Source organism: Oncorhynchus kisutch, linkage group LG18, assembly GCF_002021735.2.
Source record: "Oncorhynchus kisutch isolate 150728-3 linkage group LG18, Okis_V2, whole genome shotgun sequence".
NCBI classification, from domain to species: domain Eukaryota; kingdom Metazoa; phylum Chordata; class Actinopteri; order Salmoniformes; family Salmonidae; genus Oncorhynchus; species Oncorhynchus kisutch.
This window is the reverse complement of record NC_034191.2, coordinates 51,244,921-51,317,009: the sequence shown is the minus strand read 5'-3', so window position 1 is coordinate 51,317,009 and position 72,089 is coordinate 51,244,921. Positions and strand designations below refer to the sequence as shown.

The window sequence follows — 72,089 nt, the reverse complement described above, 5'->3', positions numbered from 1 at the left end:
GTAGCCTATAGGATATAAATGTTCCAGTTACTACAACTGTGTAGTAATACATACATTAATTAATGAATTTAGGCCCTACTTATTTATTATTACACTGTATGCCAAGTGTCGTGCAATCGTAGAAATAAGGGTTCCAAAAGGGTTCTTCGGCTGACCCCTTAGGAGAACCCTTTTTGAGAACCCTTTCCACAGTTCTACCTGGAACCAAAGTGGGTTATACCTGGAACCAAAAGGGGTTCTTCAAAGGGTTTTCCTACGGGGACAGCCCCCTTTTAAGTTTTAGATAGACCCGTTTTTCTAAGCATTTGAGTGTTCCTTTCAATGCATACCATTCCATATCACACAACAGTTGTCAAAATAGTGAGGAATAAAGATGAATATTGATAACGTAACCGTAGTTCCGCACTTCTTTACGTAGAACAATGCATTGGAAGATATGTAGAGGGTAGGTAGGCCTATACCGTTGGGGCATGTCGGTTCCGTAGTTTGTTATGGTCATTGGAGGATATGCTGAGTAGGCCTGAAATATATCAACACAACTGGACCTCCCATCTCAACTGCAACTTACTGAATAATATCAAATATGTATTTTTCGTAAACAATTGTTTATATTTAACTCTTCATTTTATATACAGTTAGGCTAATAGTCTAGGCTTGACGATGTCTAGTGGAATACATTGGCTTATATCGTAGCCTATAGGTTGCTGAATTCGGTCTTTGGCTGTTGTTAATTACTTTTCCAAGTTTGCCCTTTGGTGGATAAACATGATGGGTTGTAATTGAGTAGTAAGAAATCGTCAGGCGAAACTATTTGATAAAAAAAAAAAAAGTGGTGACGTCTGTTTGGGCAAGTAGGCCTGGATGACTATCAAAGAGATTATTCAATACATTTGGAGCTCGCTGGAGATGATAAACCAACGTACGACGTTTTAAGATATGCAGCCCATGGGGATACCATCGAATAGTAGTCTAGTTCATGCGATCCACGTTACATAATGCATGAGAACATTGTGTACAATACGATTTTTTAGAAATGAACGAAAATGCATTCGAATATTTGAGTTTTTACACAAGTAGAATATAGAATAATGAAGGAAACGTTCATGTTTTGTGTGCTAAATATGCTAAATATTTAGAGACCCTGACAACTCCGTTGTGAAATCTCATGCATAAACAAAAAGAGTGGATTTGCACGACAGAATTGTCGAGGAAAAATACCCTATAAAGTCCTTTAACCTATTGTATTTTTTTTCTTCATAATTCTTTGAAAGACTTATTGTTTTGGTGATATGTGCGCCGATGTTTATAGTAACCTATACTAGTAGGCTAACCTAGTATTACATTGGCTATGATCTAGCTAGCCCAAAGCAATAGCCATCGCAATGACGGTATCATATTCGTATTATGGCATTATAATTGAAATACTCGTGAAAAATACAAAATTGTATGAGGCTATTCCAAAATTCGAAAAATTAGTATTTATCCCGCACGCTATAGGCTTTTAAACATTAATTTGTAGACTTCCAATACCCTGCGTTGGCACATTTCAGTTTTAAAGCAATGCAAGATGCTATTTTGAGCGGCTTGTTTTGTCGTGAAATTATTCCATTATTCAAACTCGTGGCAATTCTTTAGCGTTCTAGAATATTGATAGGCTATCGGCTCTTATGATTTTATTATTAGTCTTGTGTTTCCACCGATACACTTTGAAGATTTTGCAAGGTTAGAATCTTATATTTGGATTTTTTCTGATCTTAAAACAGGCGAACACTATTTGCCCTCCTTTCCTGGAAGAACTCGGTCAAGGTGTTTGAGGTCAACGGGCCGGTGTATTTCAGGTTACAAAGACCAGGGAAAATAATCCTAGCCTACCTGATGAGGGCCTGTCCGAGTATCTGGTGCAGTACACCCAAGCTGGCCAGAGCATAGGCGGTTTGGATGGTGTAATTGAGCTGGCTTGAGAACTATCCGAGTCCGAGCTTAGGCACTGATCTCCATTCTCCCCCCGGGGTTTCAGGGGCTCTTCGGTCGCTATTTCAGCCTTCTTGGCCACGCCGCCTGGATGAGGAGTGGAAGTTCCCTCCGTTGGAACAGTACTCCCCACTTGCTCCGCTCTTGGAACAGCCGGGCTATGGTTCTCTCTGGTAGCGTGACTACTTTCGTCATGATTTATGTTATCTTCTTTTTTCCGCCCAAAGTCTGGCCGTAAGATATTATCGATGAAGAAATTGGTGACTCGGTGCGGGATCTGCTGCAGGTTGCCCGGCGCTTGTAATAGAGGGAGTATCACTCTGTTTGACTCGTCCGCCGACCCTTGGCGCACCGCATCTCTGTTGCTATGATCATTTTCTTCCATACTGATACACTTTCCAGTTTTCTTTCCTTAACCCCTTTATTGCTCTCCCGCACCGAAATGAGCGCAATCCACTTCTGTGGGAGGCGGAGCTTTTCAAATGTTTGAATAAAGGTTTTAAAAAAGAAAAAAGAAAGTCAAATCTTGTTGAGTGTACTGGACACCATGCAACCCTTTGCGATAGTGCCCACAGAGAAAAACATAGTTTTGGTCATATATTCCCAAACTTGGCTATCCTATATTGTTGCACTGGATAGACACCATTTGTCATTTGCCCATCCAATTTGGTACTATCCGTTTTCAGTCTATCCAATACAAGCGCTTCAATTACTAAACTAAGGGTAAATAAAGAGGCTTCTGATCCTGAAATACACTCACTGGAGTTTTGTTCTTATTTTCAATACGAGCCCCCAAGTGACGTTGCAGCGGTTATCCTAGACACGTGCCTTAAACCAATAGACTGGGAGAATGTTTACCACGTGACAGTGACTCGTGAATAATCGACAAAACGCCCAATCTCGTCTTCTTAAAGGAAAGGCGTTCTGGAATAAAACGACATACCTACACTACATTTCTCTTCTGTTTGATTGACTATTATATTGGTGAATTTGTGTTGTAGTTGGAGGTTAGTGTTTCCATTCATGCGTAATGCATGCTTAATCTGGAAATGGTCAAACGCCTTTCCATAAAAAATAATTATATTGATATAGACTAAAAATGTAATTGTAAGATTGGGCAAAATATGGAGAGTCGGTTAATAGCCTGCTGTGTGACGTTCGCATGTTATAACTATTTTGTTTCGGGCATGTAACTTGTAGCCAAGTATCGAAGCAGTAACCAACTACTGTGGTACATTAGGAATAGCCTCTGCAACCAACATTGGGTGGGGGATACCGGAGTCTGTATGGCTCGCATTGAAGCAGTGTTTGGGGTTTTTACATTTAGGGTTTTTAACTCGGTGCGTTTTTTTATTTGGGACATTGTGTACCTCTTTTACTTTATGAGGCTTTTCATTCTGAGGAGTTATTTAATATTGCGGATTTGTGTCGCATGCATCATGACATTGACAGAGCATTGACCATCCCGAGTTTCTAAAGCCCCACCATTAATGGCCAATTCATGCAATCTCTTAGCCAGTCATGCAATAATAGCCAGTCATACAATCTGGAAATCCTTTTAATGTCTTCATGTGCTCTTTCATGATTATATAAAGGTTCAAAACAAAAATGGGTCGCTAGCCCTTTAAAAAAATATGTTATTCAAACAAACTGTTGTGTTCAAGGTGCACATGATATAGAGTCGCGCCAAAGACAAATTTGGGAAAAACTTTACTGACCAACTCCTTGGCTGTTTTCACTCAAATCAGGATTCAGAGCGTGCCTTGCCGTAGTCGCGAGAGATAAGTTGCTATTTGATCTGAAACGTCATGTTGGCGACGTAGTGGGTAAAACGACGCATGAGTGAGTGATGACCCTTGGATGATTAATTCTTGTATTTAGCATTGGACCCATAGCGTTTGTCAAATTTAGGTAAAAAATAACTGAATTGTGGAACTGTTTTTTCAACCTCTTCTGGACCAGTGATGTAAATTATTGTCACAGTAATGGTAACGTGTCTAATTTCTAATTATTTGTAGCTAGGTAGCATATACATTTTAAACTTGTGGCATTTCACAATTAAGCGGAAAAAGGTATATAATTTCCACTCAGTCTCCACAAAACGAAAGGTCATTATTATTGGTCAACTCGTGCGTCGAACGTTCATGGACGGTGGAAAAAGGAAGAGTTTTTAGAGAGGACGGTAGAATATTAATCTTAGAATGACAGTACCTCTTTAGTGTACTAAGACCCTATAATTAGGCCACAACTTTTTAGGCATTGTCCTGCGGTAAATGGCCTTTCACTGTTTCAAAAAACTGTTGGCTGACTGTGCCCTATTATGTGTGCGAACTATTATCGTATTTCTATTGTTTGCACTTTATTGTACACGTTTAAAATGAAAGCGTGTCAGCTCTACAGATAATGCATCTCGAATAGGCCTACACATTTTCTTCTACATTGTGTAGTCTTATTGGCTCATGCAAAATGGCCAAATCATGTGAGCCCCGCATAGGACTACTTGAACGATAGTCATTTTGACCAATAGCCTGGTGGTTTCTGTTAATAAATTCCTACATTTCAACCATAGAGCGATCTCCATACGTCATCCATTTTCTAGCAGTGCCTGTCTGACAATAGCCTATATGGTTGGGAGCGGCGGCGGTCCATGAACCATGCACAACCACCATGCAGTGTCCATCTTATCTCTCCAGCTGATGGAGTGAAAGTTCTGAGTAAAGGTTGTAATTAGATAGGCCACTCTCATGCTGTGATTGTTTCTCACTTGTGAGGGAGTCCCAGATTATCCCGAGCACTAATAAATGAACAGGAGACAATGGCGGCCAGACAGGCCCGCTACCCCCTCCGCCTTCTCGCTGCTCTCGCTGTCAGCCACAGCAAAACGGTTGGCGTGGAGGAAACCTCACGATTTCAAGTCAAGAGTCATACAGACCAGACCACAGCCAATTATAAATAGGGTGCTTCAATAGGCCTATATGGTGGTATTAAAAATTATGCGTTTTGTTTTGCAAGCTCTTATAGACCGCATAGTCCTATTGGCCTATACATGTCAACATTGAAGGGCTACATTGGTTGTTTTTGATTGATTATATTGGACAGTATGGCATCGTATATCCCTTAATTGGTAGACTTCGTCTGTTTGTGGTGTCACCCTGCACCCGGTTAACAGACTTTCCTTAAAATGTTGACATAGGTAACTCACATTTTCTTTCTACCTTTCTACCTTGCACCTTATACGGACGGGTGCACATATTCCGTTACTTGGGTTATGTTGCTTAAAAGTTAGGTGAAATGAACTCCCCAAAAATGTTAGGCTACATTTGATGTCTTGTTATTTTATAATTCCCAACATCGTTTCGTGACTATCGTTTTTTCTTGTAAAGAATGTTTACTAATTCAGTGTGGATGCGTGTAGTCTATAGATCGTTTGTATTAAATGCATGGCTGAAATGGCTTTTTATGTAACCTTTATTTTATGTAACCTTTATTTAACTAGTCAAGTCAGTTAAGAACAAATATTTATTTACAATGACGGCCTACCCCGGCTAAACTCTAACCCAGACGACGCTGGGCCAATTGTGTGCCGCCCTATGGGGACTCCCAATCACGGCCGGTTGTGATACAGCCTGGAATCGAACCAGGGTATGTTGTGACGCCTCTAGCACTGAGATGCAATGCCTCAGACCGCTTCGCCACTCGGGATCGTAGCCTATGGTAAGGCATACATGAGCTGTATCGGTTAGCATTGTGTCGGTTTGGCAATAACGCCCCCTTTAAAAAGTAGTGAGATTCGTAAAGGGGTATGCCACATTGACATTTTTATTATGCCTGAATGTGACATCATTCTTGTTATCATGTTTTGTTGTTGTTTGTGTTGTGCACATTGCATATAGCGTATTAGTCTGCTGGTGGTCAATGCCGCAACACGAGAGCTCACACCTGGTTTGCAAACGGTATTTGATTTACTAAAGATTTCTTGGGTATTCGCACGTCCGCACCAGTCTAATCCCCCCAGACAAAACATCGCGCCCTGACAGCAACCCTATACCTTTCCCTGAATGGACACTGGCCCGAAGAAGGAAATCAGATATTTACTCAAAGCAGTCTATTTTCAACGAATTCCAAGGGATTTATTCTTTAAAACACCTATTGCAATAGTTGGCAAAAAAGAACGATGGTAATCGGCAAAGCGAAAGCCAGTGCATGTCAATTATGCCTCTTATAGGTATAGTAGGCTTTATGCCTTCATGCGTTCCGTAACCTGATAAATCTAGGCCACTTTTTCCTATTATTGTAAGCGGAGCCTCTTTAAACACGTCCAATTAAAAGTTTGTCACTCATAACGACAATTGAGTCTGTGTATTGTATATTAACACAAAATAACAGGTTATTATGAACATTAAAATGTAGCTGTATCCTAACCAATTTAGTTAAAATCGGAAAGAAATGTTGCTTATGTAAATTATATTAGCTAATAACTCATTTATGGTTATGTAAAATGGATGTTTTGCATTTATGTATTCATGTGCTCCTTCAGGGAAGGTGGAAATATTGATAACCCTTAAGGCCATGCATGCATACAACCCAAACCTGTCACTTTTCTACAGAGCTGCTGTGTGCCTGCTAAATGACTAATAAAATGTTATGCAAATGTTTATTGTAGACTAGCCTATAGCCAACATGAACCGAGAATTAACAATTCACTGAATTCAGTCCAAGACTGTCTACTTTGGAAGATGCGGTGGCAAAATTCTGCATACATAATGTGTCTGCGTATACAAATGCGTGCGTTTTTCAGATACTTTTTAAATTGACATTGGTTAGGTTTGGCCTACGTGTGCGTATGCATGTACTGCAAACCATCCTGAGTACCTAACCATATTTTTCCTGTTTTTCTTTTGGCTAGGATTTTCTGAGACGTCACAATAAGTTACTGCCATGGATCGAGAACCTCAACTACAAAAGGTGACGATGCACAGGGAAAGATTTGTGAATGGAAGCTGTTCACGGTCTATGCTAGATCATAGATCACATGGGCTGTGAGACCGTTGCAGTGGTGTAAAGTACTTAAGTAAAACTACTTTAAAGTACTTAAAGTAAAGTACTACTTAAAGTACTACTTTACTATTTATATTTTTGTCAACTTTTACTTTTACTTCACTACATTCCTAAAGAAAATAATGTACTTTTTATTCCAAACATTTTCCCTGCCACCCAAAAGTACTCGTAACATTTTGACAGGAAAATTGTCAAATTTACACACTTATCAAGAGAACATCCCTGGTCATCCCTACTGCCTCTTATCTGGTGGATTCACTAAACACAAATGCTTCATTTGTACGCTTTGTCAGAGTGTTGGAGTGTGCCCCTGGCTATCCATCCCCAAAAATTAACTGTGCTGTCTGTCTGGTTTGCTTAATATAAGGAATTTGAAATGGTTTATACTTTTACTTTTGATACTTAAGTATAGTTAAAACCAAATACTTTTAGACTTTTACTCAAGTGGGATTTTACTTGGTGACTCACTTTTACTTGAGTCCTTTTCTATTAAGGTATCTTTACTTTTACTGAAGTATGATATTTGAATACTTTTTCCACCACTGGACCGTTGCAGATGTGCATTATTCGCCACCCTCCCTCTCCCTCTCCCACCCCGGTCACCGTTCCTCCCTATGAATGGGGTCGCTAAGATATCAGCTCTGTCACCGGGGTCGGCCCAAAGCCGCCAGCTTCCTGTGCCCTTTAAAACCGGAAAGCACGCCTCGCCCATTTGAATAATCTGTATAATTTCTGTGGTTTGTCTTGGTGAGAGCTGTTTTTTTTCTTCATCCTAGGTCACTCAAGAACAGAACAGTAATATCACAGTCAAATCCACACGCCATCAATCCTGGCCTAAAACACCCCGTCTTTGTTTTAGCATATTCTTAGTAGCCTAACTGAGTTTTTCAAGATTTCTATGAAATATGACCTATAATTAATTACAACATGAGTGAAATAGTTTTCCTTCCATTTAAAAAAAAAAGAAGTATGCAGGTTTCATGTGTTTGAATGGTGTGGGCATACCCTACCACAACAACAGAATGATTTGGGCATATAAGGCTACCCTGTCATGAAAAATATTTAATGCGAGTAGACCGCTGATTGAGCAGCTCAGCCAAATGAGCAACATGAGCCGTCATGTTCTATGAGGAAGCATTTTTTAAACGTCTGTTTGAGATATTACAGGTTAGCGTTTTTCGTCGTGAGTCTTGTTCTGGAGGCAGCTCTGCAGTGTGGTTACTAGCAGGCCCAACCACAAAGTAATACAATCACATTTTAAACCTAAAGTACACTGCTAACCCTAATGCCTAACCATAACCTGAAATTATGACCAAAAAGTGAAATTCTGTTTCTTGCATTTTTACAATATTGCCAATTTTGACTTTGCTGCTTGCCCATCTAGCGGGAATCGCTCAGTTCTGCCTCAAGGACAAGACTCATCCCAATAAACGTCAACCTGCGCTTGAGATACATGTTTATCTGTGGTGATGTTTTTAAAGTGTGTTTTTTTCTTCTTCAATTTATGGTTTGGTCACAAAAACTAGTATAGGACGAGTCAACAACATTATTTGGGTATGAGTTCACAAAATTGTAACTTTTAAAAGTGAGATTTTCATGGGACAGTTTACTTTAACTCAAAGTTAATCAAAGGTGGAGTGTAGCCTGTGTGACGGGACCAGAGGTTATAGCCTATATTAAAGCTCCAAAATCCAGCTTCGATTCTTTACCCTATTATGTAGCCTAAATTGTTGAAGGGTGTCCCGTCCCCGTCCATTGTTTTAGGATAAATGTTTCCTCAAGCACACGGACCGCGTCACCGTCGGGGTCGTGTCAACCGAATGGAGATCATTTATAGGTTCAATAACTCTTAATCCGTCTGATCGCCCTGGTGTAGATAAGCCTCCTTTGAATTGGGATTGTTCTGGAATCTTTTCGGATTTCAGCATAGTGGTCCTAATTGAGTTTACCGCAGCCTTGACTGCTGCATCCCCCGAACACAATTAAGGTCTTGCTCCAGTCCCGTCTATAAAGAATGCACGTTTTCAACAGTATATACGTTAGACGTTTATCTCTTTGGGGAAGATGATGTGTAATGAAGCGTTATAATGGCGTATAGCCTATATATCAAACTATAAACCGCAATGCTATATTGACTGATGCGATCAACGTAAGTTTTATTTCATTTAAAAAAATTCTTCTTTACATATTTTAAATATGTTTTTTGAGTTTAAGATGCAGACAATTTTGGAAGTAAGCAATTTCTAGCTTTGGTAAAGTCAGTGTCCTCTATTTAAAGTTTAGAGCCACAAGAAACACAATAAGTATGGTGGTAATATGGCCCATATATGAAACTTACACACGTTCGTTCCTTCCTTAGCTAAAGTAGGCCCAAGGCTATCCTAAAAAGTGCCATAGATGTAGGTCTAAAATCAATGCCAAACAAGAAATGCTGTGCTAGGCCTATATGTTAAGGGGGACATGTTGCTAACAGCTTTGCTTCCTTCACTGTCCGACTGCCACATACTGTTTTCGAACCAGTGATCCTCTGCTTCGCATCGCATTGACAACGTTCCAACGGGTTGAGCCACCCAAAAAGGTACCAATTAGACGGCTCCATCCGCAATATTTGTGGAGTGAGCTTAATGTACATTCTTAACTCTGTTACACATGCCCCTCTTCCATAGATGAATGTAAAACTGCGATCACACGCAATTTTCTTTAATTGGTGGTGAATGTTTTTCGCTGTCAATCAATACTCAACGCAAAGACAACGTGCTTGTAATATATATATATATATATATATATATATTTGCAAAAGCATCAGGCTATGATTTCAGGTCTAATTTGATATTTTTCTAATGTGGTCAGAAATCCTGTTAAAGTTGTCAAAATATATTATCACAAGTGTGTTCCAAAAGAATACAGAAGGCTGAGCTGTCATTGTCATATGCGTTTATATTTATGACAATTGAACCAATAACTTATAATAATTATTTCTAAAATAAATGGAGCTTATTTCAGTATGAACAGTGTTGTATTCAATCGAGGTATATCATACCACAAATATGCCGATGTGTACAAATATAGGATTACATTGACTAATTTAAGTTTTAATGTCAGGGTCAAATGCAGATAACACTTTACATCTTTAGTCTATTGTGTTTTTCGTCCTGGTTCAGAATATCGTTTTTGTTGCAGTGGCATTTTGAAAGTCAAGTATATATAACACTTATATAACACTTAATAGTTTGAGTTCCACTCATAGCCTTTAAGGAAACTTTGTATGGGCCATAAATGTTTGGTGGTAAAAAGTAGTCAACCAGTCTACAGTGTAGCCTAATGGAAAGGTTTAGGATTCGCTTGAGTGCTATGTAGTTTACTTTTAGTAACGTTTGACTAAATTGCTATAATTTTTCCAATATTTTCTTAATTCAAGATTTATTGGATTTCATATTGTAGGCCGATTTCACCATCACTCTTGGAGCCTTGCCATGTTGACGTTTGCATTCTCCAATGGTAACATATAGGCTTCCTCACCATGTTGCTGAACACCAAAGCTCGCCTACGCTCCTACACACATCTACGTTTATACAGCCGGACTGCCAGACGTTTCACGTGTCACGACGTCTTACTTGTGACAGTAAAGAATAAACGCCACGTGGTGGCTATTTCCACGAGGTTAATGGCTTTAGACTCTGTCATATAGAACAAATATCATGCAAGGGGGCGGGACACTTTATGAACTTGGTTAATGGCAGTTGGCACTGAACATTTGCTCACTAATAAAACCACGTCGAGCTGAACAATATACCCGTGTAATGTAAACATGCTGAAAGATCGACTGCACACAAGTCCAATATCAATAAAGTAGAGGTATTTTAGGTTACCTGTTTCAACTTCTATAACTACTATGGCGGGCTACCGCCCACGCATATGGCCCTCGAATCCTTGCCTGTTATACTGCAGTAAACCAGATGCCTCGCGCGTTTTAGATGGTCGAAATGCCTCGTACACCTGTCCAAGGGGGTCTGCAATTGATTACAAGGGACCACGACAAGTGGACAGCTGGGGAAGCACTTGTTACTCAAAAGCCACTTCCACAAGACTATTAACTCAATGTATTGGTAACTGCAACTGCTTAAAGTTGGTAAAATGGTGTAAAAATTTGTAATTTTGTAAAGTAATTAGGCCTACAGTATGCATAAAGGATTTGCGTAAACCATTTATCATAGGTTATCGATAATGGTTATGCTAAAAGTTATTGGCAACTATCGAATATGTATGTACACCGAGAGTTCGGCTATAGGCTGTTTTGCACCCGACTTGGCCATTCGACATTATAGGTATTAAAACGTTGCCATAGTAACTCCAACACATCAACAATAAAACACGAATGTTTTTTAATATTTCCACTAGAGATATATTTTTGCTTCAAGCTCAGGTATAGCCTTATACATTTATATAGGCCTAAACTCAAATGAATTAATTAGCCTAAAGCATGTGTAAACGTTAATGTAACGGCACTGTGTAATCAGAAAATGAAAATAGCATAAAGGGACAATTTTGTCCTAACCTTATTAGTGCGTCCTCGTCTGTTTTGGACAAGCACTCTCTCTCTCATCGAATGTCTCATCCAGTCACAAATGTGAGTGGCCAGTTGCGATATGCTTTTAAGTCCAGTTTACTTGAACTTAGGAAAGAGGTCAGTCGTAATGAGAGGCTATTCGAACCCCCTTCTTGTGTGGCATCATGCCCCTCTACTGTCCCCAGTTTTAACTGACCGAAATAGTGCTGCAGGATCTCATGAAAGCACATTGCTCGATGACGCACCTTTCACCCCTCTCTCCACCCGAATTGTTTTTACCCCCAACGGTGAAATGTGGTGATGGTGACTTTTACATCGACAGGTGTTATTCGTAAATTACCTCATTTCACAACGATGTTTCATTACACTGGTGTCAGAGGTGAGATTATTATTATTGCCTGATTTATAACTCTTGAGAGACTTTAAAGATGATTTTCGTGATAATAATATATGCCTAATCCGTCTGATTTTGCAGGTGATAAACTCGGTAGCATATACTAATCTTGAATTTGACATGTGTTGCATATGTTAATACCATATGTCACACTTTAAACGAACTATAACTCAAAAAACTTTACAGGGCTTAACTTCTTAAGAGCACAACATACATGTTTTACAAATAATACACGTTGACCTAAATTGTTTCTAAGAAATTCATGAAAAGGTAGAGATGGGATTGGAAGTTAGTTGCCAAAAATAAACCATTGTGAAGGTTTTGTTACTAACACAATCGGTGCTGAAGTCATTCTGAAACTTGTAGAAACTTTTTAGTGGTGTTTTTCACTCGAGTGAGATTTCTAATCCATTACACATGTCCAATAAATTATTACCTAACTTTCTGCACTGGTGCATGCTTGCCGAGCGTGTGTTCGTTATATCACTGACCAATAAAGTATCACTCAATTATGAATCCATATCTTGTCCTTTTTTGTTGTAAATTTATTTTGTAAATTTCTTATTTGTTTGGAGCGTGGGAGCCCTATGACATGATAATTGTGTTTGCACTTTTTGGGGCGGTGAATGATATTTAATGCCTTTTGTGGATGACATTAACATTAATATCATTGTCTGAGCATCGATTATTCAAAACCCTGCAACGAAAAGGCGCACATTGATGAATTCTATTTACCAATGCAGCGCCACGTTTCAACGTCATTAGGTTGTAATATGCTGGGCCGGTTTACCAGACGCTAATCCGCACAGTAATATGCAGCACTGTGCATATATGCAGAAATTGAATGTGAGCTTGTGTTGTAATATGACATGTGTGTGTGCTTTGTGTTTCATTTGCACTGGAAAGGATTTGTTTGGATGAGATGCATCATGTGGCATCACCTGAGGTTTTATAATGTCAACGCGTGATTGTCCAGTAGCGGGAAGAGAAAACGTCAGAAGCAGCATACAGCATATGGGATAATCGGCAGAGCAGGCAAAGAAAGCCCCTCATCTCCGTTTATGCATGTTTTCTTTCCTATTCCAATTGTAAGGGATATGTTGAGTTAAAATACATGGTAGATATTTACAATTATATTCTATTCACTTCTATCACTGCCATTCTTGTGGTATATTCTCACATATTTGTATGCTCACAGCACTTGCTTGAGGGTTCCACTTAATTATAAAGTAGTTATATACACTGAGTGTACAAAACATTAGGAACACTTGCTCTTTCCATGACATAGACTGACCAGGTGAATCCAGGTGAAAGCTATGATCCCTTATTGATGTAATCTATTAAATAAACTTCAATCAGTGTAGCCGAAGGGGAGGAGACAGGTTTAAGAATAATTTTTAAGCCTTGAGACAATTGAGACATGGATTGTGTATGTGTGCCATTCAGAGGGTGAATGGGAAAGACAAACGATTTAAGTGCCTTTGAACTGGGTATGGTAGTAAGTGCCAGGCGCACTGGTTTGAGTGTGTCAAGAACTTCAAAGCTGCTGGGGTTTTCACACTCAACAGTTTCCCATGTGTATCAAGAATGGTCCACCACCCAAAGGACATCCAACCAACTTGACACAACTTTGGGAAGCATTGGCGTCATCATCAGCCCGCATCCCTGTGGAACGCTTCGACACTTCGTAGAGTCCAGGCCCTGAAGAATTGTGGCTGTTCTGAAGGCAAAAGGGAGTGCAACTCAATATTAGGAATGTGGTCCTGATGTTTTGGACACTCAGTGTATTCATCATACTTTAAATGCTTAGATGTTAATTTTCTGCTTATACCATGGTATATTTTCAGATGTTTTACTTTTTTAGTTCAATTAGCTCCGCTGTTGTGATATTGCAACCAGACGTTTATACAGTAGGTGCAGTATTATACTTAATTGGCCTCCGCACTGGTCTATTCAAGTTCTAAGGGTCATTGACCACCATAAGTCAACTACAACACTGTTGACAGTCACCGAACTAAATGAATGAATAGTGAAAACTGTCAGAGTGGATCAGATATCAATCACACTTATTTGATGAAGCCCTTTTTACATCAGCAGTTGTCGCAAAGTGTGTATCACATTAAGAAGAATGTGTGGAAGATTAGAGAGGGTACAACATTAACGACACCATTTGAATGGGCTGTGAGGTCATTTGACCTAAGATGGAGTCCATTTGCGGCCAGCTCAGTGAGCTCCTTTGTGGCATCCACTGTAGTACATTACTCCATGCTGACACAAACAGGTAAGGAGAGATGGGACTGATCGAGCGAGGCAGGACAGGAGTGACTCTGCTCTTGGTAGCCTCTCAAATAGCACCCTATTCCCTACATAGTGCACTATTTTTGACCAAGACCTGCTCACAAAAAAACTATTGTTCTATATAGTGCCAAATAAGGTTTATTTGGCTTCTAACCATAGCGGATCCCTTTTTGGTGCTGTTTATAACCTTTTCATAGGGTTCTAAATGGAACCTGTATGGTGCCATAAAGAAACCTTTCCAATGATTATATAAAGATCCACTAATAAAGTGTTCTACATAGCACCAAAAAAGGGTTCTGCTATGGTTACAACCTTTTTTGGGGCTATATACAGTATAACCCTTTTTTATGGTTCTTCATAGAACCTTTAATGGAGAATGGTTCTATGAAGAACCTTCCTTAATCTTCCTTGTAGATGTTTTGAAGAACCATACAGGGTTACCATTCTGGTTATCCGTATTATATTGTTAAAATTCCTTAGGCGTTATTATGTTAATTGACAAGTTGAATTAGGTGTACTAGCTCCGGGAACAGCTGGGGGTCCCTGAGGAGAGAATTTAGAACCATTGAGTTAGACGACAGCTCTCAATTGACAAAAGGCCTTACGTGTGTCTTTCACAAGACATTGTCACTGGCCATAGTCGTATTTAACGTTTAATCGCATAACTCAACAGATTAGATAAACTGGAATGACAATTCTAACTTAAGGTTGCACAAATAGAGCTGTTAGCAAACCATGTCCCAAAATATTTGAATGAGCCGACTCCCCTACATTTCAATTATCACCAAAAGAGGAAATAACTTGTTTTTGAACTGCAAGCAACCATTGAAGGACTCAAAGGGTTCATTATGATTCCACATAGAACCATCGCCGTTCCCAAAGGACCCTTACGGAACCCTCTTTTCTTAGTGTGTGGTCTGACCAAAGCCATATAGACCAGAGTTACTGTTGCAGCGTGAGCAACTAGTGCTAGTAATTCGGTGAACAACTATTCCAAAATGGAAATACTTGACACCAATAACAAGACAACAAGCAACAGAATCAATCTCTTCAGTACCTGTTAATGAATTAAGTTGGCATCGAACCAGAATAATTATCCTACGGTATAGGGTCTTCCTCTCGTATATTGCTTGGTCTGCCGCTCCATCATTGGGGACATGACAGGTAAGCTTGCATCCATACAGGCTACTCTTTTTTGAGATAGCTAAATAAGACATTTTACTGACTGTTGAAGAATTATCCATAGCCAAGTAGTGGTATTTCACTGTGAAGCTAATATTGCGTTAAAGATGATGTTTCTTTCTGAGTAGGCTTGCATTGTGAATAATTCATACAACTACCACACCTGTGCATATTACAAAATGACACTGATATTCAAGAATACATGGTTTTATATTTGCTGATAAATAATATTGAAAGGTGATATGATGCAATCCAACTATGTAGATTAGAAGGCCTAGGCTCCATCCTAATGTAAGCTAAATGCATTGAATTAAAAAACTACCGGCATGTGATAAAGGATAACATGTCCAATATAAATGTTCTCTTAATTTGAACAGTTGTCCAATTTCTTTGATTTGTTAGATTTTATAGTGAAATGTCTGTCTGTCTGTCTGTCTGTCTGTCTGTCTGTCTGTCTGTCTGTCTGTCTGTCTGTCTGTCTGTCTGTCTGTCTGTCTGTCTCTGTCTGTCTGTCTGTCTGTCTGTCTGTCTGTCTGTCTGTCTGTCTGTCTCTGTCTGTCTGTCTGTCTGTCTGTCTGTCTGTCTGTCTGTCTGTCTGTCTGTCTGTCTGTGTGTGTGTGTGTGTTTGGGCTAATGTCTTATCACACAACAAAGAAACAATTCAGTCTTTCTTGTCCAAGTTGTAATCAACCCCATCAACTATTTGTTGAGTCAGTATAGAGAAACACTCCTTGTACTTTCTCCAGCCAAGACATTTGTTGATATTATCAGTCTTACCACTAGGATATCCACAGCTGCCAAGTCTATGATGTCCAGGCAAACAGGATAAATACTGTCATCTGGTGGTAACCAAAGCAATCACCACTGAATTGTTATTGTCTTTTGCAAATTAAGGGAGCATAGGCCACTGCGCTCTCTCACACACACATTTAATGGTCTGCTTTTCCCAGAGCAGAGGGAGAAATGTCTTCATCTCAATTTTTTAAACCTTAGGCCACGAATACAGCCCTTTAATTTGAAAACATCAAAAAATTAATTCGGAGAAAAACTCCCATCTAGCGGGACTAGTGTCAGTTAGAAGCACTTACAGCTTACAGAGAGAGAGGGAGCACTGAGAAGCATATCAAAGAGGGCTGTCAGTGTATATGACAGGGCCTGGGAGAGTTATATGTGTATCACAAGCTGAGCGGGCTGACAGCAGTCCCCGGGCCAGGCTCTGTTGTACAGAGGCCCCTGCAGAGAGATGGTAGGGGAGAGACAGCTAAGGCCCTACTGCCGGGCCCCACACCTGCTGAGCCAACTCCAGGTGAGGGGGCACAGCCACTCTAGTGTGCCACGGGCAAAACACACACACACACACACACACACACACACACACACACACACACACACACACACACACACACACACACACACACACACACACACACACACACACACAAAACACACACACACTCAAAGAGCATCAGCTTCCCCACTGCACCACAAATATACTTTAGCCTAAATATGAAGCAATGCCTCTTTTCAGAATCTATTCATAATAGAACCTATATGTTTTGTTCTGCTTTGCTGTTATACCATCCTTCAAATCATAAAATCTTTCTGCTTTGCATAACATCTACTGGCATGAAAGTTGTAACTCAATGTGTTTGTCCAATGTCAACATAACATCCCAAAGGTCTTCATGGTGGTTTGACCTGCTAACAACCATAAACAAAATATCCTTTACAGGGGGAAGTGTGTTGATCTATCCAGTAACCCAGTTGAATTAGATATGGCTGTGGGGTGGGTACGTCCCAGTTTCAGGTTGATACATCGAATGAATTCACTAACCCCTGCTGGACTGTCTAGGGATCCTGTCTGGATTTCAGATCAAATAGGCAGCGTTTGCCAAATCTCTCAGAAGATGACTATCTACCCCTGTGGAGAATCTGTCCTGTAGAGAAAACTGTCTCTGCATCCCAAATGGCACCCTGTTCCCTACATAGAGCACTACTTTTGAGTTTTAGTGGGTTCTGAGAAATTTCTATAAAGTTAAAGCTCTTTTACTGCATTTCTATACAATTTAAAAACTCCTAAATGCTATTTGGAAAATAGCAAAAACAAGCAAAAATGACACTGGCCATTAACACTTCATGTCACGTCCTGACCTTAGTTCCTTTTTAATGCGTCTGTTTAAGTTTGGTCAGGGCGTGAGTTGGGGTGGGCATTCTATGTTTTGTATTTCTATGTGTTTGGCCTGGTATGGTTCCCAATCAGAGGCAGCTGGCAATCGTTGTCTCTGATTGAGAACCATACTTAGGCAGCCTGTTTTCCCACTATGGGTGTGGGTAGTTGTTTTCAGTATTTGTGTCTGCACCAGACAGAACTGTTTCGTGTTGGTCTATTTTTGTTATTTTGGTCTTAGTGTTCTGAGTTGAATAAATATGCACACTTACCACGTTACGTATTGGTCCGATCCTTCCTACTCCTCCTCATACGAAGAGGACACATCAGTTGCTGTAAGCTTGATTCAACTCAGTCAATCTACAAACACTTAGCCAATTAGCTATAACAGCTACACATTCGTTCACATTAACGTAGCACTGGGATTAAAAACTATAATTTAATACTTACAGAGCGATCTGTTAGCAGAAAAAGTATTTTATTAACAAAAGGTAACCAAATAAGTTTGCTTTACAGAATTTTTGTTGTCGCAGTTTTACAGCAATCTTCTTGCAAATCCACACATTTTGCCATGGGTTAGGGAGAAATTGCCATGGCGCCGTGGCAGCCTAGGCAGAGTAAATTCTGTACATATTTAATAGTTTTTATGTAAGTAGTTTGATAAATGGTTTATTTTTCAATAGCTAAATGAGTGCAGATCAAGTCTTGATATCATGAATTGGATTCCTGCCTGTAAATTTATGAAAATCAGTGTCTTTAACAAGCTAGCTAATGCTAGCTAGAAGGTGTATGTTTTCATTTGAATTACACCTGACTTTTTTTTGCTTTCACCAACGGTGACCCAAGAGGAGGCTATGCATCTTCTTAAGTAGGGAGTGGGGTGTAGTATGTGGCGAGCTAAAACTTCATCAGAGTCCCAATACAGAGAATCGGCAGACGGCGGAGACGACCAGATGACATCAGGCTGCCTGCCTACCTGCTCTTGGACATACTGAACTGACCAACACCTCCGCTGACCATCTAGTTATGAGCTTCCAGATCCTCTCATGATGGAGGCTTCAAGAAGCACTCAAACAGACTTGATCTAGATGATCTAGCTACTGTTGTAGCCTATATTTCATGACTTCTTGTTTATTTTGCTTAACATGTGCTTTGAGATTCTGTATGTAATGAGAAGTGCCATAAACGTTTAATAATAAATTATTAATTCATTTTAAAATAAATTTCCTGCAATTCTAGACATTTTGCCATGATTTATGCCATGTGAATATATCTCAGTGAGTGTAAATAAGAAAATCAAAGGGGGCTCCCTGGAGGTCAGTGCCCCTGGGCATGTGCCCTGCGTGCCCAGTCGATAATTTGGTCATGAATGCTACAAGTATAGATGGACTAATTTTCCCCAAAAATTTTTTACTGACATGGGCTAATTGAGTGACTGTCAGTGAGTAACATATAACAAGAGGAAAACTGCTGATGCACTACCAAGTTTCGAAATGACACTACTTGTGTTTTCTACTATTGCAACTCACAACAGTAAGTTGAGACACCGAGTGAGTTCCTAAACATTTTTTTTCACTAGATCCCAGATCTTTCTCTCCTTATATGTAGCTATGGTCCTGTGTACTGTACATAAACAGGTACAACATGATATCACACTCACAATTATTAGAACTAGCACAGTAAGGCTCTCTGGAGCACACTGACATGTTAACATGCGGTTGGCTTTGACTCCACTTGAGGTGGATGGAGAATAATATTGTACCATACTACGTACAGCCCAACTGTCAAGTCTTGGACTAAGTTGGCCCTCAGGGCACTGTATCAGGACCTTTGTTGTTTTCTAACTGCTAATGTATGAGAGAAGGATGTGATACAGAGGGGGGAGAGAGAGGCAGAGGTGGTGGAGAGAGAGGGGCAGAGGAGAGAGAGAGGTAGAGGAAAGAGAGAGGCTGAGGAGAGAGAGAGATTTGTGTTGGCAGAGAGCGGTTGTCTATTGGAGTCCATCAGTCAGCTCTGGGTGGAAATGAAAAGGGTTGACGCCACGCCAATTATTCTGACTGAGTGGAGGAGGAGACATTAAGAGGGGAAACGTAGCCGTGGCGTGTGGCGCTGGATCGCTGCCCTGTCGGGAGAGACGCAACGCTCTCAGAACGAGGGCTGAATCCGGCCTGAAAATTGGCCTCACTCCCAGAAATGTCCCCAGTGCAAAAGGTTAACTGTCAGTCCCCTGCTAGGTATAAATAGAAGACTGCTCTCCAGAAAGGCGTGTCAGGAGGGGGGAGCAGATTGGGGAGGGGGTGCTCCCCCTCTTATGATAGTGATCCTAGTGACAGGCAGGGGTGTATAAGTTCAGCGAGGGGGAGGGTTGACAGGGAGTGAGAGAAAAGGGGGAAAAAGCTGAGTACATTATAATGGTAGTCGAGCCTGTGACAGGGGCCTCAGACAAAAGACTGTCCTGCTCTATTCAGCTTCCCCTGCCGCAGACACAACAATAACAATCCAGGCTAATCGAGCGCTGATGCCCCAGCACTTTTGGAAACCATTGTTTTGTGGAAGCCATCTTGACACATAGTAATTAAGTGGCAGGAATAATTATTGTCATCCAGTCTTGTAAACAAACGTGGAGTTCAATGCCAGATTGAGTTAGAATGGAAGAGAAGAAATACATTCTCTGAATGATGGACAAAGTATTCTTCTTCCTCTATAATACTACAGTTTGTCATTATAATAGTCTAACTATGCTATAGTTTGTACCTTTAATACTCCTTGCCCTTGCACAACCAGAGATAGAGATGACTCACTGGGTTACTCAGGAGCTGTTATTACACTTAAGCATCAGTTTAGCAAGTAAAGGTTGAAGGGCAGCACCATGGGAGCTATTCGTAGTATGTGTCCCAAATGACACTCTATTCCCTATATATTGCACTACATAACACAGGGATGGGCAACTTTGATGGGGTGAGGGCCACAAAAAATATTTTAATCCCTACTCTTCCCAGGCCCGATTGCTTCTGCCATATTAAGATAAAGAGAATGCTGCCTTTTTACGGGCTCCTAACCAATTGTACTATTGTGTGTGTTTTTCACATTATTTTTTATTTTGTACATAATGTTTCTACCACCGTCTTGTGGTGGAACATTCTAATCAGGTGAGAGAGACTTTGTCATTTCTTCAAACAATCATCTTTATTCAATATCGATTAATTATTGCAATAATGAGACTAGTCAACCCAACACTCTTGACTGTTGGCCCGAGTACCCTAACCTTTACAGACAACGCGGTTTCTTATAGAGCTGACACAAAGAATGCTTAGTCATGGTTGGTTCCACCCCTCCCATGGCAGATTGGAGGCACCATAGACCACTTTGGGTTAATCCTGTGGTCATCTGCACGGGGGGGGGGGGGGGGGCTTAGTCTCCCAGATGCACCCTGGCCTAGTCTCCCAGATGCAAGGCTGATTTTGAGACAATGAGGGATTGTTCTAAACTCTTCCAGGCTATCTCTATCTCGGTTACACCCACCACATCTTGTCTATGTAATGTAGTCTTTCACTAATTTGTCAGCTCAAGCCATCTCTAGTGACCATACACCCAGATTAGCTGCAGGGAACTAGAGTGGAGACTATAAAAACACAGCATTAGTAGGACAGAAATGTCTTGTTAACCATTAATATCAAATAAATCAGGTAAAAATCACAGTCTCTTATGACCGAAACCAGCTTCTGGATATCAGAACAGCGATTACTCATCTCGTACTGGACGAAGATTTTCTCTTTAACGAGTCGGACGCGAAGGATTTATTTCAGACACCCGACAAGACCCAAATCCCTGTCATTCGCATGAAGAAGAGACAGAGACATCGGGGTCATAGGTTGGGGTGCCTTGTAAGGATCTGACGGCAATCCCCCTCTACCATCAGTCCTATTAGCCAACGTGCAATCATTGGATAACAAAATGGATGAGCTCTGATCAAGACTATCCTACCAACCGGACATTAAAAACTGTAATATCTTATGTTTCACCGAGTCGTGGCTGAACAACGACATGGATAACATACATCCGGCTGGGTTTTCGGTCCATCTGCAAGATAGAACAGCTGCCTCCGGTAAGACAAAGGGTAGTGGTCTGTGTCTATTTGTAAATAACAGCTGGCTCACAAAATCTAATATTAAGGAAGTCTTGAGATTTTGCTCACCTGAGGTAGAGTATCTCATGATAAACTGTAGACCACACTATTTACCAAGAGAGTTTTCATCTGTATTCCAGGTTCCACCTGTCACTAGAGGGCGGCAGAGACCACCCTATATACATTAATGACACTAATAACATTATGATTTCCCTGTTAAAAGAGGTGCATTTTCTGGTTTCCTTTGCAGAAGCTTGAACTGTTTACTGTGTGCGTTTTTTTCCTGAGTGAGTTTTCTAGACTTAATGATTGTTGTTTTTCGAGTGTACTGTGATCTTTTGGCTAGCATTTCTCAGTAAAGTATTTATGTTTATCCTTAACCGCTGATTCATTGTCTGGTCTCTTCTCTGCACCTGGTTCCAACCTCACCACATCCCAGCAAGCTTCTGCCTAAACATGGACCCAACAGAGATCACCCAGGTCAAGAACATTGTAACCCACCAAGGAGCACTGCTGCGATGGCAGCAAGAACAACTCTCCCAAATATTAGAGACCCTTCGGGCACTTACCGAATCCCTCCAACCACAGTCCAACCTCAACCCAGGAGGAGCCAATGTCCAAATCTCATCGCCCAGTGGTACAGACGTCACCACAGACGTCACCAACCCAAGATCCCAGCCCCTGAGCATTATGATGGCCACCCGGGAGGATGCAAGGGGTTCCTCACTCAGTGCTCTCTGGTGTTTGAGCTACAGTCCTCCTCATTCCACACCGATCGGGGCCATGATCGCGTACATCTCTCTACTCTCAGTCAAGGCCCTGGCTTGGGCAACGGTGATGTGAGAACAACAGCCACCAACCTGCAGCACCGTATTAGCCTTCACTACCGAGCTGCAACGAGTCTTCGACCACCCAGTCGTCGGACGAGAAGCGGCCAGCCAACTGTTCAACATCTGCCAAGGGGCCAGACCAGTGGCTGACTTCACCATTGAATTCCGCAACCTCACCACAGGGTGAGATCTTGCGTGGAGCTCCAGATCGAGGGAGATTATCAGTGGTCTTGTATGTCTTCCATTTCCTAATAACTGCTCCCACAGTTGATTTCTTCAAACCAAGCTGCTTACCTATTGCAGATTCAGTCTTCCCAGCCTGGTGCAGGTCTACAATTTTGTTTCTGGTGTCCTTTGACAGCTCTTTGGTCTTAGTGGATTTGGAGTGTGACTGTTTGAGGTTGTGGACAGGTGTCTTTTATACTGATAACAAGTTCAAACATGTGCCATTAATACAGGTAACGAGTGGAGGACAGAGGAGCCTCTGTCCTTCTGGCTCTCACAGACCTGTGAGAGCCAGAAATCTTGCTTGTTTGTAGGTGACCAAATACTTATTTTCCACCATAATTTGCAAATAAATTCATTAAAACTCCTACAATGTGATTTTCTGGATTTTTTTCTCTCATTTTGTCTGTCATAGTTGAAGTGTACCTATGATGAAAATTACAGGCCTCTCATCTTTTTAAGTGGGAGAACTTGCACAATTGGTGGCTGACTAAATACTTTTTTGCCCCACTGTACATACATACATACATAATATACACACACACATATATATACACACAGATACATGGTTGTGGCAGCATCATGCTGTGAGGATGTTTTTCATCGGCAGGGACTGGGAAACTGGTCAGAATTGAAGGAATGATGGATGGAGCTAAATACAGGAAAATTCTTGAGGGAGACCTGTTTCAGTCTTCCAGAGATTTGAGACTGGGACGGAGGTTCACCTTCCAGCAGGACAATGACTCTAAGAATACTGCTAAAGCAACACTCAAGTGGTGTAAGGGGAAACATTTAAATGTCTTGGAATGGCAGAGTCAAAGCCCAGACCTCAATCCAATTGAGAATCTGTGGTATGTCTTAAAGATTGCTGTACACCAGCGGAACCCATCCAACTTGAAGGAGCTGGAGCAGTTTTGCCTTGAAGAATGGGCAAAAAATCCCAGTGGCTAGATGTGCCAAAGTTTATAGAGACATGCCCCAAGAGACTTGCAGCTGTAATTGCTGCAAAAGGTGGCTCTACAAAGTATTGACTTTGGGAGGGGGGGGGGGGGGGGGGTGAATAGTTATGCACGCTCAAGTTATTTTTTGTTGTCGTCTTATTTCTTGTTTGTTTCCCAATAAAAAATATTTTTCATCTTCAAAGTGGTAGGCATGTTGTGTAAATCAAGTGATATACAATCCCCTGAATCTATTTTAATTGCAGGTTGTGAGGCAACAAAATAGGGGGGTGAATACTTTCACAAAACACTGACAGAAGTGCTGATGCACAACCAAATTTCTAAATTGCGTATTCTACTATTCTAACTCTTAACAGTAAGTTGAGACCACGACTATGACCTGAATTTTTTTTTCAGAGGGTGGAAATTGATCCACAGGCCAGAGGGACAGGCCACCAGTTGCCCATGCCTAATATAGGGTAACCTTTTGGACACAGACTATCTCCACTCTACCCACTCTATTTTCCAAGACAGAATAAAACAACTTATTAGTTATCAAAATTCAGAATAAAATTGCATCTATATTTTTGTTATGTCTCATTTGCATACCTTATATGTTTGTGTCAATTCCATTTTCAGATGGCAAACTTACCAGAGGGGTAAACTCTCATACAAACACTTCATGCATTGGGCTGAAAATGTGCACACAAATCTTGTATCTGTATGGTTTCATTCTGTTAAGATGTGTGGCAAAACTATGTAGACTCAATGTAGATACACACACACGTCATTAGGAATTCCTTTTTATTTTCCACTTGGATTCAAGATAATAAAAATGATACACAGCTGAAAACACACTCACACTCTCTACACATTGAAATAATAGGTGTTTTAAACACCCCAATAATAAAGCTTCCTTTTCTCCCAGCAGCACACCTGAACTGCATCCAAAATGGAACCCTATTCCCTATATAGTGCACTACTTTTGACCAGGGCCCCTGGTCAAAAGTAGTCCACTATATAGAGAATAGGGTGCCATTTGGGACAAACACCTGAAATTGAGCAAAGATTCACACCGAACCAGGCGTACCAACCAATCCCGCTGTGATCTATACATAACAAAATATTTAAAAAATATAATCTGTATTCCCATTTAATAATGTTTTAACTACTAGGAGAATTTACAAACAGTTTGACACAATGTTTTTTTTTTCTTCTCCTCATGGAGTGAATAGTCATTGGTATACAGTCCAAGAATGCTAGTAATCTTAGACAATTTTTGTTTTTACAAAAGCTGCTGTTATTGCTTATTTGATGCTCCTTTTTTATATCCACACTGCATATGATTCCATGGAGTCTCACCTCTTAACTATTGTCAGAAATAATAAATAAGAAGAAGTCAGCTCAGGTATATGTGATTGCACTTTTTTTCCTTTAGCCCCCCAACTATTGAACTGAATTGGTATAGTGTGGTAATACCTGTCTGATTATATAGGGAAGTGACTATACATGTAAGCAATATATAATTATGTACAATAAAATTGAACTGGTATAGTAGTGACAAAAGCACTCAATTCTATAATACATAGGCAATCACAGATTGCAAATCCGCAGGCCATAGTAAAAATGTCCTGTCTCCTTCTAATGTATGACCATAAACTTTAATGCCAAGTCTGGAGAATTCTAAATTGGAAATCAGCCATTCATTTGAGGGGTCATAAGTCACCTCCAGGTTGCACACCATATCCACAAAGTCAGCCAAGAGGTGAGCTTTTACACCCGATTACATTCAGGTGCCTTTTTGTTAACATTACTGATTTCACTGAAACCATGAATATGCTTACTTAGTGTAGTATCATGGTACATTCTTTCAAAACATGGTCACATCATCTGTGATCTCATATATATTTGGTTTGGGGTTATAGGTGTTGGCATTCTAATTTCTCGGATATATATTTTTCTTGGTTAATTACAATATTGGGAACACAATACATGTCATCGGTGACATACTGTTGGTCGCCGTCTCTGTGAGTGTCAGACATTTTTGCACAGCTCTTAAACGTTTCCCTTTTACGGTAATTTTGTACTCAGCCATAACAGACCTGAACAAATCCACACGCGCACACACACACACCTGCAAAAAGCTAATAGTTCACTCTTACACTGTAAAACTGAAACAAGTTAACTTTTCATTTCGAAGAATTGGAAGGGCAAATACTGTCCTGCCATAGTGAGGGAGGAGCTAGTGGCCATATAGCCTATTTCATTAGGCCATATAGCCTAATGCTATATGGACCCAAATAGGTATAGCCTAGCGGCTAACTGCTAGCCTAATGCTTTATGGACCAAAACAGGGATAGCCTAGCAGCTAACTGCTAGCACAATGTTATTTGGAATCAAACAGGTATAGCCTAGTGTCTAATTGCTAGCCTAATGCTATATGGACCCTAACAGGGATAGCTTTGCGACTATCTTCTGGAATAATGCTATATGGATCCTAATAGAGATAGCATAGCGGCAACTGCTAGCCTAATACTGTAAGTTATTTTGGCCACCAAGAGGTGCAGAAGTCATGGCACGTTAAGTCAAGGGTGTTCTGGCTAGCTCTTTGTTATAACACACAGAAAAGAAGAAAAAAAATAATAAGTCTCTCTTTTCTTTCAAACTGTCTCTCCCCATGACGGCAGACTTGGTTCTGTTACGCCTGTTCTCCATATTGTCAGTCTTCCTTCTTTCCCCCTCTGTTCAGTCGTTGTGGAGTTTCTCGACGCCACCCTGAAGGGAGAGAGAGGAAAGCCCATGTTCATATATCATGCTCAATATCAGCAAACAACAGACATCTTCCTACAGTGGTAACACCCACAATGGGGATTGGAGAAGACCATTATTGATGACTTTAACCTAAGGCTGAGTTCTACAGTTCTTGACAGTAGACTATAGGGCTATTATACAGTGGATCATGGTGTCCTATGTATAGGTACAACTGTGAGAAGATTATCTGATGTTGGGGTTACAGTAAAATGTGATACCCCTTCCTCAAGGCCTCCATTAACCCCCCCTAAACGGTATATGTGTCTAGAGAGTTCTCCCTCTCACTTTTCCCATTTCTCCTGATTTAGAACCTCCCTTCAGAGCCGCAAGTCACATGTTAAGCATATGTAGAACATACCAGAAAATAAAATGTACATCCCAGAACTTAGAGCAGTGGCTCAGTTCATTTATTTGGTCATAGAGGAATTGTTATTGCATTCAAGAGTGCTAAAGACAACATTAAACCAACATTTACAGACAAAATGATGTACATGACAACAACCACATAAAGAGAGATAAAGCTACATAACCAGTTATATAACTGTCTCCATAACAAGTTATAGGCTAGTGATGAAGGATTAAAGGAAAAGCGCTTTCAATGCTGTTAGGGCAATATTTCAGTCATTTCAAACTTCTGGAAGCACAAAAAAATAAAACTAATCAGCCAGAAAACAAAAAAAAACTTGAGTTAGCTTCTCAACAGTTCAATCGCTGGCCTGATTCAATACTGTATAATGAACCAAATCTCAAATTAACACATCACTAAAAATGCCATCTAGCTGTGTAAGTCCTAACCACAACTCTTTCTTAAATGGCCCCTCTACGGGATCAGTGTCCGCCGTCCCCCGTGGGATGATTGAGCTAACATGTGCTAATGTGATTAGCATGAGGTTGGAAGTAACAAGAACATTTCCCAGGACATAGACATATCTGATATGGGCAGAAAGCTTACATTCTTGTTAATCTATTACAGTCTATTGTAAATGCTATTGTTTGAGGAGAATGCACAGTTATGAATTTGAATATATATCAATAAACCAAATTAGGCACATTTGGGCAGACTTGATACAACATATTGAACAGAAATGCAATGGTTCATTGGATCAGTCTAAAGCTTTTCACATACAATGCTGCCATCTAGTGGCCAACATCTAAATTGTGCCTAAACTGGAATAATACATTGTGGCCTTTCTCTTGCATTTCAAAGATCATCAGCTATCAGCTACAATAATAATGGTCATATTCATTAGTGCACACTGTAGCAAAACGTTTAATATTGAACATTTATTTGCAGTCCCTCACTGTTTCAGTCCATTTTCTTTCTAGCGAATGCAACCCAGTTGACTGAACTCTAGTGCTAACGTGTTCCTGCCACACACAAGCTGGCTGCTTTGTTGAGAAACACAAGATGCAAGTTTGAAAGCATTTAAAAGGCAACTCTAAAAGACTGAATGAAAGGTAAACAGACTTAATCCATCTCAGAGAGAGAGTGAACCAGAATGAGAGAAAAATAAATAAAAGAAAGAGCAAGCAAGGGCTTGTGCCAACTGCCAACATTTCAAACACCATCAATGAAAAACAACAAGCAGGAAATGACCCTTTGGTACATTTGGCTCTAGGACTCGCTAGAAGACTGGCTCGCTACTGCGAAAAACAAAACAACATGCTGTTTTCACACTTTAATTGAGTCAAACTGTATAATGGACGTGACTGTGAAGAACTGTACACAGAATAAGGTTCAGACTTCGGGCGTACACCCGATGAAGGCATTATAGCCGACATTGTGTTGTCGGCTATAGTGTTGTGTCTCACAAAAGTTTGTACCGCACGAACATGTCAAGGTGCTGTCTCAATGTGTTCCTGTGCTAACAAATCAGCAGAATAGGGGACAGGGCTTACCATGGCTAGCTGGCGTCCTATGTTCCCCACAGTCACTCCTCCTGAGAAGAATATGCATGGAAGCCAAGAGCGCACATACAGAAAGTCTGGATACGTGTATCTACAAGAGAGGGAGAAAAATAGATCAGATTAAATTATCTGCCCCAATAGTCAAATCCAGCCCCAAATAAGACACATAGAGACTAGCCTTAAAACAGGAATGGCAACTTAAACACAGTTTCAAAGACAGATCTCGAAAGGGGGGGAAGGCAGCATTATTAAAGTTTTATGAGGAAATATAAAATCCTCTCCCTCTCAATTTCATCTCTCTCTTCCCTTCAGTCAACAGAAGCTGCAAGGCCTTTTGAACACAGCTCTTTGTAAGCCCCTCACTGAAGCAACAGTGCTCCCTCTCCCCATGATGTTTTTGAGGAGGTGCCACAGAGGCAGGTAGGAGGGCCAATAATTGGGTGTAGAGGCATGGGGGAATCCGTATCACCAAAAAAATAATTGCTTTCATTTTCATGCCTTATCTGTCAGATCCTCTTTGATGGAATCAGGTGACTGAGACCAGTTCCAGAAAGCACACTTTAATAATACATCAATCACAAGGGAAATATTTCCTAAAAAAACAACACCTATGTCTTATTTTATTCACTGGCTGTACTAAAACTTTAAGGCAAGTAATGATACCATAATATAATATCATAATATGGTCCTGTGCAGCTCAGTTGGCAGAGCATGGCACTTGCAACGTCGGCAATATGGCTTCTATTCCCACTGAGGCACAACAACAAAAAGTAGTATTTCAGTACTGTAAGTCACTTTGGATAAGAAGCTTCTCCTAAATGCATCTTATTATTATCATATATCTTGCGAATGCATTTTTGACAGTTTGCCAGCATGGTTAACCCAATTAGTTGTCATTACGCCTCCAATATAATCTCAGTGTACTTTGCATTTGAGTGAATTATAGAGTTTACCACCCATGGCTGTATTTGTTAGTGACAGAGACATTTGTTCATTTTCAGTCGTGAGACCTTCACCAAGAGAGTTCCTAGGTGAATATTATAATTAAAACTCTTTATGACATTACATTTCTCATAAGGCCTCGCTTTACCCTAATACAGTGGCCTGAAACTCATGGATTACAGGCCACATCAGGCTTTCATGTAGGGTAGCAACATTTTATTAACTTTCCCCAAATTCACAGATTTAAAAACATTCTTGGTTGGAGGATTTCCAGGAATCTTCCAACTGGGATTTATTTTTTGCAACCCTACCTGCAAGTCACATTTTGTTGGCTTGCGAAGTGATGTGTAATTGAAAAATAAACAGTTGAAAAATATATGGCCCATGGAAATCATAAGAGGGCAGTTTACAGAGATAGGTGGGATGGATTGAGAGTAGCTGAGGGATGGGTTTAAAAGCTCACGTTCTATAATAGTTAGTACTTATACATAGTGTTTTCAGTCATATCTATCCAGAGGTAATGTATATCAAATTACTTTATTCTTGCTATGTAACTACTGTAGTAGAAAAATAAAAGTGCAATGTATGTCAAATGTGTGTATAAATACAACAGAAGAAAAAGCTGTAAAATGTTTGTTTTATTGTCCTCCGAAGAGGGGTGGATGGGCCAAACATTTTAAAATATGTATATTACAACAACAAAAAAAGTGAGGTGTAATTCATATTGGAATCCAGCAAGAGTTAGAATATCCAAGAGTTAAAAATGTTATTCACCCATAACCTTCATACATAATAACTGCCAGGGTTAGGAGTGAGGACACTACCTAACAGGCCCACTACACTGCTCGCATGTGCGAGCGTTGCAAAATACATTTAGAAATCTATATTATTCAATTATTGCTCCCACACTGCTCGCGTGGGCCAACGAGAGTCTGCGTTGCTAAAATAGAAGTCACTTCTACTTCCGACGCAGATCGTGCTGCAAGTCCTGCCTCTCCCATCTCCTCATTGGTTTATAGAAGCAGGTACCCACATGCCATCTCCTCATTGGTTATACCCACGTGAGTGACTGAAAGATGAACGAGGTCTGTGGCGGTAATGCACCTAATTTAGGAAAGTTGCCAAATTGCAATATAAAGTCAAGAGAAGAAAAAGCCTAGAAGGAGGAGAGATGAATAGAAACGACTCGGTCGACCGTTTTATGTGTGGATTAATTGTCGGAGTAAAGGACCTTGTGCATTTCAGGTAAAATAACAACTCAATGTTTATATGCAAGGACAAATTAGCTAGCAACAGCAAGCTAGCTAAATATGACAAATTAGCTAGCAAGTGCAAGCTAACTAGCTAAATTGCCATAAAGGTTTAATGCTTTTCGACCTGTCCCCAAATTAATGTAATTGGTTTAGAGTTTGCTCAGATATTTAAACCTGCGTGTCGTGATCGCGTTTGGTGTGGGAGGACAAAATACATTTATGCACAATGGCGCACCCACGCAGCCGGTTTGGGTTCCGTGTAAGCCATTGAAACCAGAACAACCATTTCAGCAATGGGTGCAAAAAAGAAAAATCGAACTAAATTATAGGATTAATTTAGAAAAATGTATGGTATTTATCTTTGTGTAGCAGAAGATTAATCAAATCAAAATCAACCTGCAGTAGAGCATGCTGGGTAAAAAGTAAATGTATCATTATTTTTTTGTTTAAGTGACTTGTCATTTAGTTGAGTCAGTACCACAAAGATTAAGTAATAATGACTTTTCATTGACTTTTAGTTCAACTTACTCTAAGTATTCGAGTTCAAAATGCCTTTTGGGTATACAGCGTGGGCTTAACTTCTCAGTGTGACGTGGTCAAACAAAAGCACGACTTGACTTACTGATAGACACCGTTGTAGACCAGCAGCTGTGTGATAACGGTGGCAAGGAATGCCGTCCCGATGCCCAGGCCGAAGCCACTCCTCGAGCGATCAAACATCCACCACAGTCCCAGGGACAGGGCAGCCAGGGTCAGCGACAGCTGGGCATTATTGGCAAAGTGTAGTTTCTGTGAAACGGAGCAGTTAAGGACAAAGACAGTATTTGCTTGCGTAGGCTCGAATCCGGGCCTAGTACCATTTGACACAACCTTTCACTATCTTTCCCCAAGGTCATCCTCTCTAAGTATCTCTTCAGTAAAAAATAAATAAAAATCACTTCAAATATGGTTTTAAAAAAAAGCATTTGTTTGAATTTTACTTCAAAGCATTAGTGTGGGCGGCACAAGCAGTGTATATGTTTAAAGCAACTATAAGTTCCATACATACTTGGAAAGTATGTCAAGGAGTCAAAACAAGCAGGAATGCAGTGGGGAATTCAACCCACCGTCTCACTGACACTAGCTGAATTGCCTTCGGGGCTGTAAAAGTAGCACAATGACAATATAATATATCAAAAATAATCACAGAATGTTACTCAATTATGAATATGTTACACATTTAGTAGACCCTCATCCTTGTTTATGCTCTGGATGTGATAAAATTACTTTGCTGTAAATATGCATCCATCCTTTTCTAGATTGGAGGTAGCCAACATGAGAGTGTGCACATTGTGAAGTTGTTGATGTTTAGAAAGGATACAGCACTGGCATGGTTGATGCCAACGAACACTGCAATGCATCTCATGACACTAGCCCATTCCCTCTTGAACTTGTGGGGCTCTCCTAGATGGCTGTCGATGCAGGGGTATAGCAGGCCAACAACAGCTGCAGAAAAGATAGTTGAGTTAGTACCTCACTGAACGGCATACATACAAATCAAACTGACTCATGTGGTTCGATGGTCTTGAAAATGGTGCATTTCTTTTGAGTTTCAATTTGGGATAAAATAGACAGAAACTAAAACAAACGACAATATCGCTTTCTACTTTCAGGCACATGATCATTTCTCGCCTATCAGTCCTTGCACAAACATGTCCGTAACCTACCGTGAGAAGACAAGTCTCGAACATTGTATCACTAAAATAAAAACGTTAGATCATTGTCTCCCAATTGAATTGTATTGTTTGTTGTTGTTGCATGAATCACTGTAACCTACTTCTCAACAGCATGGGGGAGGGGTTGGTGGTGAAAATGATTTATTTAAATTCTGACTGCACACGACTTCCTTGTTTCTCTTTTTCTGTAGTGGCATGTTCGAGGCAGCAGCCAATTATGGACCACCTCCACAGCTCGCCCGTTATGAAAGCAGCCAATGAAAAAGAAGCACAACCCCAATGACCCTCCATGTCCGGCTGTTTCTAGTGAAGCCTATTGGAGGGCAATATAAATACTAATGTATGTTTCCACCAGACAAAACGCTCACCATTATGGGCTCATGGCTGAGAGAACACTTACACAATTCATATATAGAACAATAACAATGATGGAATACGCGGTAAATTATTATGTAGCCCAGGCTGTAGTTAGCTGCCTGCAATGGTATCATGAAACACACAAGCAGACTATCCCAATTCCACCCCCCATAAAATCCCAATTCACATTAATTTTATCAAAATTAAAAAGTACATATAGCAACCTCATTAAGTCCGGGTATAGGTTTAAAAGGGACAACTCACCAGCTGCCGTGCCGCAGCAAGGGGGTATCCACCACGCTGATGAAAACAAAGTTGCCATCACCTCTTCGGGAAACAAAGTCACATTTCTTTGTAACTGCAGCAAGTTGAGCACCAACGCAAGAACTACTCCCACGGTGAAAAGGACGAGACCCCGCCTGATCAAGTGTGCTGCTCGCACACTGTGCAGCGAGCCATATGCATTGCTGAGCACTGTTGTGACAATGGACATCATTTCTTCAGCTCTCGATGCGACCCAGTTTCCCCCAGAAAAAGTCTTAGATTCCACCCTAGATGCACAGGAGCGACTCCAACAGTGTTCTTCTAGTCTTGGCATTTGGCACTTAGAGTGCTGGAAAAAACAAAGATGCGTTAATACAGCATAGCTAACACAGATATGCATCAATACATTGTATCTAATCTAAATTAACACTAACAACAATGTTTCAAGATCACCACTACGCTAGATATCAAATAAAAGTGGTGTCTAGTCTGGCCTTTGTAGATCGTGTCTTTCTCAAACTGTTTAACCACTACAATGATTATGAATGGACAATAGCAAAGAAGAATGAATTGATGTCTTCTTACCTTGGATGTCCAGACGTTCTAAGTGTATGATCTAGCGACAACCGACTATGTTCATTCGCACCTCGACAATGATGAAGCTGTGAGTTGTGCTGCTCTCTTACTTCTCAGACAGTTATCACGTAGTTAGGTCACATCATCGTTTTGAGGGAGAGAGAGTCAGAAAAAAAGCTGCTATTTCATTCCTGAGCGCAGACCTCATACCAGAGACAGGCTTCCTCTGCAGAAAACAGCCACAGCTGTGTCGGGTGAGTCGCGTCGGCCAATGGGAGCTAGGCGAACGATATGACGCGACGCCACCCCACCGTTCAGGACAGACGACGTCACACGAGTCTGGCGCACGATCATGCAGTCGTGGAAGGTTTGAGTGGGATACGCAAACCAGTGATCATTTAAAATAAACATAGCGAACTTCCAATTGAAAACTAAAACTTATTCAAAAGTCATTCCGATGCAGCAAGGCATACATTTGTCTACTGTAGGCCTATTATCTTACCGATAAAAATGCCAGATCAGCTGTGCTATCCTGGGCCCATAACATCAACTCTGTCCAAGCCAAATATTTTAAATAGCTTACTGACTACTCGTTTTTGAGCAATTGTATATGTTTCAACAGGCAGGCCTAGTTTGATAGTTCTTATAGTCCATACCCAACATAAACTATTTAATTCTGGCGGTTGCCACTCAAGCAGACACCTTCCAGGCAGGTTGGTGAAAACCGAGTCAACAGGACAGCTTCAGCCATTGACTGTCGACCCAGCCCAACCCAGCTAAAGGACATCGATAACGTCACCAGAGGGAGTCAATGATTGGATAACCCCCAGGTCTCTAGGTACTGAAACTAACAACAACAACAAGGAAACATGTTTTGCAGGTGTGATGTGGCCTAGTATTCTGAGTGGTTACACAATTCACATGCATCAGGTGATGTGTAGATAAACAAATACTGTATGGCACACTGGCATCATTTGATACATACATGCTACATGCACGCGCACAGACGTCATTATGCTTCAAAAGGGTTGGGTTAAATGCGGAAGACACATTTCAGTTGAAGGCATTCAGTTGTACAACTGACTAGGCATCCCCCTTTTCCCTTTTGAAACTGCTTTCATACTGCATTTGGTATTACATCTCAAGGTTACTTGTGTAACCCAGGTTCTCTGATATCTCACCTGTAGTGATTGAGTGAGATACTGTAGCTCACCTGTGGTGACAATCATTCTACCCAAGTCAATGTTTTGTCACACATCAATGTTTTAAAATCTCAATTTACACATACATTTTCATGCCAAGTCAATTTGCATACTGGCAACAACAGGGGAAACATGACTGAGTCACCTACATGTTTCAAGTGTGACAACCATAATGTTTGCAACCTACTCAGTTGTTCCTTACTGAAAAATCATATGATTTCACGTGGAAAATCACATGATTTCACATGTTTTGTAAAAAAAATGGTGAAATTTTACATGTGAAATCATGCGAAACCATGTGGTTTTGGAACACTTCACGGGTGAGGATATTTCACATGAAGTTTCACGACATTTCACAGGTTATGCCTGCAAACAAAAGTAAGTCCTCAGGACATCCGGACCATTACCTGGTCGCAGTGTTTTCAACTTAAATATTTGACATACAGTACCTGATTACATTGTGTATGTTTATTTATTCAATTATTATTCAACATGTCCTCACCTGGGGTTTGAACTCACAACCTCTTGGTTTACGGCAGTCAAGCATCGATCGTCGTGTCACCGGAATAAGACCCTCAATATTTATTGGAAAGGAGCATCACACGCTTCACTTTGCACTTTCACCACGCAGTGAAGTTCAGATCTTATTTCATCTGTAGCCTAATAAACTGCATGCTTTCCCAAAGAGTCGTAGTGGGTGGACCACACAACATGTCATAGCCTGACTGCAAATTTACTTTGATATGATGGTTGTTCTATCAATATTTGCACATAAAAGCGTTTCTATCTACGTTTCTCTGATGTGATCTTCCTATCTGGGTTGTCTTAGGATGGTAAGTTGGTGGTTGAAGATATCCCTCTAGTGGTGTGGGGGCTGTGCACTGGCAAAGTGGGTGGGGTTATATCCTTCCTGTTTGGCCCTGTCCGGGGTTATCATCGGATGGGGCCACAGTGTCTCCTGACCCCTCCTGTCTCAGCCACCAGTATTTATGCTGCAGTAGTTTATGTGTCAGGGGGCTAGGGTCAGTTTGTTATTTCTGGAGTACTTCTCCTGTCTTATCCGGTGTCCTGTGTGAATTTAAGCATGCTCTCTCTAATTCTCTCTTTCTTTCTCTCTCTCGGAGGACCTGAGCCCTAGGACCATGCCTCAGGACTACCTGGCATGATGACTCCTTGCTGTCCCCAGTTCACCTGGCCGTGCTGCTGCTCCAGTTTCAACTGTTCTGCCTGCGGCTATGGAATCCTGACCTGTTCACCGGACGTGCTACCTGTCCCAGACCTATTGTTTGACCATGCTGGTCATTTATGAAAATTTGAACATCTTGGCCATGTTCTGTTATAATCTCCACCCGGCACAGCCAGAAGAGGACTGGCCACCCCTCATAGCCTGGTTCCTCTCTAGGTTTCTTCCTAGGTTTTGGCCTTTCTAGGGAGTTTTTCCTAGCCAAAGTGCTTCAACACCTGCATTGCTTGCTGTTTGGGGTTTTAGGCTGGGTTTCTGTACAGCACTTTGAGATATCAGCTGATGTACGAAGGGCTAAATAAATGAATTTGATTTAATTTGATTTCTCGCAAAATACATTTTACCTACATAAAAATATTCCATCTTGACTAGCGTATTTAGTTTAGTCTACATCTGGAAAGTTTACGGGGGAAAAATGTCTGTTTCCATCAGGCCTGTCAGGACAGTGTTTTGGTCAGACATGTACCTCACTCACATAAATAGGTTGGATGGAAACCTGGTTACAGCTGTCATGATACATTTTTTTATTTTTTATACTGGTATGACTGCTCGCATAAAAACTGTGGATGGAAAAGTGGTTAGTGTCAACTGATATCATCTGTATTAACACACTTTGGACTTCAAAGTCTCAGCTTTGATAAAAACACACTCAAGAAAAACTATTATATTTATCATGGTGATTCAGGAGAAACATTAAAACGTAATAACATGTCTCACCAACATTAGACAACTATACAGAAAACCCTCAAATTGCTGATATAGGTAATAAATGATGAGAGAATTAACTGACAACTAAAACAGCGGTGCCGATGGCACACTTCTGCTTAGTGCAGAGATGCATTATAGGTAATGAATCTGTAGGGGACTTCTGAGAATGCTAAAGGCTTTGTGGCCCATCAGAAAGATCAGCCTACACCAAAATCCAGAGGCAGTGAGTTCAAATTTCAGGTGTGGTCATATTGAAAAGTCAGCATTAAGTGTTCATGTCAAATGTAATTAAATATGTTTAGACTATTTTAGTTGAACAGCGTACCACTTTCCTTAAAACACCCATACCACTCCATTACTCCCCCCCCCCCCCCCCCCCCCCAAAAAAAAATCAAATTAGCGCTTTCACATGTGAAAAACGTTCACATCTAGAAATCTAACTCTCACATGTGGAAATGCATTTTCACATGGTCTAACTGACATGTGGAGTTGCATTTTTACATGTGAAAAACATTCACGCGAAAATCAAATGTGCAGTTTTTCAAATGTTGCCACGTGTAGTTTCATGGTATCACTTGTTTACATTTTATTTCACATGTTCAATGTTTTCAAATGTGTAGTTTCATGTTAACACATTTTATTTATTTGATTTCATCTTTACTTAAATACCCAGGTAGGCCAGTTGAGAACAAGTTCTCATTTACAACTACGACCTGGCCAAGATAAAGAAAAGCAGCGAGACAAAAACAACAGAGTTACACAAACAAACGTACAGTCGATAACACAATAGAAAAATCTATGTACAGTGTGTGTAAATATAGAAGAGTAGGGAGGTACAGAGTTGAAAGCCTTGGCCAGGTAGATGAAGACGGCTGCACAGTACTGCCTTTTTCCGATGGCGGTTATGATATCGTTTAGGACCGTGAGCGTGGCTAAGGTGCACCCATGACCAGCTTGGAAACCAGATTGCATAGTGGAGAAGGTACGGTGGGATTCAAAATGGTCCGTGATCTGTCTGTTATCTTGGCTTTCCAAGATTTTAGAAAGGCAGGGCAAGATGGATATAGGTCTATAGTCTATACCCAAAACAGTTTGGGTTTAGAGTGTTTCCCCCTTTGAAGAGGTGGATGACCGTAGCAGCTTTCCAATCTTTGGGGATCTCAGACAGTACGAAAGAGAGGTTGAACAGTCTAGTAATAGGGGTTGCAACAATTTCAGCAGATCATTTTAGATTGGTCTAATATACTGCATGGTGGTGTCACCATGGAAAGCCAAAAACCCCATCTCACCAAAACAGGCTGAAATTTCAGGCGGTATTTTCAAACACTAAATGGGCATTTTCATCCTTTACACAGTATTATTCCAACCTCATAGTGTGGGAATATATACACAACGCGGGAAAATCTAGTGTGTGTCTGCCCGTGTGTGATATGAACAATATCAATATTTTTAAGAGTCCCCCCCAAAAAAAGAGTTCAAAAGGCCGGATGTGTATGTAGCTTGTTTTCCATACAGTATGTGTTTATCTACATTTCAGGGATAAACCAGTTAGTAGGCAATGACAGAGCCCTGAGAAACCACATCAATTTCACATGTGAAGTTAATGTGATAACATGGAAAAGCAACATGTGTTAGAGAATGCCTGGTTGCGCTTTAAAAGTGCTTTCATCACCATCTTAAATAAGCATGCCCCATTCAAAAAATGTATTACTAAGAACAGTTATAGCCCTTGGTTCACCCCAGACTTGACTGCCCTTGACCAGCACAAAAACATCCTGTGGCGTTCTGCATTTGCATCGAATAGCCCCCGCGATATGCAACTTTTCAGGGAAGTCAGGAACCAATATACTCAGTCAGTTAGGAAAGCTAAGGCTAGCTTTTTCAAACAGAAATGTGCATCCTGTAGCACTAATAACTAAATGTTCTGGGACACTGTAAAGTCCATGGAGAATAGAAGCACCTCCTCCCAGCTGCCCACTGCACTGAGGCTAGGTAACACTGTCAACACCGATAAATCTACGATATTCCATCATTTCAATAAGCGTTGTTCTACGGTTGGCCATACTTTCCACCTGACTACCCCTACCCCGGCCAACAGCTCAACCAAATCCAGACAGCCTATGTTCTGAAAGAGCTGCAAAATCTGGATCCCTACAAATCAGCTGGGCTAAACAATCTGGACCCTCTCTAATAAGAAAGAGAGTTCCAAACCTCTCAGTTAAAAACGGTTAATTTTCACTTTTCCCCTCCCCACTCAGACCACTCCCAGACTTTGGATTTATCCCAATGATCAGGCAGGAAGTTTCATAACATGGCTGTAGTGTTTATTCACTAGCTGCTGAAAACTTTGTTGAAGGCAATGCCATGGGTGAATCATCAGTTTCATGCAAATTAGCTACTGAAATTAAGAGCGTGGCTTCTTGACCTGGAGCTAGTCTGGCAGGCAGAAAAAAAACACAGACTGTATTAATCTGAATTTTAAATAAATCCTTCCATTTTATAAATAGACACGCCAAACCAAGGAAACATATAAAAATATTTCCATCGACCATGAGAATTTCACTCAAATAATGTTTTCGCATTGAACGTGTACATTTTGATGTATTTGAGTGGTGTCAAAGTCTTACCCTTCTTCTTTTAGAAGTTGGCTGAAACCTGGTTGGTCATCTGAAAGTTCTATGTTGAAGTCTTAAGTGGAATTTAAGGTTTCAAATTGGATTCAGGAAATTGGATTCAGGACTGCTGTATCAGTCTATTACGCCTTTATAACTCAAGCAAAAAAAGTATTTTTGGGGGATTGAAAGTTAGTATTTGCCCCGTCTCGCTTTCTTAAATACTTTAGTTGTCATGGTTGTTCTGCAGCCCATGGACACAAATATGTATACAGCATGTCTTATTGGATAAGAATTCTGGGTCAAAAGAGAGGATTCCAATCTTTCGTGAACTGAAACGTTTATTTTCCCCTCTCTCACATCCCATTTGCTATGTCTAGGAGGGCACTAAATCTGTTTTGGAGTGCAGAGCCTTATTGCGTCTCTGGTGTAGAGTGCTGTTTGTGGCGTAGAACAGACAAAGACACACATTCCCTCGCAATGTGTTGGCATGCAGAAAATGAGGTCTTTGAGATTTACTTTATGGCACAACATAGAAAATGCAATGTGGTTGAAAGAGATAAACGGGCAGGGCTGCACAGTTTTGACAAATCAAATATTTTGACAAAGGGGAAGGAGGTCAAAGAGAGAAGGCTAGGTCGTGAACAGGAACCTCCCCAAGGTGAACCTACAGTAGTGTCACACCACCCCTATAATGCCATTGTCTTCCTATGGAGGACATGACTACATTGTTCCTCCATTGTTGCTCCCAGCTGAGAAGGAGTATGTGCTTGTTCTCCTAAATGAATACCTCCCTTTCCCCCCCTGTAATTCAGGGGTTCCTTGTGTTGGTGGATAAGGTCCTCAAGCTGAGTGTAGGGGTTTGAGGGACCTGGTCCTGAGATCACATTGTGCACAGAAAAACATCCTAACCAAGGATGTAAGATACCACCATGAATTATTTTCCACTAACAGTTTTAACACAATAATATTTCATTACAGTATGTAAATGAGGGTGAGGAATTACAGGCCTGCTTTAACCTTTTACTGCAGTGGGCTGAATCAGGGTCACACAGAGTGTTTCTTGGTTGTCTTAAACAAATCGACTTTGAAACAAAAGTATACACCTCACCGCTCTGTGTTTTCATAATTTTCCTTCACAAGTGGCTGAATCTCACTGGAGAAATCATCGGAGTGAGGGAAACAGCTCCCCCCTGTCTCAGTATGTGTAGCCCATGAATCTGATGCTGTCTGGACCAAAAGAGTATAACATGGTGCCGCTGTAGCATTTGATTGATTGAGGTCAGCAAGCATTTGGCCTCCCAAATGCTACAAATATAAAATAAGTAGCCAATTAGCGTTGAGCTGAGCTCAACTGTGGGTTGTCCTGGTGCAGCAAAACACCCCTCAAGGGAGGCCAGTTTGAATTTGGCTTCAGACCACCCAAAATCACTTCCTTTGCGAAATGTAATTTTCAGAGAAAACGTGTCTGTTTCTGGTCTGCTTGTGTTGATGTCCTGTAGGGCTAAATCAGCCCTTTCCTAAGCCATGCAAGGAGATGGGGATTTGGACGTGTGGTTTTGACTTAATTCTCTGTACAGGCCAATGATTACGATGGCAATTACATAAATGAATATGTTGTGTCACTGGCCTGAGACAATTGAAGTTAGCCTAGATGTAGCCTAGTTGGCTCACATTAACTAGCTAGCTAACTTAGCTGGTTCATTGTTTCCCATGCAAGGAAGTCAGGCTAACACAAATTTTAGCTAGGTAGCCTATGACAACAAAAACGAAAAGTATTCAAAAACGAAAACATTTCCGCTTATTCTCCAGTTCTAAATCAGTAGTTGTTTAGTAAACTGTCAAAAACATTAATTTGCTTGTAGTTTAATTTATTCCGCCACTCTGTGACTGTTGTCTTTTTGTTGTCACGGCCTTATTGTATATCAGGTGGCGTATGAACAAATGGCTTATAGAGCGAACAACGCAATCATCACAACATAGTAAAAAAAAAAGCCTGACTTGGCATGGCTTCCTCAGTGATTTGACCCATGCACCGCTACTGCACCTCACACACATGGTTTAAAAAAAAAAGAAGACATCTGTATCATGTCAGATATATTTGGGGTGGAAAGGTAGCTTAGTGGTTAGAGCGTTGGACAAGTAACCAAAAGGTTGAACGATGGAATCCCAGAGAGTTACATTTTGAGTCTGCATCCCAATATTACACTTTATATACATCACAGAAGACTGAAATATAACAAAATGGTTTGACATAGAAACACCAGATTTTCAGCGAAAAATAAATACATGTTTATCAATTATGAAAAATAGGAATAACATTCCACCCATGAGGCCACTAGGTCATTTGACTGCAGGAAAGTATATATTTTTTTTAAAGCACATTGACGTTAACAAGTACGTTTACTACGTGGATACTGAAATCAAAAAGGATATGTTAAAGCCCTGATAATAACCATGAAAATGATTCGGCGCAGCAGCAAATAGCTTCTAGCAACCGGCTCTGCTCCCTCTCTCCCAGTCTCTCTCTCTCCCTCTCGCTGCTGGTGTCGAGGAGATATCTTCTGATGAGGGGGGGATGAATCAGGATGTTACAACACATCAAATGAATAGCAGATCAAGCCTGCCACAGATTATGCTGTTCGACTGAAGAGGAGGAATGGAATAGCACCATATTAAAAGGGGAAAGAGAGACAATTAGAACAGAGAGTAAATTGATCTATCAAACTAGCACTTGGCAATTTATTCTTTAATACCGCATGGAATTATTAAGGGAGACATCTTCATCCGTCCCCGTCCTAACCGATAAGAGATTAAGACGCAAAAAATGTTTCATTTCTCATATTTTCATTTTCAGAGGAACTGAAAGCCATGTCCCTGATGTACACTGCCTCAGCCCATTTACAAGTCACGTCACTGCGTTGAAGTCTAGATAACAGTGTGACATGCATGCTATCCTGTGTAGCTCAATTCAATATGGCTCTTGCAAGGCTACTGTTGAGGGTTGGATTCTAGCTGGGGCCACCTATGCAAACATGTATGCACACAGTACTGTAAGTCGCTTTGTATAAAAGTGTCTGCAAAATGACATATTATATTACAAAATTCACATATGAAACTGCAAATTAGAGTTTTTTTTCACATGTGAACCTGCAATTCCACATGTGAAAGTGAAATTTCCAAATGTAGAGTTGTTTTACACGTGAAACGTCAAAATTTGATTTTCACATGTTAATGTTTTTCACGTGAAATATCTTACGTGAACGAACCTGCAAATTGGATTTTCAAATGTGAAATTGCAATTCACATGTGAGGTGAAAACATGATATTCTCTTCACATGTGAAAAGGTACTGTTAAAATGTAAACTCTACATTTTAATACATGTGAAAATCTGGTTTCACGGGAAATTTAAAGTCAGCAAGTGAAAACAGCTATTTCACATGTGATTTTCATACAGGAAACTGTTATTTTTTGTTGTTGTATAGAATGCTTTAAACATGCAACAAACTATTTAGCACATTTAGCAGAAGCTCTAATCCAGAATGGTTTATACTTGGTGCATTTAATGAAGGCATGTAAAACAACCACATACCACAGTCATTGTAAATTAAGCTATACAGAATAAAGCAGCTATCAGCAAAAACAGTGCTAGTAAGAAAAGATAAGTGCAAGTGTCAGGGGGGGGGGGGGGGGGGGGGGTCAAGAGTGTTATGTTGAATAAGCTTGTTATAACACAGTGGGCATTGAAGATTTTTACATCATTTTTGTATTTTCCCAGCAGTTTGACGTGCGATAATTGGAATTAGGTATCCAAAATGCAATTCCAAAATGCATGTCACAGACCTGCCAAAGCAGCATGATCCTTCTGTAATGTTGTTATTATAGTGCTTTCATGAGGTGTGGGCTATTACTTAACCACTAAGGTGGGTAGGTGTAGCTACAATAAATGACTGACTTATCAAGCAAGATAAGTAGCATACTGATAGTAGGAAGTGTTCATTGTCCTGATACTGAGATAGGAAGGAAATACTGGGTCATGTTTTTTAGGCATCAAACAGGCAAAAGAAAACAGACTAAAACAGGGGGGCATTACCTGAACTGCCAAATAAGAAATGCTCATTTTCATTTTGCATTGCAAAACGTTTCCCTACAGTGTGCACTAATGAATCCAACCCAGGTAAGACAATACAAACTTTTATCTAGAATACAGACATACTATGATGATTTTATGCTTAGCTCTTCATAAAAAATGTTGTGTAATCCCATAACTTTCTACTAAAGTATGAGAGTTGTTTTGTAGGTCTGTCACTTCCAAAAAAAGAAGAAGTGGCAACCTCAAGAGGCAAAATAACTAACAGCACAGAAGTCCTGTTTATGCTTGGTGCTAACATGCGTCCTTTGTCCTGAATTTTGTCTACGTTCTGATTGTACCCACATTTTTAGGCAGGTGTTGACGATTGAAGATGCATTGAGATCTGATTTTGATTGTGTCTGAATAGAAGGATTTACACAGTGCAGACGGATTTAGACAGTGAAACCATTTAAGTCATAATTATCACGCCCTTTAAAATCAATGATAGATAGCACCATTGACTTATGGCATCAATATGTGTCCTAAAATAAATAAATCCATATTATTTCGAAAAAATATCAGTGAAATTATTTGCATACAAGGAAATCTGGTCCAAATGTGGACACTGTATACACTATGTGGACAGATAGTGTAGACGTGACAAACCTTCATCAGATAGTGATTGAATCATATTGATCAGATCAGGAAGCCCACATGTTAGCGCAAGGTGTAAACAGGGCTAGAGAGGATGTCCCATATTAGGTTTATTCAACGTCTGTCTATGGTGAGAGATTTATGAATCTTAACTACAGTGGGATGGGTCCATCACTGAACCCAAGGTATGCTATGGTAAATTGTTAACATTCTCAATGTTGATTTATATGCATCATACTTTTCCCAGCCAATATTGTACATCTCTTACTTTGATATTGGAACAGAAAAATCTAAGCCAATATGACACCGATGTCGATGAAACTTCACAAATCAACTTTACATTAGAGGTACACAACACACCCCCCACCTCTCGTCACGATCTGTTCAGCCGTTACCGAGGAACCACATACCAGATTTTTGAAAGGGTCGTTGGCATTAGGAAAAAATATATAATGCGACCACCTAGTTCAAAGTCTAGACTGTTGGATTAAAACAAAACTATAGCGTCCATACGGTGACCATTGGATTGACCATTTGTCGGACTGAATGAGTGTGTAGTTGCAACAGTTTTTATTAAATGTAAATATAATGTATCGCTCTCACGTGCCCAATAAAAACCAATACCTTTATGTAGCATTTCTGACAATGCTAACAAAGATGTTTATAACTAAACCAAGATAGACCACAACCTGTCGTTTCCAACGGGAACAACTGAGTCATAGTGGGCAGAACAAGCAAGGAGGTGGGCAGAGCCACGCAGGAGCTAGCGAGATTCTATTGGCGGGTTCTAGCATTATCTGCATATTTCCGTTAGGGAACGCCTACTATGTGAATTGCGTGTGCACAATAACTCCATTCGCCTTTGCGCACCTTCTAAACAATGCAATTTTTTTCCTCAAATTTATGCAAAGGGAAAAGTATACAACACTTAGTCCACTCTGTTCGTAATTGATTGTAGTTTTGGGAAGATAAAACTGTATTGAAATCAAATGTTTCATCGATGAGAACATTTGCAGAACATCGGCCAAAATCCATCTTATTCCATCTTCCCCCACGGCTCTCACTACCATATTTGGTGATGATTGGAAACACCAACCGGATGCTTCACATTTATACATCCAGTGAAATATCTGTGTCATTGTTCTATCTGTGATGCTAACATATTTTTCAGCCAAATCTCAGAGTTCAGCAACTCGATTTCTCAGCAGTTTAACAACACAGCTGACCGCCTGCACCAGGCAGCATATCATAAGAAGAGGTTGAGAACAATCCTAGGCTGCTGTAGATATATGTTGGTATTCAAGCTGAGGTTAATCAATAAATGCATGCAGATAATTATTCGACATAGAAAATGGGTCGGCTGGTTGTAGTGAGCAGTTTCCGTTTTGAAAAACCAATGATTGGGGTTATGTTTAGATTAGCTAGGTAACAAGCTACATTCCAAATCCCAGGTGTGGACATGTTGAGTAATAATTACTCTAGCTGGCTAAATTAGCTAACATTATACCAGTCAAATGGGAGCTAACGTTGACTAGCTTGGTTTTTGTATATAAAGCTAAAGTAACGTGTAAACTGCTGACCTCGACACTTGCGTGTAATCAGAGCACAAACCGCGCTTCAGGACTCCGTGGTCCCGTTCCCGGCTGAGCAGTTGTTGCTCCGTTTCCACTTCACAATAACAGCACTTACAGTTGCCCGGGGCAGCTCTAGCAGGGCAGAAATTTGACGAACTGACTTATGGAAAGGTGGGATCCTATGACAATGCCATGTTGAAAGTCACTGAGCTCTTCAGTAAGGCCATTCTACTGCTAATGTTTGCGTGGCTGTGGGATCGATTGTATGCAGCTGTCAGCAACGGGTGTCGCTGAAATAGTCGAATCCACTAGTTTGAAGGAGTGTCCACATACTTTTGTGTATATAGTGTACCTAGCAAACGGTAGCAGGTAACAGCTCGTTAAATTCAAAGCACCCCAGTTGGGAAACTGCCAAGCTGCTCACATTAAGCTACTTCGCTAGCTAGCTATCTACAATGATGGTCCTTCTTCCTACATTGTATTTTTCCTACATGTTGCTCTTTCCATCCGACTGCTCCCATATACACACATGTACTGTGCACCCAAGATCCCATTATGCCAACAGAAATGACTGGCAATGAAAACATATCTAATTGATGCGATACAAAAACAAGACAAGCTACATTCCTTGCCAAATCATGACAGCTTTTTCACAAATTCTAAATGGACTGGTTAATTAAAGTAGGAGAATATGTGTTCCAAACACGAGCTGCTGTTTTGGAATAATATATGCTGAAATTGACTTTACCCAAGTTTAAGGTAGGATCAGGTATTGTCATGGTGGCGTAGCAAGTAGATCAGAATGCCATGACCCAAGAGCTTGGGAGTTCAAATCCCAGGTGTGGACTTGTTGAATAATAATTACTGTATAAATAAACATACTATTTGTAGGTTGAAAACACTATGTTAAAAGCACTGTTTGTGTGTGCATCCTTAAGGACCCATTATCGTTTGTAGGGCATCACTTGTGAAATCTCATGTGAAAAAATATTCACGTGAAAATTTGAATCCACATGTAAAAGGTTATGCGATCACATGTGAAACTCAATGTGAAGTGTTCCAAAAACATGGTTTCACATGTGAAATAAATATAAAATCATGTTTTTTTTTTTCGTAGGCTCAATAAACCTCTATATACGAGTGACTGTGTCCAACACACCACCCCCTGTTGTTATGTTAGGCACCTACTGACTAAAAAAAGATGTTATGAAATGTATATTCTCAATGGCTTGTATTGCTATAAAAAAAAGAGCTTGAAACGGTAGTGGAATGGGTTAATGTCTTAGGCTGCGTTGACACAAGCAGCCCAATTCTGATATTTTTTTCTACTAATTGGTCTTTTGACCAATCACATCAGATATTTTCACATCAGATCTTTTCCAGAGCTAATCTATTTGGTCAAAATAGCAATTAGTAAAAAAAATACCTAAATTGTAAACACAGCCCTAGAGTAGGAGCTCTCGCAATAATGTGATTTGTACTGCATACAAGCAATGGATTCTTCACACACTGCACTATGGCTGCCTTTACACAGGCAGCCCAATTCTGATCTTTTTTTGAATCTAATATAGTAGGTCAAAGCTGTGTGCTTGAAAACCTTGGTAGAGCATGGGTGAAGTAGCCATTGTGGCACTCATGTGAATTTTCTTTCTTTTTTTGGATTCAGACCAATGCCTACTTTTCACTTCAAATGTATTTTTTTGTATTTAACAACCGTATGGATATGCATAATAAAGTTGACAGGATGAACAGCAGAGGGCACTAAAACTTCAAAATGTATCGCACAAGCCCTGCTGAATGATCAAGACATGAATAAACATAACTCGACAGTAATCTCATTACCTGTACTTGTTGATTTAAGTCTGTCAACAAAATGGTACCTCTAGTGTTGGCATGTTCACTTCTTGAGTTGCTCAGTTGTAACCAACAGTCTGAAGACATTAAGGGGAATTGTATAGTAATGCCAATGCCACATTTCAACACAGTATTCTGAGTGTCCTTAGAAAATCTTTATTTCTCCATTATCTTCTGTTTTTTCTTCTTTCTGTCTTTTGCCCCTCTATTCTTACCTCACATATGAGAGTAGCATTTTTATATTTTTCTAAATACTTTTTTTCTGAAGACCTCCTGAGATTACCACAAAACATTTCCGCTTGCAGCAGGACAAAGTAACGAAACTTTCGGGTCATATCAGAGTTCATCATTTATAATAATTACAAGTCTATATCTGGATATATACAGAACAAACATATAAACACAACATGTAAAAGTGTTGGTCCCATGTTTCATGAGCTGAAATAAAAGATCCCAGAAACATTCCATACGCATAAAAAGCTTATCTTGAACACACATTTGTTTATCTCCCTGTTAGTGAGTATTTATCTTTTGCCAAGATAATTCATCCACCCGACAGGTGTTGCATATCAAGAAGCTGATTAAAAAGCATGATCATTACACAGGTGCACCTTGTGCTGGGGACAATAAAAGGCCTCTCTAAAATGTGCAGTTTTGTCACACAACACAATGCTACAGATGTCTCAAGTTTTGAGGGAGAATGGAATTGGCATGTTGACTGCAGGAATGTCCACCAGAACGTTTGCCAGAGAATTGAATGTTAATTTCTCTACCATAAGCCGCCTCCAATGTTGTTTTAGATAATTTGGCAGTACGTTCAACTGGCCTCATAACCGCAGACCACGTGTAACCAAGCCAGCCCAGTACCTCCACATGCGACTGCTTTACCTTCCGGGATTGTCTGAGACCAACCACCCGGACAGCTGGTAAAGCTGAGGAGTATTTCTGTCTTTATTAAAACCATTTTGTGGGGGGAAAAAAATCATTCTGATTGGCTGGGCCTTGCTCCCCAGTGGGTGGGCCTGGCTCCCAAGCGGGTGGGCCTATTCCCTCCCAGGCCCACCCATGGCCGCGCCCTTGCCCAGTCATGTGAAATCCATAGATTAGGGCATAATGAATTTATTTAAATTGACTGATTTCCTTATATGAACTGTAACTCAGTAAAATCTTTGAAATTGTTGCATGTTGCGTTTATATTTTTGTTCAGTATAAAATCAACTGGACAAAATCCGCTCTATTACCCCTGAATGAGGCAATGTGTAATTCACAGCTGCCTGCATACATTCCCAGAGTCCAGCATTTCTGCTACCTGGGGAAATAAAGCTATCCTTCTTTGCAATCAATTGTAAACTTCAACACCATCTTTAAAAGCTTAGAGTCTGATTTCAAAAGATGGGAGCAAATCCCAAACTCTTTCCAGGCTTGAGTCTCGATAATTGAAATTAATATATTGTCAAGAATCCATTTTTATAGTTCCATGATCCCTCTTTCACCACCAGCAGGATGTTGGGATAGGTTACATTCATCACTTGCCAAATTCATTAGGAAGATGAAACACCCTCGTATTAAATGTTCTACCATTCAGTGGGAAAAATGTGCTGGTGGCCAAAACCTCCAAAATTTCAAATTCTATTTATGGGCTTTTATTTTACACCCTGGTTAAATCCTGGTACAGCTTTAATCCTGGCGCCCCCTGGAGGAAAATCTAGTTTCCCCTCACAAACTCCAAGACATAATCCATTCTGATATTCCACTTAAATACTGCAAAGTAAAATTTGGTGATGTCACCAAGCAGGCCTAAACTCCATTGCATCTAAACAGTTTGACATTTCAGGCGGTCTTTTCAAACAGCTCTTACACTAAAAGGACATTATCATCATTTTCACAATTTTACAGTATTATTTCAACCTCGTAGTGTGGAAATGTATATAAAGCAAGTCACATTTTTGACTGCACTGGGCTTTTACGAATGAGATAGATGAAGTGATCTTATACCTGCTTATACCTGCTCTGCTGTTGGCCCAGGAGGCCAGTCTGCTTGTGTGTCTTTATCTGCGGGGACAAGGGATTCTCACATATTTTTACTGCACTGAAAGTGTACATAACTGGGAATAGATAAACACTCAACTGTGATTGAGATCAAATGTTGCCGTCATTGAAGAGGATGCATCCTTTTGCAGCCTCACTTACGATGTCATCACTCTTCACTCCTAAAGTAAACCATAACCACGGACCCTCAAGGCATTGTCCTTCGGTGCGCTCCACCGTGGCCCCTTAGGTCTGTTTTTCCTCCACTTGTGGCCTCAGTGTTCCAGCTATTTTTAAGGAACGCTGACACTCAAGATTGTTCTCTGTGTCTAAGAGCGCGTGAATTGCTTCTAGTTATTATGTCCATTTTCAAAAACCATTGTTCCAAATAGATCTATTGCATTTGGCAGTTAAGGGAGCACTTGTAAATCCCGAACAACAGAACTGCTAATTGTCACAGCCATGTCACAATTGCATGGCAATTATTTCAGAAGTTCTCTTGTCTCGTAATTGCAGCCCTCTAATGAAATCACGGCGTTGAAAAAACAAATAGGGCAATTTGGGGAAATCCATATCAATAAGGACACTTTACTAGACTGTCAGGAGAACTATACTCTGGGTTATGGGCTTAAAAAAAAGAAGACGTCTGTACCATGTCAGATACAGAGTTGCATCACCATATATTACACTTGATATACCTCACAGAAGACTGAAACATAACCAAACTGTTTGACATAGAAACACCGGATTTTCGTCAGTTCCAAAAAATACAATCTTTATTCATTATGAAATGATGACAAATATGAATATCATTCCACACACGAGGCCAAAGAGGGCACTTTTAGTCATTGACTGCAGGAATGGGCTACAGTATGTATGTTCTCTCAGAGGAAGGAAGGCTACATGTAACATGTAGACTACATTTGCCCACTAAAAACCCTCATGGGAATAACACAGCCCTTAAACGTTGGTCTTTTTAGTCAGAAAATCAGCAAGAGACTCTTTGTTATTCATGATGCGTCTCAGTGTAGGAGTGCTGATCAGGTCCCCCCCCCATCCACGCAATTTTATTCATGGTGATGTAAAAGGCTAAACTGATCCTAGATCGGCACACCTGAGAAGCTTTATGAACATAGGTATTTTGAGCTTTCCTTTAAGAACTCAATATGGAGACATGGTTATTGAGTCATTTCGGAGCCACATACTTCAGGTCTATCCTTCGTTTGTCTTCGTAGACATTTGCTCCTCTACCTGCACGACAGAGGGCCTGGTTCATTTGGTGGGAGCACCTTGTGAATCCATTTACATGTTCTTATCACATGGTGGAGGAAAAATATGATTTCAAGATTTTGCAGATGGAGAACTGACCGTACTCTTGAAGTAAGGTCTCTATTCAATCCGTATCATGGAAGTTCAGCGTTATTGAAGTTTAAAGGCAATGTCCCAGTGTCAGTGGAGACTCCTTTCAATGTAAACACTGCGTGTGTCGGCTCAATCGGAAATGACCCTTTACATTTTGACCGGGCAATCTGTAACTCTCCGGCGAAGCAGATTGAGTAGAGCCCTAAGATGCGTTTGAGTTAGTGCCATGCCTTGACAGATTCTCAGAGGTGTTGAGCCATTTCATCAAGGCTCTGAGAGTGCTTGTGTGCGGAGCTGGAGGAGTACTCTCAGGAATGTGAAAAAGCGTGAGGTGAAATATTAATTCACCAGTCAGAAATATTAAAGACTCATGTGTGACAGCACACCAAAAAGGTATTAATACCTTCTGAACATACAGCGAGATCCACGCATATTTTATCCAACTTGCCACAACTGAAGTTCCCTCTAGTAAAAGCAAAGTCATTCTATTCTAATGGATCATCTCCTTGTCATGAGAGAGAAGGAAGAGAGAGCATAATGAAATCAATGACATTACTATAATAGAAAAAAGAACAGTGGCGACCCATCATTCATGTTTAGCTTCTTTTTGTTGTTGCCTGTTTTGCATGTTATTTTGGCATTAATACGTGCCTCTTTTTTTGCTTTCTTGAGTAAGGCAGCTGCAAAATACAGGCGTTTCAGCCTAGCTCTGCTTTCTGTGGTGGTGGGTCAGCCAGCGGAAAATAGGGAGCGTAGGGGTTGGTAATGTTCTCTAGTTGCGCCGTGATTGGCTCAGTGTTCTGTTATTCATGGGGACACCATGTCACCGCAAAATCTAAGGGTAGAGCTCGAATATTCAAGCCCCTTGGGTGCTGCCATAGAGTTACATTAGAAGTGCCCATCCAAGAAGGCTCAAGGTCATAGGTCACAGATAAAATGACGTCAAGTCACGTTATATCTACAGTAGCTTTGATTGGACTCATCATGTCTACATCATACTTTCAAAATCAATCTACTGGCAAATCCCTTTCAATCCTTGTCATATGAAGAGAAATAATGAAGAGAAATGATAGATACAACGTATCTGTGCTCATCGGCCATTGGACATAAACATTACACAACAAGTTGGAAATCGCAATTCAACATTGGGTGGTTTGGAAGGAAACAGTGGCTAACTGCAAGCATTGCAAAGCACTCACTAGCCTGCTTTTCAGTGGAGTGGATGTGTGTTCCCAAGTTTGGGTTTAAGGGTTTCTTTACCAAGCTTAATACCTGTTTGGGATAGGGGGCAGCATTTTCACGTTCGGATGAAAAGCATGCCCAGAGTAAACTGCCTGCTACTCAGGCCCAGAAGCTAATATATGCATATTAGTAGTAGATTTGGATAGAAAACATTCTGAAGTTTCTGAAACGGTTTGAATTATGTCTGTGAGTATAACAGAACTCATATGACAGGCGAAAACCTCAGACAAATCCAACCAGGAAGTGGGAAATCTGAGGTTTGTAGTTTTGCAACTATTTGCCTATCGAATATACAGTGTCTATGGGGTCATATTGCACTTCCTAAGGCTTCCACTAGATGTCAACAGTCTTTAGAACATTGTTTCAGGCTTCTACTATGAAGAGGGAGAGAATGAAAGCTGTTTCAACCAGAGGTCTGGCAGAAGGCCATGAGCTGATCCTGCATGCATTCTAAAGACAAAGGAATTCTCCGGTTGGAACATTATTGAAGATTTATGTTAAAAACATCCTAAAGATTGATTCTATACATCGTTTGACATGTTTATACGAACTGTAATATACTTTTTGAACTTTTCGTCTGGACTTGCCCGCGCCTCGTGAGTTTGGATTTGTGAACTAAACACTCTAACAAAAGGAGGTATTTGGACATAAATGATGGACTTTATCGAACAAAACAAACATTTATTGTGGAACTGGGATTCCTGGGAGTGCATTCTGATGAAGACCATCAAAGGTAAGTGAATATTTATAACGCTATTTCTGACTTTTACTGATTCCACAACATGGCGGCTATCTGTATGGCTTGTTTTTGTGTCTGAGCGCCCTACTCAGATTATTGCATGGTTTTCTTTTTCCGTAAAGCTTTTTTGAAATCTGACACAGCGGTTGCATTAAGGAGAAGTATATCTATAATTATGTGCATAACACTTGTATCTTTTATCAAAGTTTATGATGAGTATTTCTGTAAATTGATGTGGCTCTCTGCAAATTCGCCGGATGTTTTCGAGGCACAACATTACTGAACATAACGCGCCAATGTAAACTGAGATTTTTGGATATAAATATGAACTTTATCGAACAAAACATACATGTATTGTGTAACATGAAGTCCGATGAGTGCCATCTGATGAAGATCATCTAAGGTTAGTGATTCATTTTATCTCTGTTTCTGATTTTTGTGACTCCTCTCTTTGGCTGGAAAATGGCTGTATGTGTTTTTGTGACTAGGCTCTGACCTAACATAATCATATGGTGTGCTTTTGCTGTAGAGCCTTTTTGAAATCGGACATGATGGGTAGATTAACAATAAGTTAAGCTTTAATTTGGTGTATTGCACTTGTGAAAGTATGAAAGTTAAATATTTCCCCAAAATATTTTTGAATTTTGTGCACTGCCTTTTCAGCGGATGTTGAATGTTTATGTTCATCTTTATAACAAGTTAAAAGGATAAACATTCAACATTGGCCATGCTGTCAATCCAGCATGACTTCTGCCCTGCTCAAAACAACTGGAAACTCAGAACTGGGAAATCTCAGATTTCAGTGAGTTAAAAAAATCTGGGAACTGAGGAAAAAGCAAGCTCCAACTGGGAAAATACGTTTTGAAAGGTAATCCATCTCCCCTCATAATTTTGCCTACTGTTCTGACTTGGTGGTGCACATGCAGGCTATAGCCTGTTTTAGAGAAACATAATAATCAAATATTGTAAGAGCTTTCATTGTCCGCTTATATGCTCCCTTTATTTATCCTACTGTTCTGACTTGGGGTACAGGGAGAATACTGTAAGAACGGCCCATGTTCTGAATTCTGTCTCAGTACATTTCCAAAGTGCTGAACAAATAGTTTATATTGACTACGTCCGTCCTGTCTTAATTGAAATTATGGATTGCCTCTTATCCGCTCATCATCCCCTTATGCCATAGTTTGTACATCTTAATTGCCAGTAGAAAACACATTTGTTTAAGCTAGTCAGCCATATCACCTATGTTTTTTTTAAAGGCAGTAAATGAGGCTGAATGAACTGTTTCGCTGCCAGACAAGGCTCCGCTAATGTAGCAGTGGTAAGGTGTTGGTACTGCTGATGTTGGGACAGCTTTATGTAGGCCCTAACAGTTTGTGGGCACCGTTTGTCACGGTTATAGTGCAATTCACGTATTGTTTAGTGTTGTGTAGTGGCTTTTTCTTCCCCCAACAAGATTTACATGCTAAAATCATCATTGATGAAGTATAATGTAGATGATTATTCTACTTAATCAATGTAGGTCTGATTAACAAACCTGCAAGTTAGAACTTGTTAAAAAACGGTTATTGCGACATTTATAACAAAAGTCTGCTGTAATATCAGTGTTTTTTGGGGGGATCTGCATGCTCTGACTGTAACAAACAAACTATTACTTGAGGATTCATGACGTCTCATCACATTTGATGTAGCCTATGCTTGGTAAATCCAATGCGCACACACACAGACACAGACACAGACACACACACACACACACACACACACACACACACACACACACACACACACACACACACACACACACACACACACACACACACACACACACACACACACACACACACACACACACACACACACACACACCCTTGCTGAGCCAGTAGTTTGATTGCCTTCAATAGCATACCACATCCCACTGCAATGAACTCAACAAACAGGACTTACGTAAATGATACAGATATATCAGTCTTATATCATTATGGAGGTGTGATGCTTTCCTGCCTGTGTGTGTGTGTGTGTGTGTGTGTGTGTGTGTGTGTGTGTGTGTGTGTGTGTGTGTGTGTGTGTGTGTTGCATGTGGTTGATACTGAACAGGAAGCACATGCCCCACCATGTGTCTAGGGAGATGGTGGCTGTGGCGGCAGGTGCAGTGATTTGGTACTTTTCATCTGTCCTCAGCCCACCTTCCTACTATGACACTGTGTACTGAACAGCCTTTGATTCATCCAGGCTATTTTTGGGCTTCATCCTTTCTCCTTTTAATGTTGTTTTACACTGGCTATCTGGTAAACACACACTTGACCAGACGTGCTCAGAGTATGTTCATCAGAATGATCAGAAGGCGTATATTACTGGACACACGTCAAAGGATCTGGGTTAAGCATGAAGAATAGGCAAACAGAAAAGGACCAGCACAATATTGTACAAAGGTTGCAATTATATACCTACCCATGAAGTAAAGTCCATACAATGCCAAGTCCATACATACAGTACAGATTATATGTTGGTTAACTGAGGTGATCATTTTGCATGACTAGGAAGCTGAGACCCGAACAGAGCTGAGGAGAAGGGCCATTGTGCCAAAAGCAGCCCATACACAAAGCACTGATCCACTTTCTTTCAGCACCTGTCTGTTTTGGAAAGAAAACAAATACTTGGTTGGATGGCCATCAAAAGCCCTGCAACTTATCCAGAACGCTGCAGCCGGCCTGGTGTTCCACCTTCACAAGTTCCCTAATGTCACCCTGCTCCTCCACACACTCCACTGGCTTCAAGTTGAAGCTCTCATCCACTACAAGACCATGGTACTTGCTTACGGAGCAGCAAGATGAACTGCCCCTACCTACCTTCAGGCTATGCTCAAACCCTACGCCCTAACCCGAGCACTCCGTTCTGCCACTTCTGGTCTCTTGGCCATCCCACCCCTACGGGAGTGCAGCTCCTGCTCAGCTCAGCTCAGCTCAGCCCAGCCCAAGCTCTTCTCTGTCCTGGCATCCCACTGGTGGAACCAGCTTCCCCCTGCAGCTAGGATAGCAGAGCCCCTGTCCATCTTCTGAAAACTTCTGAAACCCTACCTCTTCAAAGACTGTCTTAATAATATTTTCTTAAACTGAAAGTCCCCAAAATCTGGAATTAGAATGTATATTTGTTAATATGTTTACATTACTTATTTAATTGATTTCCCGCTGTTTTATAAGTCAGAAGACAGACATCTAAACCTTGCTAGGACGATGTCAACGTCCTCTGTCAAATACACGTATATATATATGCCTTCCTCCAGTGCTTGGCTGCATCATTACATCCATTTATATAACTTCACTGCAACATTACGTCAAAGGGGTGGTGCTTTGAAAAACATTTAACCAGCTCAACTGCATCATGGCACAGACATGGCAAAGCATCCTGAATTTGTCTCGAGCAGGCGGATATAAATACATTACTTTCATAGCTCTTACAATAAAGAATGTGATCTACACACACCCTAAAATAACTTTGTTTGGAGGTCAAACATTTGTTATATGTCGGAGGCAGACACAATTGCATATGCTCACAATGACAAAATGTAGCCTTTTACATAGCCTTTCTCCCCTTGTCTATAGGAGGGTTTAAATGGCCCAAATGTTGATTTAGAAATTCACAAATTTGACAGATGTTTACTATCACTAATGTCATGATATGTTTGGGGGGGGGGGGACACACACACTACTACATGAATAAAAATATTGGCCTCTTTCTAGATTGATGACTAAAACCATAGTGACACAGTGCAAAACGTCTGTCAGTTCAACTTTAACCCCAAAGCACCCCCCCCTTGCACCCCCTCCTCACCCCCCCTCCCCAAAAATAAGCAAACAACACAATACAATACAATACAACACAATACAATACAATACAAATCAATACAAAAAAAGAAAAGCCTTTCGTGATCTAAAACTCACACTTGACTTTTATCCCCCTTACTAGCTCTGACTTTGCTGATAGCTACTTTATTGAAGGAAAAATGTACTTACTATGACTGTGATACAGTACTTGGTCGTCCCACCTAGCTATCTTAAGGTGAATGCACTTAACTGTAAGTCGCTCTGGATAAGAGTGTCTGCTAAATGAAAAAAAATAAATAAATGGCTTCAGTTGACTAAATACTGGCCGAGCCAAAAATAACCTCTTACGTACAAGATGGCTCTCTGATGGTGTGGATGGTAGTGGTGTGTGTGTGTGTGCTTCTCCCCAGAGCCACAAACAACCGTCTGGTTTCAGATGGCACCCCCATGTGCAACTGTCAGAATCTATATGATTATAGCTTTTCTCAATATCCTTGACATATCTACTATGTTGTTTCTACTGTATATTGCCATGTTTTATTTAAAGATGCAATATGCAGAAATTGCTCTCTCATTCCCTGTTGTGTCGTCTGCAAACTTGATGATTGAGTTGGAGGCGTGCTTGGCCACGCAGTCATGGGTGTACAGGGAGTTCAGTGTGATTATAGCTTTGCTCAATATCCTTCAAATATCTACCCTATTGAAATATTCACAACACTGTCTGTGAGGGTGGTCCATTTCAGTTTGTCAGTGAGGTGTATGCCAAGGAACTTGAAGCTTTCCACCTTCTCCACTGCAGTCCCGTCAATGTAGATAGGTGGGTGCACCATCTGCTGTTTCCTGAAGTCCACGATCATCTCCTTTGTTTTGTTGACGTTGAGTGAGAGAATGGTTTCTAGGCACCACACTCCCAGAGCCCTCACCTCCTCCCTGTAGGTTGTCTTGTCATTGTTGGTAATCAAGCCTACTACTGTTGTGTCGTCTGCAAACTTGATGATTAAGTTGGAGGCGTGCTTGGCCAAGCAGTCATGGGTGAACAGGGCGTACAGGAGGGGGCTGAGAGGCACCCTTGTGGGGCCCCTGTCTTGAGGATCAGCGGAGTGGAGGTGATGTTTCCTACCTTCACCACCTGGGGGCGGCCTGTCAGGAAGTCCAGGACCCAGTTGCACAGGGCGGGGTTCAGACCCAGGGCATCGAGCTTAATGATGAGCTTGGTGGGTACTATGGCGTTGAATGTTGAACTATAGTCAATAAACAGCATTCTTACATAGGTATTTCTCCTGTCCAGATAGGGCGGTGTGCAGAGTGGTGGCGATTGCATCGTCTGTGGATCTATTGGGGTGGTAAGCAAATTGAAGTGGGTCTAGGGTGTCAGGTAAGGTAGAGGTGATATGATCCTAAACTAGTCTCTCAAAGCACTTCATGATTACAGAGGTGAGTGCAACGGGGCGATAGTCATTAAAACTTGTTGAGGCTAGGGGGCAGCATTTTCACTTTTGGATGAAAGGTGTGCCCAGAGTAAATGGCCTCCTACTCTTTCCCAGATGGGAATATATGCATATTATTATTACTGGTGGATAGAAACACTCTGAAGTTTCTAAAACTGTTTGAATTATGTCTGTGAGTATAACAGAACTCATATGGCAGACAAAAACCTGAGAAGAAATCCAAACAGGAAGTGAGAACTCAATTTAGAAAACAGTGCCATTGGATGTCACCTTAGATATGGATGAGAATGCACTTCCTAGGGCTTCCACAAGATGTCACCGTCTTTAGATTCTGGTCGTATGATTCTACTATAAAGGAGGGGCTCATAATAGCTCATTGAGTGGGTGGTCTGGCAGAAAACCTCGTCTCATTACGCGCGGTCATGAGAGAGTGTTCTTGCGTTCCAATGGGTTTCTTCAGACAGTGAAATTCTCCGGTTGGAACCTTATTGCTGATTAATGTTTAAAACATCCTAAATATGGATTGCATACATCATTTGACTTGTTTCTACGACCTGTAATGGAACTTTTAGAGTTTTTGTCTGGAGGAATTGCTCGTGCTTTTTGAGGATTGAATGCTGGGCTGAACAAGCTAACAACAAGTGGCTAAATGGTGGGCTTTATGGAACTTTATGGAACAAGTCATATATTGTCGAACTGGGATTCCTGGAACTGCCTTCTGATGAAGATATTCAGAGGTAAGTGAATATTTATAGTGTTTTTTGTAGCTTCTGTTGACGCCAAAATGGCGGCTATTTCTTTGGGTTCTGAGCACCATTCTCAGATGATTCTTTTTCCATAAAGTAAAAAAATAAAATCTGACACAGCGGTTGCATAGCGGATACCTTTATCTTTAATTCTGTGAATAACACTTGCATCTTTTATCAATGTTTTATTGTGAGTATTTCTGCAAAATCACCGGATGTTTTGGAATCAAAACATTAATGCACGTAATGCGCCAATGTAAACTGAGATTTTATATATATATATATATATATATATATATATATATATGCACATTATCGAACAAAACACACAATACATGTATAACATGATGTCCTATGAGTGTCATCTGATGGAGATAATCAAATGTTAGTGATTCATTTTTATCTATATTTATGCTTTTGTGACTGTGAAAAATTGCTGTGTGTGTCTTTGAATTTGGTGGTCATCTAGCATAAATATGTTGTGTTTTTGCTGTAAAACATTTTAAAAATCGGGCACGATGGGTAGATTAACAAGATGTTTATCTTTCATTTGCTGTATTGGACTTGTTAATGTGTGAAAGTTAAATATTTCTAAAGAATTTTTTTTTCAGCTGAATGGGAGGGGGTGTTCCCTTTAGGGAACTCCTTGTGCCCCCCTAACCCCAACAGGTTTTGAATTCAGTTACCTTTGCCTTCTTGGGTACAGGAACAATGGTGGCCATCTTGAAGCATGTGGGGACAGCAGACTGGGATAGGGAGAGATTGAATATGCCCGTAAACACACCAGCCAGCTGGTCTGCGCATGCTCTGAGGACGCGGCTAGGGATGCTGTCTGGGCCGGCAGCCCTGCGAGGGGTTAACAGGTTTAAATGGTTTACTCATGTCAGCTACGGAGATGGAGAGCCCACAGTCCTTGGTAGCAGGCCGCCTCGGTGGCACTGTGCTATCCTCAAAGCGTGCGAAGAATGTCTTTAGCCTGTCCGGAAGCAAGACGTTGGTCTCAGCGACGTGGCTGGTATTCCTTTTGTAGTCTGTGATTGTCTGTAGTCTCTGACACATGCGTCTCGTGTCTGAGCCGTTGCATTGCGACCACACTTTATCTCTATACTGATGTTTATAGCCTGGTTCCTCTCTAGGTTTCTTCCTAGGTTTAGGCCTTTCTAGGGAGTTTTTCCTAGGGAGTTTTTCCACCGTGCTTCTACACCTGCATTGCTTGCTGTTTGGGGTTTTAGGCTGGGTTTCTGTACAGCACCTTGAGATATCAGCTGATGTACGAAGGGCTATGTAAATCAATTTGATTTGATTTGATGTTTAGCTTGTTTGATTTCCTTGCGGAGTGAATAACTACACTGTTTATATTCTGCCATATTACCAGTCGCCTTGCCATGGTTAAATGCGGTGGTTCGCGCTTTCAGTATTGCGCGAATGCTACCATCTTTCCACGGTTTCTGGTTAGGGTACGTTTTAATCGTCACAGTGGGTACCACATCTCCTGTACACTTCCTTATAAACTCAGTCACCATATCCGTGTATGGGTCTAGATTATTTCGCAAGCTACCCGGAACATATCCCAGTCCAAGTGATCAAAACAATCCTGAAGCGTGGATTCCGATTGGTCAGACCAGCGTTGAATAGTATGAAGCACGGGCACTTCCTGTTTGAGTTTCTGCCTATAGGACAGGAGGAGCAAGATGGAGTCGTGGTAAGATTTGCCTTAAGGAGGGCGGGGGAAGGCTTTGTATGCATTCCGGAAGTTGGAATAGCAATGGTCGAGAGTCTTAATAGCGCAAGTAGGACAGTCGATATGTTGATAGAACTTCGGCAGCCTCGTCCTCTGATTTGTTTTGTTAAAATCCCCAGCTACAATAAATACAGCCTCAGGATATGTTGTTTCCAGTTTGCATAAAGTCCAGAAAAGTTATTTGAGGGCCGCCGAGGTTTCAGCTTTGAGGGGGGATGTAAACGGCCGTGTCAATGACGGAGGAGAATTCTCTTGGGAAATAATATGGTCGGCATTTAATTGTGAGATATTCTAGGTCTGGTGAACAAAAGTACTTGAGTTCCTGTACGTTCCTAGTATTACACCATGAGGCGTTAATCAGGAAACACACCCCTCCACCCTTCTGCTTCCCGGAGAGATATTTATTCCTGTCTGAGCAATGTACTGAGAATCCTTCTGGCTTTATCGTCTCCGACAGAGTATCCCGAGAGAGCCATGTTTCCGTGAAACAAAGTATGTTACAGGCCCCGAGGTCTCTCTGGAAAGAAATCCTTGCTCTAAGCTCATCAACTTTGTTATCCAAAGATGGAATCGGAGGATGGTGTGCTCACCTCCTAAGTTGAACCAGCACGCCGCCTCGAGTGCCTCTCCTCCGCCGGCGATGTTTTGGGTCGGCCTCTGGAATAAGTTAAATTGCTCTGGGGATAGTGACCAAAGGATCTGCTCCAGGGAAGCAGTATTCCTGGTCGTAATGCAGGTAGTTCTGGTGAGTTACCGCCGCTCTAATGTCCAATAGTTCACAAAATACTTCAAAGTTTTCTAAGAGCTAGTTGTGATGCTGCCATCTCCGTTGGCACCATCTTCTTTTGGTTGAAAACAAACTGATTTCAATAGACCCAGCTTTGGAGGCTGATGCCTTATCCATTAGGCCACTGGGCCAATGTCTGCTAATTCTTGATCTCATGTTGCACACAATTAAACTTCCTTGTTTATTTCTATTTCCATGTTATTGCAAAGCAGAGACGTCACTAGAGATTCATGGATAGGGGGGCTAAGTCTCTTTTAAGGGGGACTGGGCATACTCCCCAAGGATTTTTTTAAAGCCCCCAAAATGTATTTTCATCATATATTTTTTTAAGTTACAATGGGTGTAAAATCTATCAAAATAATATTATTTTTGGTCAAGGTTGGCTAAAATTATACCTGTCTCATAGTTTGTGTGTAATGAACACGATGGGAGACAGAGAGCTGGTTTCAAGGTCAGGGTGCAGGAGGTATTTATTGGTAAAGGACCACAGGAGGAGGCAGGTAGCTGGGTCCAGGGGCAGGCAGAAGGTCCAAAAAGGCAACAGTACAGGCAGGGAAAACGCTAGTAATGTCATCCAGGAGATCAGGCAATAGGTTGATAACAGGAAATCCGAACAGGCAGGGAATAGGCAAAAGGTGTCGTTAATGAGGCAGGCCAAAACTATCATACACGGGAGGATTACATTACGGGAGCTCTGAATAGAAGTGTGTCACAAAGAAGCAATACCTCACAATGATGTGGTGCAAAGAAAGGAACTGAATAGTGTGTTATAATGACATACAGGTGTGTGAACAGGTGATCAGAATTCAGGTGATTGGGATCTGGAGAGTGAGCTGTCTTCAGAGGATCTACGTGTTTGAGAGAGTGAGTTGGAAGCAGACATTACATTGTGTTAGACACTGATCTAATATGACTTACTAAAATTCTCTCCAAAGAAATTAAAGTCCACTCTGCCCATCCATCCATAAAAGGCAGAGAGAGAGAGATATATGTATAGAGAGAGAGAGATATATGGGGCAAAACAAAAAATTCAACTAATGAGATTAAAAAAACTGAAAAATAATTAGGAATAAAATCTGATTAAGTAAGATCCCAAACAAATATTATAACCTCTATTAAGGAACTGCTCCTCCTGCTTCTCTGGTTTGATGCTTATTTTGTGGGTGGACACATCAAAGTGTACCTCCTATTTTTAAAGGTGGCAAAGCGGTCAATGACACTATTGTAGCTTAGTGGCCCAAACACTTCCCCCTCAATGGACATGACTGCAAGACTTGCAAGCCTTTTCTGACCCATTGTCTTACACAACCAGGAGTGCAGCCGGCGCAGTGCACTAAAGGACCTCTCACAGGAGCAGCTGATCACAGGAATTGTGAGGGCAACTTGAATGATTTCCTTCAGACAAGGGTACACATCATCATCCAGGAGGTTATGCACAGCAAGCAAATCTTTGGGAGGACGTCCAGCCTCTCTTTTCTGTGCAAGAAAGTTTCTGGCCCCCAACATCTCTAGTGTTTTAACCTCAAAACCGTAGTGCTCAGCAAACTCAGTTAAGCATCATGTATCTAGGATGTTTTTTTTGCGTTGGGTTTGCATGCCTGTATGCCTTTGAGGCGACCTGCATCTACAGTCGAGAATCCATCTCGTCCAGGCAGGGGAGCAACAACTCTGTTTTCATTGTTTAGGAACATGACAATTCTGTACCTAAACCCAAGGAGGTCTCCACCACAAAATCTCCCATTTTTCTTTGTTTGCTATTTCTTGCTGCATCTGCCTCTGGAATATTGTGAATTTCACAGAGTGCTTTGGTTCTGTCATAAAGTTCTGTGGCAAATGCATCTGTACGTTTGCCTATCAGTGTGTCACATACAGCTGGTTTGCCGAAACAAGCTTCTGCCAGGTCTACCGTCTCTTTCTGGAGGAATTTGTGTAGTCCCTCAGTTACAGAAAGATAAGACTGAAACATCAGTAGCAAATACAAGGTGGAGAACTGATGAAGCTTTGCTCTCAGACCAACAGCCATGGGGGATCCAATGGCAGATAGACAATCAAAAATAGCCGTTCTTAAAGTGTCCAGGACTGCATTTATGGACCGCAGCTGGCATGCCCAGCGAGTGTTTGAGAGCTGTACAAGTTCAGCTGATGCTATTTTGAACTTGTGGTGGTTAACTCGGGAGGTACTGAAAAACTAATACACATTCTCCAAGAAATTGAAAAACTCAGCATCCTCCGGAATAGCCCTGCAAGTATGACACAAAACCAAATTAATCTCATGAGCATAGCCATGTACATGAATTGCCTCCGGATGCAGCACTCTGAAATGTGCTCGCACACCTCCTTTGGACCCACTCATGACATCTGCACCATCATAGTGCAACCCACTTTAGGCCTGCGACCCCTCTCATTTGGAGCTGCTGTTGCAACTCATTTGCTATCGATTGGGCATCAAATGACTTGTGCTAGTAAAAGCTTCTTAACTGTCCCCTCTGTCACATACAGTTGAAGTCGGAAGTTTACATACACTTAGGTTGGAGTCATTCAAACTCGTTTTTTCAACCACTCCGCAAATTTCTTGTTAACAAACTATAGTTTTGGCAAGTCGGTTAGGACATCTACTTCATGCATGACACAAGTAATTTTTCCAACAATTGTTTACAGACAGATTATTTCACTTGTTTAAAGGAACAGTTGTTTAAAGGCACAGTCAACTTAGTGTATGTAAACTTCTGACCCACTGGAATTGTGAATTATAAGTGAAATAATCTGTCTGTAAACAATTGTTGGAAACATTACTTGTGTCATGCACAAAGTGGATGTCCTAACCGACTTGCCAAAACTATAGTTTGTTGACAAGAAATGTGTGGAGTGGTTGAAAAGCAAGTTTTAATGACTCCAACCTAAGTATATGCATATTCCCAACTTCAACTGTATGTTCTGTGAGCCATGAGAATGATGAGAGAACAAGGAGAACAATGGCAGTGTATGCATTTGATTAGTGTCCTCACATTGTGCCGGGAGAATCATTAACCTTTTCCTCATACAAATTCACCATATTGGCAATAACCGGCCAAGATGACACAATCTTCTTTTTTATCCTAGAACATTCTGCTGTGTCCAGTAGTCGGCTGTTGTTCAAGCAATGTTCAGTGGGGCAGACACTCAGTCCTCAGTATTATTTACTCTTAGTCATTCCAAATATTGAGCCCAGTCGATCGGTTACATAATACAGGGTATAACTCATATAATGGTTGTAGTTCAATCACATTTCAGTGGATGGGACAGGTTAATCATTAGGAACAGAGGCTTTAGCCAACTCCATCATTACATCACTCAGCCACCAAGACTTGAGGGAATTGAGCTTGACTGACTGGTCCTACACCAGAAGACCAGTGACACCAATTTACCTTGTGTTGGGCTGTCACGTCTACACGGCTGGAGGTGTGAAAAACAGCTGTATGAAACCAGACAGTACAGACAGTACAGCCAGGTATAACAACAAAAAACACATGTACACACTCTCGGTCTGGTATCTCCACATTCAGAGAGCCATCTTGTATGTAATTTTTGGCTTGGCTGGTTTTTGCTGGATTGTCGCGATTGAGCTGAATAGGTTTTACTGCACATGTCAAACTAATCCCAATATGCCCCCCTCCGTAAAGATTTTATCAGCTGGTGACTTGGGAGGATCATTTGCAAAGCAAGCAGTGTGGGGAATATATCCTCAGGAATAAAGTTATTTCCACTATATTTCCTTATCACACAGATTAAATTAGCCATAAAACAGATCCATGCCCAAACATCTTACTTTTTAATGGTCATTTAATTATTCATTAGTTCTAATGAGCATTTTCTTCTAATTCAATCAATGATTCATGAATAATGTTATTACGTTGTCATAGATCTAGGTTGTTTTTTTTATGCACTTAGAAGGGCCCACATTTCCTCTTGAAATGGAAGCTACCAACCAACCCACTTGCAGCACTTGTCTCAGCAATGTCAAGGACTTTCAGACTGCCAGGTTGGGCCAGCACCTTTAGAAGTGGAAGGCACCCACTGTTAACTGCTTGGACACCCACAGATGACCGTGACCAAATAATGGAGCCTTTAGGGATATAGTGTAATCAGTAGACATTACTCATGCAATTACCCTGGTGCTTGCCTACAGAGCAGCAAATGAAACTGCCCATCCCTACCTTCAGGCTATGCTCAAACCCTGTTCTGCCACCCCCATTTAACAACACAAGTCAGTTAAGAGTAAATTCTTATTTACAATGACAGCCTACCAGGGAACAGTGGGTTAACTGACTTGTTCAGGGGCAGAATAACAGATTTTTACCTTGTGAGCTCAGGGATTCAATCCAGCAACCTTTCAGTTACCGGCCCAACTTTCTAACCACTAAACTACCTGCCGCCCCATAAACCCGGGCTTATCTTTTCCTACTACTGACTTTGAAAAAGTTTCCTTAATATGACTACGAAATGTGGTAGACTCACCTAGCTATATTAAGATGAATGCACTAACAGTAAGGCACTCTGGCTAAGAGTGTCTGCTAAATGACTAAAATGTCAAACGTAGATGATGGGGTGAATCATATGAATCGCACATCTCAAAAGGGCAAAGCATGTGGAGAGGAGTGGTTGAGTGGTACCTCTCCTGGCACATATAACATCTGTGATTCCACACTGGTGACTGTGGTTCAAAGCCTGCCCTTCTCTCTGTTTCTCTCACCTGCATGTATCCCATCTGATTTCTTCCCTGTCAAAATAACATAAATATGTTTTTCAGTCGGGCATATCATAAAAGGTGTTTGTTGTGTTGGTCCTGTTTTCATCATACAGTACTGGACATTTGAACTGGAACAGCCAGATGCATGAATATAAATTGTGCTATAAAAACACTGGGATCTTTTTACTGGTTACAGTGAGCCATCAACAGCAGACAGCTGCTGTGAGATGGCGAGTCAGGGGGGAGCATGGTGGGGGTGGGATGTGTGTGTGCGACCGACTGTGTGTGTTTTGGACCATAAATATACCTGCAGTCAGTGAGGAAGAAGGGTTTCTCTGGCTGCAGAAAAAAGGAGCCTGCTCTAGATGGATCCAATCCACCGCTGAGTCTATCTGTATTCCAAATGACACCATTTCCCCTATGTACTGTACACTCTTAGAAAAAAAGGTGCTATCTAGAACCTAAAAGGATTCTTCGGCTGTCCTCATATGAGAACCCTTTGAAGAACCATTTTGGGTTCCAGGTAGAACCCTTTTGGATTCCAAGGAGAACCCTTTCCATAGAGGGTTCTACACGGAACCCAAAAGGGTTCTATCTGAAACCAAAAACGGTTCTACCAGGAACCAAAAAGAGTTATCCTATGGGGACAACTGAAGAACCGTTTTGGAACCCTTTTTTCTAAGAGTGTAGTGTACTACATTGGATCAGGGCCCATAAGGCTCTAGCCAAAAGTAATGCCCTATATAGGGAATCGGGTACTAGTTGGGACACAGAGCATGTCTCTAATACTGCTGAGGATTATGGAAATCCTTTACCCCCACTCATCTCGTTACACGGATGGAACAGGCAGAAGAAGATACAACTTTTTCAGAAGCCCAGGACTGATTATTTTCAACAACTGCAAACAGGCGTCCATACCAGATAAATCCATGAGAATCCACTATATGACTGAGCATTAGGACACAGAAGAAATGTTAAGACTGCAATCTTGGGTGCTATTTCAAACTAACAAAATAATCCTATTTGATAATGTATATGCATAATTGTATTGCATATCTGTTGCACAAATCAAAGGCCAATCATGCTCATTAATCATGCAAACGATTGAGAGCTCGGCAAGAGGACATGATCAACACGAAAAAATGACAGAAATTGCACTTTTTCTAGCCCACTGATTCTTTGTCCAACAACCAGGTTCAACCTCACAAGCTCACAACATGACTGTACTGCTCAGGTATTGTAAGAGACGGGCTTATGTGAAGTAGCCACAGGCTAGCAGCGCTACTGTAGCCTAGCACCTGGGTTCAAAGACTATTTGAAATATTTGAAATACTTTTAGCATTTGTTCTAGTCTGTCAGATGGGCAGGGTTTGTACTATTCTATTGATTCTATTGATTGTGGGGGGACAGTGCACATAGTCTGGGTAGCCATTTGATTAGATGTTCAGGAGTCTTACGGCTTGGGGGTAGAAGCTGTTTAGAAGCCTCTTGGACCTAGACTTGGTGCTCTGGTACTGCTTGCCGTGCGGTAGCAGAGAGAACAGTCTATGACTACGGTGGCAGGGGTCTCTGACAATTTTTAGGGCCTTCCTCTGACACCGCCTGGTATAGAGGTCCTGGATGGCTGGCAGCTTAGCCCCAGTGATGTACTGGGCCGTACGCACTACCCTCTGTAGTGCCTTAAGGTCAGAGGCCGAGCAGTTGCCATACCAGGCAGTGATGAAACCAGTCAGGATGCTCTCGATGGTGCAGCTGTAGAACCTTTTGAGGATCTGAGGACACATGCCAAATCTTTTCAGTCTCCTGAGAAAGGAATAGGTTTTGTCGTGCCCGCTTCACGACTGTCTTGGTGTGCTTGGACCATGTTCGTTTGTTGGTGATGTGGACACCAAGGAACTTGAAAATCTCAACCTGCTCCAAACCTGCTCCACTGCAGCCCCATCGATTAGAATGGGGGCATGCTTGGTCCTCTTTTTCCAGTAGTCCACAATCATCTCCTTTGTCTTGATCACGTTGAGGGAGAGGTTGTTGTCCGGGCACCACACTGCCAGGTCTCTGACCTCCTCCCTATAGGCTGTCTCGTCATTGTCGGTGATCAGGCATACCACTGTTGTGTCATTGGCAAATTCAATGATGGTGGTGGATTTGTGTCTGGCCGTGCAGTCATGAGTGAACAGGGAGTACAGGAGGGGACTGAGCACACACCCCTGAGGGGCCCCTGTGTTGAGGATCAGCGTGGCTTATGTGTTGTTACCTACCCTTACCACCTGGGGGCGGCCCGTAAGGAAGTCCAGGATCCAGTTGCAGAGGGAGATGTTTAGTCCCAGGGTCCTTAGCTTATTGATGAGCTTTGAGGGCACTATGGTGTTGAACGCTGAGCTGTAGAATAGCATTCTCACATAGGGGTTCCTTTTGTCCAGGTGGGAAAGGGCAGTGTGGAGTGCAATAGAGATTGCATCGTCTGTGGATCTGTTGGGGCGGTATGCAAATTGGAGTGGGTCTAGGATTTCTGAGATGATGGTATTGATGTGAGCCATTTCAAAGTACTTCATGGCTACAGACGTGAGTGCTATGGGTTGGTAGTCATTTAGGTAGGTTACCTTAGTGTTCTTGGGCACAGGGACTATGGTGGTCTGCTTAAAACATGTTTGTATTACAGACTCGGACAGGGAGAGGTTGAAAATGTCAGTGAAGCCAGTTGGTCAGCAAATGCTCGCGGTGCACGTCCTGGTAATATGTCTGGCACTGCGGCCTTGTGAATGTTGACCTGTTTAAAGGTCTTACTGCGGAGAGCGTGATCACACAGTCTTCTGCAACAGCTGGTGCGCTCATGCATGTTTCAGTGTTATTTGCCTCGAAGTGAGCATAGAAGTAGTTTAGCTCATTTGGTAGGCTCGTGTCACTGGGAAGCTCTTGGCAGTGCTTCGCTTTGTAGTCTGTAATGGTTTGCAAGCCCCGCCACTTCCGACGAGTGTCAGAGTCAGTGTAGTACAATTTGATCTTAGTCCTGTATTGACGCTTTGCCTGTTTGATGGTTCATCGTAGGTCCTAGTGGGATTTCTTATAAGCTTCCGGGTTAGGGGTATGTATGTTCGGTCACTGTGTGACGATGTCATCAATGCACTTATTGATGAAGCCAATGACTGATGTGATGTACTCCTCAATGCCATCAGAGGAATACCGGAACATATTCCAGTCTGTGCTAGGAAAACATTGCTGTAGCTTAGCATCTGCTTCATATGACAATTTTTTTATTGATCTAGTCACTGGTGCTTCCTGCTTTACTTTTTGCTTGTAAGCAGGAATCAGGAGGATAGAAATATGGTCAGATTTGCCAAATGGAGGGCGAGGGAGAGCTTTGTATGCGTCTCTGTGTGTGGGGTATAGGTGGTTATTTTTTTCCACTGGTTGCACATTTAATGCAGGGAAACTTGAATCCGTTTTACCAAATTTCTATCAGCATGTTAAAAACCTCTCTGAACCACCCATCCCGGATCCGGGATAATTGTCATCAGCAACGCTGAATAGCATAGCGCCACAGTCAAATAATATTACTAGAAAATATTCATATTCATGAAATCACAAGTGCAATACTGCAAAACACAGCTTAGCCTTTTGTTAATCCACCTGTCGTCTCAGATTTTGAAATTATGCTTTACAGCGAAAGCAATACAAGCGTTTGTGTAAGTTAATCGATCGCTCGACAAAACAATAAGTACACTTAGCATCAGGTAACTTGGTCACGAAAATCAGAAAAGCAATCAAATTAATCGTTTACCTTTGATGATCTTCAGATGTTTTCACTCACGAGACTCCCAGTTAGACAACAAATGTTCCTTTTGTTCCATAAAGATATTTTTTATATCCAAATACCTCCGTTAGTTTGGTGCCTTATGCCCAGGAATCCACCGGAAAGAGCGGTCACGACAACGCAGGCAAAAATTCCAAATTATATCCATAATGTCCACAGAAACATGTCAAACGTTTTTTATAATCAATCCTCTGGGTGTTTTTCAAATATCTATTCGATAATATATAAACTGGGACAGTTGGCTTTTCACTAGGACCGGGAGTAACAATGGCCGCCTTTCTCTTTTGCGCACAACTCACAACTCAGAGACCCACCTATCCACTTATGCAATGTGGTCATTCACGCGCATTATTCAAAATAAAAGCCTGAAACTATGTCTAAAGGCTGTTGACACCTTAGGGAAGCCAAACAAAAAGGTATCCCTTTAAATGGGCAATAGGGATGCATTAGAATAGAGAGGTTTAAAAAACAGGGGCACTTCCTGATTGGATTTTCCTCAGGTTTTAGCCTGCAATATCAGTTCTGTTTAACTCACAGACGAAATTTTGACCATTTTGGAAACTTTAGAGTGTTTTCTATCCCAATCCGTCAATTATATGCATATTCTAGCATCTGGTCCTGAAAAATAGGGCGTTTACTTTGGGAATGTTATTTTTCCAAACATAAAAATAGTGCCCCCTAGCTTCAAGAGGTTAAAGTCCCCAGCTACTAGGAGCGCCGCCTCTGGGTGAGCGTTTTCTTGTTTGCTTATGGCAGAATACAGTTCATTCAATGCTGTCTTAGTGCCAGCCTCTGACTGTGGTGGTATGTAAAACAGCTACAAAGAATACAGATTCATTTCTCTCGGTAGGTAGTGTGGTCTACAGCGTATCGTGAGATACTCTACCTCAGGTGAGCAATAGCTCGAGACTTCCTTAGATATCGTGCACCAGCTGTTGTTTACAAAATACGTCATCCACCACCCCTTGTCTTACCAGACGCCACTGTTCATATAACCAGCCAGCTGTATGTTGACATTGCCGTTGTTCAGCCACGACTCCGTGAAGCATAAGATGTTACAGTTTTTAATGTCCTGTTGGTAGTTTAATCATCCATGTAACTCCTCGATTTGCAGGATTGCACGTTTTCTAGCAGAATGGAGGGAATTGGGGGTTTATTCGATTGCCTACGAATTCTCAGAAGGCAGCCTGCTTTTTGGTAGCGGCAACATTATGTACAAACTAAGTAAATAAATAAGTTACAAACAACGCAAATTAATGAAAAAAATAACAATCGGCTGGGGCCACGTAAAACATCTGCCTTCATCTCCAGCGCCATCTTATAGATCTTGAACCTAGGTCTGAACCCAGGTCTGTTAGCAATTTGTCTTCATGCATACAAGAAGTTTGTGAGAAGTTTGACCAGTATCTGCATGGCAGAGAGTTCATCACTTTACCCAGTGACCAGAAACCGCTTGAGACGATCTTCAAAAAATCCCCTCTCACAGCACCCAAGCAACTGCAGAGAATGTTGCTAAGGCTACAAAGATACCAACTCCACGTGCAATGCAAACAAGGCAAAGAACTACATGTAGCTGACTTCCTGTTCAGAACAGCTTAATCAACCACATAGCACAGACAAATGCAAACACTCTATGGGTCTAGCCACAACTGACCTGGAAAAGGTGGATCACACCAGTGATGTCAACATCTCAACTAAGACAATGGAGACAATCAAAGTACACTGTTCCCAGGACCCACTATTTCAGGCTCTGTACACACAAATAAAAAACATCTGGCCTGGAACCAAACAGGCTGTGAGTCACACACTGAAAGATTTCTGGACATACAAAGAGGAGCTCACCACAGGAAAAAGGAGTGATATTTAAAGGAAACAGTCTTCATCCCTGACATGTTGTGCGCATACTTTCTAAACAAAATACACTCGGCCACTCAGGCATGGAGGCCATTCTCAGAAAGTCACGTGAAGTTGTTTTCTGGCCAAGGACTACAGAGGACATAAATATCTTTATCAGCAAATGTGAGAACCTGCAACTCCATCCAGAAGAGACAACAAAGGAGACTCTCATCCCCCACCAAATCCCTCCCCTCCCATGGTCCAAGATCAGGATAGACTTAGTTACTCACAGTCAAAAAAA

General features: G+C 41.1%; 2 protein-coding genes across 4 annotated transcripts in view; both read right to left on the bottom strand.

Moving 5' to 3' along the window:
* The window catches only part of LOC109909730 (homeobox protein engrailed-2a-like), a 4,282-nt gene extending 1,557 nt beyond the window's left edge, over positions 1 to 2,725 (bottom strand). The window contains exon 1 of the mRNA XM_020508744.2: positions 1,873 to 2,725. Coding sequence (XP_020364333.1) covers positions 1,873 to 2,356 — 484 coding nt within the window. The 5' untranslated portion in view covers positions 2,357 to 2,725. The remainder of the gene's footprint in view (positions 1 to 1,872) is intronic.
* Positions 2,726 to 24,542: 21,817 nt separating this feature from the next.
* On the bottom strand, positions 24,543 to 33,904 carry LOC109908765 (insulin-induced gene 1 protein). Of its 3 annotated transcripts, XM_020507449.2 has the most exons (6): positions 33,591 to 33,904; positions 33,006 to 33,354; positions 32,030 to 32,154; positions 31,292 to 31,458; positions 28,466 to 28,565; positions 24,543 to 26,530 (listed from the first exon to the last, which is right to left on the bottom strand). In XM_020507449.2, exons 2-6 carry the CDS (start codon positions 33,337 to 33,339, stop codon positions 26,501 to 26,503), a joined length of 756 nt encoding a protein of 251 aa, XP_020363038.1. In that variant the 5' UTR covers positions 33,340 to 33,354; positions 33,591 to 33,904; the 3' UTR covers positions 24,543 to 26,500. The 3 variants fall into 3 exon arrangements, with proteins under 3 accessions (XP_020363038.1, XP_020363039.1, XP_020363040.1); XM_020507450.2 differs by lacking the exons at positions 33,006 to 33,354; positions 33,591 to 33,904 and adding an exon at positions 32,486 to 32,582; XM_020507451.2 differs by lacking the exons at positions 33,006 to 33,354; positions 33,591 to 33,904 and adding an exon at positions 32,376 to 32,504.
* Between the last annotated feature and the right edge of the window lie 38,185 nt (positions 33,905 to 72,089).

What these genes read in the sequence shown, in the direction of transcription:
- LOC109908765 (XM_020507449.2), bottom strand. Translation starts at nt 33,339, where the DNA reads ATGCCAAGACTAGAAGAACACTGTTGGAGTCGCTCCTGTGCATCTAGG. An exon ending in TTGCTGCGGCACGGCAGCTG is followed by an intron (nt 32,155 to 33,005) that starts GTGAGTTGTCCC and finishes TCTTTTCTGCAG; the next exon opens with CTGTTGTTGGCCTGCTATAC. An exon ending in TAGGACGCCAGCTAGCCATG is followed by an intron (nt 26,531 to 28,465) that starts GTAAGCCCTGTC and finishes CTCTCCCTTCAG; the next exon opens with GGTGGCGTCGAGAAACTCCA.